Below are 71,855 nucleotides of genomic sequence, written 5' to 3' on the forward strand. Positions count from 1 at the left end.
TCTATACTGATCAGGACTTTTTGAACTGGTACTTGGATTGGGTACCCGTTCAGGATAAACAGAACCTATTCTGACGTACTTTGGCTACTATTTCAGTCTTTGGCTACCGGTACCAAGTAGTTCCTACCGGTTCCAAATGGACAGAAGTGAATCCTTCATTTGGCTACCAGTACCAAAAGGACATAAGTAATACTAGATTTAGGCTACCAGTACCAAAAGGACAAAATGTAAATTTCCTTAACACTTCAAACTTCTAAAACTTCCTAAAGTGTTTTCACTCACTCACATACCTTTCTAAAGCATTGTTCTCATCATCTCAGAGTGTAGTAACCCATGAACAGTTGAACTTCTTCAAATCTGCATCCGATCTTTAACCTTGAAAACCGAACATTTACAACTAGATCGGACTTGTTTTGACAACGAAATTAACTAATATACAAAATATATATTTTTCACAATCTCTTCAAAATATATATCTCACAATAATATCATGAATTTATCAAAAGCCTTAATTAATAATTAAATAATTAACTAATAAATAAGAACATACCAATACTAACTCATAGTCCTAGTTACAATAAGCTGCAAACTTATACTTTAAAATTCAATCTCAACATCATTCAAATTATTTTGCCATCAACTGCACTCAACTTCCTCAATACCAAGGATATAATAAAGATAATCACTAATAACAATTCAGGTTTTTGTACTGGAACTTTCCATTCTTTAACTCAGACTCATAAACCAGGACTTACACATACCCAACAATCTCCAAGTCCATGATCTACACAAAGTGCTTAAAATCGAATCCCAATTGACTTTAAACTATACCATATTCATGGCTTTCATAGATGGGTCATCCATATCAATGAATTATTGGACCTTAGATCTAGCCAGGGGCGGAGCCAGGATTTTAATTCAGAGGGGGCGCAGTGTAAAAATATATATATATATATAATTTAAATAAGAAGAAGAAAAAAATACATACTATATACATCATTCTTAAGTGCAAAAAGAAAAATGTTTAAGAAGTAGGGGGCCAAAAAAAAATTAAGAAGAAGAAGAAGAAAAAGGGAAGAAAAATGAGAAATTTGAAAGGAAAAAAATATATATAGAGAGTTTGAGTACAGAAGGAAAATTTAACTTTTTTTAAGGAAATCAAAGGAATATTAAGAGCAAAAGAAAAAGGAAAGAAAAATTTAAAAGATAATTTTAGAAATTTAAAATTTTAGGGGGGGCATTATATAGAAATTTCCTTATAAATATACAAATTAAAATAAAAATTACTATATTTTATAGTAGGCGGGGCCAGGTCAGGAGGGGCGTGTGCCCCCTCTGGGCACACACTAGCTCCGCCACTGGATCTAGCTATATATCTATACGAATGGAATAACTTTGATAACAGAACTCATATTCATTTCATATGCTAAGGGCGGTGGATTGATTTAGGCTAGTGGTTAAGCAATATGCTAAGAAGGCAAGGCTGTAATGATAATGGGCGCAGGGCAAAGTCAAGCAAGAAAAGAAAAGGATTAACCAAGTAGCAAGGGCAAACAATAAGTGATTACATTTCTCCTATCCAAATCATAATATATATATATATATATATATATATATATATATATGGACGGTTTGAGAGTATATATTTCTTTTTTTGAGCTGATACAAGGAAATCATATATAATGTATATATATATATATTATACATGATTTCCTATAATAGTAAAAGATCAATTGAATCATATGCTTATGCAGCCTTTACTACAACCAACATCCTAGCTAAGTATACATGGATACACGTAGTTATATAAAGGTACATAAATCCTTTCATGCTTAAATAGTACTCAAGATCTAATAGGCACAATCAACATTTCTAATAAGAATTAATTAAACCTAATATTAACAATAGATAGCAGATCACATAATATTATAAACAATAGGACAAAACAAGAATTAACTTGCCTGCAGATACACTATTCTCTTGAGCAGATACTGTCTTTACAATATCAATGAAAAATCCTTAAAATAGCTTGTAGATGCAGTAAAGCACTAATGCCTGTTAATTTCTATTGAGATACGATAGATAGATATATGCCTAGTGGTTTAGTTCATAAAGAACTCTTCTAAACTTTTAAAATACTGGATAATAGTTTAATTATCTAACTTAAAGATACGTTGAAAAAAAACTCCTCTAATATTTCCAATAAACAAATCTAATGACAAATGTGTGTGTGTGTATTTTTTTTTCACGAGTATTACATTCTACCTTCCTCAAAAGAAATTTCGTCCTCGAAATTTATGTACTTTCATTTATGGTCCTGAGACTCCGCCTTAGGATCTTCTTCACTTTTCATTTCTTTGAGAGGAACTGGGTTTGCATTGGGTCCGCAAAATGGAGGCCAATCTCGTACGCAAGAAACCTTTCTCTGTTTGTACTTTGGGATAACACCTATTGGAACAGAACTTTTGATATCCATTCTTGCCTTTTGAGTTCAGCCTCGCATATAAGCCGATAAATTATCCTTTTGCTTCTGTTGGTCCTCATTAATTTTATTTCCAGTCATCCTGATTCTAAAATGCAATCAGATATAATAAAATAAAAGTCGTCTAACTTTTTCGGTCATAAAATAATGGCAACCATCCAATAATAATCAATGAATTTACAACATTTATAAATCCAAATTTATTCATGTCAAATGCGAAGAACAACCCATATGTTCAAAGAAAATAATGCTTAACAATCATTAATAAGTAACCCTAAACCTCTACTTTATTCTTATGCAAATAGCTAAAGAAAAAAAAATCATAATAATAATTTCCCACTTCTTCATTCATAATCTCTTCCTCCTACTTCTGCGTTTCCATTTCACCTGTCTTAGAACTCTTATGTGGCTTTTGACGAAACCTTGCCATATGTCTGCTCTCTAAACAATTATATAACATTTCCCCCAGAATTTATATGGCTCCTATCCGGTTTTTGTTGGCCCCACTGATTTGATTTGTCCAGAACCTTTAATCTTTTGTTACTTTTATTTCTGCTCATTTTGTTCGTCTCTTGTACCTTATTGGCTACGTTGGAATTGATCACTCTTACTTCCTTGAGCTTCTTGGAAAATACCTTTTTCATTTTCCTTTCTTTTCTGACTGTTGCTCCTTTTATTCTCAAAAAAAAATATTGTTGTTATTTTCTTCAATTGCCATGGCACATTCCACAACTTTTGCATAAGTGTCATACCTATACCCAACTACCAATCTTTTGACATGGGAGATCAAACCCCACTCAAACTTTCGAATCCTATGTTCCTCATTAGCCACTATGTGAGGAACAAATCGAGAGAATTCTATAAACTTTGTCTCGTAGTCACTAACCGTCATTGTGTTGCTCTGTTTTAATTCCATGAATTCAATCGCCTTCTTTTCTCTCATGGACCGTGGAAAATGTTTTTCATAGAACCGTGTCTTAAATTCTTCCCAAGTCATAGAGGTTATATCTATAGTAGTCCTAGTCATAGTCTGCCACCATTGGCGTGCCACACCCAATAAGAAAAATGCAGCTATCATCATTTTCTGCATTTCAGTGCAGTCCATCATCTCAAAATACTTTTCTATGTCATCGATCCAATTTTTAGCATCAAGTAGATCGGAAGCTTTAACAAACTCAATAGTTCGTAATTTGCGTATGTCCCTTTTGTATGTAGCTATGGGAACTTGTTCTACATTAGGATTTGGCATTTGAAGTGCCTCGTCCATCTGAGCTATGCCGCGGCCTGTACCGCCTTGAACGGCATCTCCCTGACCTCTGCCTCTAGTAGGTCGTCCTCAGCCTCTACCAGCTCCCGACAACCTATTTAATGAAGAATGATATAATCATTAGTCTTAAATATTAATCATACCTAAGATAGAGCATGCTACGAAAGCAGATAATTTACGCATTCCACAACACATTTTATATCTTAAATCCTATCTTTACAACATTCCCTTCACCCAAGTATTCTTAAACCTAGGCTTTGATACCAAACTGTCACGCCCCAAAAATTCTAACACAAGAACCCTTGTCTTATACTAAAATCTAGTATGTAACTCATCTAATTCATCCACAATAATCCACGAGTAAATCAGCAAGAATAAATTTTATTTAAAAAATCCATCAATCCAAAGGAAACCTATTACATCCACCAACAAATTAAACATTCACCAACTAAGTGAACCTTATTAAAATATGTTTGCTAAGAAACAATAATAAAATCAATATGTGAAAAATTCGCAAAATCTCCATCTCCAATTGAGCCTCCTTTGCAAGCTAAATCCATATGCACCTAAAAGTGATAAAGGGGTGAGATCATAAGCAGAACAAGAAATTGTTAAACACTATCATCGTTCAATAAGTCAATCCTTACTTAAAATATATATATATATATATACACACACACACACACACACACACACACACACACAAATATATGTAACCACGAAATATCTACAGTCATCAAACTAACTAATAATTAAATTGACTCAACTTCATTTGTGCTAACTATGATGTCCTTCGATAACATTAACCCAAATTGAGAACTTGTAACCCATCTAATTATAAATTACTAAAATTCCACTTACCTCACATGAGCCCTTGGCTCCCCTCAACCATTTGGCGTTCTATTGTCATTACCTCATATGAGCCCCTGGCTCCACTCCAATTAAATGATGTGAATTGAATAATCCTGAACTACCAACTATACACATGTGGTTGGGTTGTACGTCTATTTACCCAGATGGCCCTTGACCACGTCCACATACTAAGGGCACTTTTAACCCAATGGCCATAACAAAAGAGTAATTCACTCTTATAAATAGTCCCTGATTGTGCTTAACAAACTCATCATTAGGTAAGTCTCAGACTACTGCTACAACTAGTTTAATCACTTCAATTAAATACTAAATACATTTAAATAATTCTTACTCATAATATCATGAGTTTATCAAACACCTTAATTAATAATTAACTAATAAATACTAACATACCAATACTAACTCATAGTCCTACTTACAATAAGCTGCAAACTTATACTTTAAAATTCAATCTCAGTTCCTTAACTCAGACTTATAAACCATGACTTACACATACCCAACAATCTCCAAGTCCATGATCTACACAAAGTGATTCGAATTGACTTCAAACTGTACCATAATCATGGGCTTTCATATATGGGTCATCCATATCAATGAATTATTGGACCTTAAATCTAGCTATATATCTATACGAATGGAGCAACTTTGATAGCAGAACTCATATTCATTTCATATGCCAAAGGTTGTGGATTGATTTGCACTAGTGGTTAAGCAATATGCTAAGAAGGCAAGGATGTAATGATAATGGGCGCAGGGCAAAGTCAAGCAAGAAAAGAAAAGGATGTAACCAAGCAGCAAGGGTAACTAATAAGTGATTACATTTCTCCTATCCAGATCGATCATAATATATATATATATATATGTGTGTGTGTGTGTGTGTGTGTGTACATTATATATGATTTCCTTGTACCAGCTCAATAGGAAATAAATACTTGTATCAGCTCAATAGGAAATAAATACTCCTAAACCGTCCACAAATATATATATATATATATATATATATATATATATATATAATATGATTTCCTATTATGGTAAAAGATCAATTGAATCATATGCTTATGCAGCCTTTGCTACAGCCAACATCATAGCCAAGTATACATGGATACACGTAGTGGTATAAAAGTACATAAATCCTTTCATGCTTAAATAGTACTCAAGATCTAATAGGCATAATCAACATTCCTAATAAGAATTAATTAAACCAAATATTAATAATAAATAGCAGATCACATAATATTATAAACAATAAGACAAAGTAAGAATTAACTTGCCTGCAAATACACTATTCGCTTGAGCAGATACTGTCTTTGCAATAACAGTGAAAAATCCTTAAAATAGCTTGTATATGCAGTAATGCTAAGATGCCTATTAATTTCTATTGAGATACGATAGATAGATATATGCCTAGTGGTTTAGTTCATAAAGAACTCTTTTGAACTTTTAAAATACAGGATAATAGTTTAATTATCTAACTTAAAGATACGTTGAAAAAAAAAACTCTTCTAATATCTCCAATAAACATATCTAATGACAAGTGTGTGTGTGTGTGGCTTTTTTTTATTTTTTATTTTTTATTTTTTTTCTTTCACATGTATTACATTTCTATTAAAGGATACGTTAAAAAACCGGTCAACAACATGACCTAAATTATGTATGTTCTGATATACATAACTCTGCATGGAACAACATGCAACCATTCACATTATATATTCACGGTACAACAACATACAGTCCACATTCACGTTGTAGTATAACGTGGTATACATAAGCCATATTCATAGATAAGTTTCATTCATGCGTAGAAACACTGGTTTTCATAACTAGTTTCCAACAAATTATACTACCTATCTTTGTTCCTATAAGGAGGGACTTGAACTCTCATACGTTTGAAGGGAAGGAATTACCACTTAGCTAGGCTACAATCCATGGTTATTTTAATTCGTTTTTCATAACTAGACTTTCTAAAATTTTCCACGGTGACTTTAATTTCATGAGTCGTGAGGATTTTTTTTTTTTTTTTTCCTTCTTTCTTTCTTAGAGCACGTATATCGGCTTGTGGTTATGGATGTTTTATTATGTTAGAGGAAATTTCAGGAGTGCGGTCCAAAAGCGAGACCTTAAGAACTTACCTTCCGAATCTATGTCCCTAAGAGCAACTCATAAGGACTTGAATGGTCCGATCCATCTTCTATTTTGTAAAATGAGAAAGTACCACTAGATTACCCTAACATACTTAAACATCCCCAATCATTGCTCCACACGCCTCTCATCGACTGAATCTCTAACACATTCAAAGGTTGGGAGGTTGGGATGACTCCGGTACCATACCTTGGGATATTTAATACTCTCTCAATGGGGGAGATAAAAAAGAAAATGGCTGGATTGGTGGACACATTGACAAATTTAAAAACTATTGCAAAATGTTGGATTTGTTTTTTGCAAGGGAATCTTATCCCATCATCATCCCACTAATTTAGGTATCACCAATAGCATGAAACATAAGTGGGGCAAGGTGGTGGGAGAGTTACTGTGCATCGGGATCTGATCAAACATTCAATCTATTCACTCTTATTTGGATTAAATGTAATGTGATGATACCTTGTAACATTCTTCTTTATCCAAACTTGCAATGCAATACTTTTGTTGTCTTCGAGCCACTCTGCCTACCGGGAATGCTGACTCAAAACCTTCCAGGGGGACGTTTGGCATGACACTGAATTAATGATGGGTCTAACTTTAATACTGAATTAATGATTGGTCTGACTCTAATACCAACTTTTTACAAGTCGGTGTCTCGCGCTTCACTATATATTCTCATTCACTTCTCGAGCCGAATCCAATCTAATGTGAAATAAGTTCCCCTTGTAAGAGTTATCCACCTCATTAGTGACTACATGCTTAGGTAATATTTGATAATATTTAAAATTAAGATATAACAAAAACTTATAATATATATAATTATATTTTCTAGTAAATTAATTTATTTTTCAGTAAACTATAATATATTCTTCTTTTATTCCTTCAGAACATCAATTTGATCCTTCATACAAACTCAATGTGGTTAATTTCGATTTTAACAATGGGCATTAGCTCAAACGGTATAATTATCATATATTCTTCTTTTGTTCCTTCGAAACATCAATATGATCCTTCATACAAACTCAACGTGGTTAATTTCTATTTTAGCAATGGGCATTAGTTCAGACAGTATGATCTCATCATCAAATGGAAGACTGAATGTTCAAATCCTGCTACGAAAAATATTGTGGGTGTGTGCATTTGCTTAAACTTTCAGGGGAAAAAAAAAAAATGTAGTTTCTATATTGGCCCCATAATGCATATCCTGGAACAATCTTCTTTTATATATGGGTAGCTTAGGGGTGGCTAGACCCTTAGGCGACTTAGGCGGTTGCCTAAGGCCCCAGCCAATAAGAAAGCCTCAATTTTTTTTTTTTTTTCTTCTTCGTATTATATCATTCCTAAAATTTTTATTTCCTTCCTATTATCACTCAACCACTATAAATACCCCAAAATTTGTATTTCCTTATATTATGACTTTCAAAAAAATTTATTTATTTATAGGGTAAAGTATACTAACACCTCCTGAAGTTTGCTAAAAGGATGAAAGTTACCTATTTTTTAGACAATGACACCCGCTTAAAAAAATTCCATCCAAACAAGGTCTTAAATTATATGAAAAGACAAAATTGCCCCTTACTATTAAATTCAGATTTATTGCAAAATTTCATACCTGTCAAAATGACGCAATTGCCCACTCAAAGTTTAGCGCCACTTGGTGCCAGATTAACAACTCGTAATGCCATAATCTTCTAACCATCTAACCACTGTACCACCAACCAGTATCTTTGTTCTACTTTGGTCTCCACACATCGCAATTTCTCTCTCAACATACTTTTCTCTTTAATATTGATATATATATATCTTTGTTCTGTTTTTTATTTTATTTGTGGATTTGATGAGAAAATCTTCAATCGAAACCTTGATCTTTCTTTAAATCTTTTTGTTAAGTTACAAAAAAAAAAAAAAAAAAATGGTTTATTTATTTTCTTTTACTAAAATGGGGTTTTCTAAATATGGATTTTTTTTTTTTTTTTTTTTTGTTTGTAAAGAAATCTTTGTTCCTGTTTCTGTTGTTTACAAGATGATTGCGGCAAAATGAAAGAATAGAATAAGCAGAAAAGCCCATTACTCCTTCTAAAGGGCAGGACCAGATTAAAGCACATATTGGAACCTGTAGAAATATATATATATATATATATATATATATATATAGTCTATACACCTATTTCAGGGTGTCAATGTTGGTACTCATAAATTGTTCATAAGGGTAGTTTCGTCCAATTTATTAACTTGTAAAGTTAAAAAAGTCCACTAAATGATCAAAGGGCAATTTGGTCAATTTTCCATGTCGATTGGCTTCAAGGGGTGTCTTTGTCCACTTTTCAATCTTTAAAGGGTGTTATTGTTCCAAAAACATATAAGTTCCATCTGAGTGTCCTTTTGGCAAACCTCAGGGGGTGTTAGTGTACTTTACCCTTGTTTATATTATAACATTTCTAAAAATATTATTTCTTTCTTATTATTAAACTTGTCGAATAGAAATGCCCCAAAAAAATTTTTTCCCCTTATATTATAACCTCCTTTATTTGTATCGATTATTAGACCCTAATCAATAGAGATTTAATAGGGGCCAAAAGATTTCTATCTTTTTTTTTTTCTCTCTCTCTCTCAGCCTCCTAATTCAAAAAAAAAAAATATTCTCCGGAATTTATAAAACTTTCCATATTCTTAATTTAACTTTTATCTTCTTTGTTTTTATTTTTTCTCCATAATTTGTAAAACTTTCCCTACCTTATTTTAACTTTTATCTTATTTGTTTTTTTTTTCTTCCTTATTTCTGACATATTTTTCCTCATTTTTCATTAAGTATATGTTGTATAACTCTAAGATTAATTATGTGATAAGAAAGATTAATTGAATTGACTATATATATATTAGATATTAAAAGGCCACTCTTATATATTTTTTTTTACCTAAGGCCTCAAATTATAAAGAGACGCCCTTGGACAAATCACCACTGAAAGACAAAAAAATATTAACAAGCTTGTCATATCTGCGTCTATCAATCATATTTGAATCGAAAGAAATTCTAGAAGAGGATATTTTAGCTCTCAAAATTCTGTTCTTTGGTGAATTTACACATCCATAATAGAAAAACTTATACCTCTAGTTCAAAAGGAGTGCTTAGCTAAGTTTCTTTTCTCAGACCACCTCTATAGCCGCCTGATAGAAATTAGCTTAATTCCTTATCTTCTTAGGATTCTGAGGTCCAGATTCATGTCTGGTAACTCTTATTAAAAACATCAAAATTATAGCCGTTGGAACCGGTAACAACCGTAATCTTATTTTTCCATTTTGGGCTGTACAATTTGGGTAGTAGTCGTAATTTGGGCTTAGGTCAATTTTTTGCTCTTGTTTTGTTTTATACGGGCCGTGCTCCTCCTATTCATGGGCCTATTTAAATTTACACATATTAATATACTTCCTAAAAATTCCCAAAAAAAAAAAAAAATTTACTGAAATATGTATGCTTCCAAATAAAAATACCAATTTCGATCTTTAACTGATAGTTGTGCCAGAGATTGGATCTAATCTTTGTTTTTCTGGGTTGGGAGAGTTAATGGGCAAGGGGAGGGCTACCACTGTTGCGCGGATGGAAACAAGAAGCTAAAAAAACAGTAAACACGCACCACACAATTCCTAACTCTACTTACCAAAAAATTTAAATGAGACCATTATATGCAGCAATTCTAATAGGTTGTATGTACTCATTGGTCAATATTCCAATAAGATTCAATTGTTTTCTTTAAGCCTCTCTCTTTTAATCAGTCCCTTACATCTCCTAAAAGCTCAAACTAAAAATGTATTTGTGTTTTAACGCATAAGTCTTTTAGATTTTACGTGTTGTACTGCTGCAAAATTCAAATGCCCGTCACCTCCTAGACTATTAATGAAGAACGTGGAGAGATTATACTGTCTTTTAGGACTTCATTGAAAAGTAAAAACATCCAACAAATTAATTAACAAAAGTTGCTTTTACAGCACTTGACACCACAAATGACAAGCAATAAAGGAATAGAAAATAGCTAGTAGTTCTTGATGTTAAATATTACATAATTTCCAACTCTAACAAATACCACTAAGCACGATATAAACTAGATGAAAAGGGTTGAAAGTAAGCAAAGCTAGGGCAAAAGACAGAAGTAAAGAGTCCAACATGCCGGTCTCGAGTTGTTCAGCATCATGGCCTATTACACATGGATATTAAGACTTCATTCCTGCATTAATGGATAAGCTGAATGAGTAATATTTCAGTTGCATATAAATATATATATATATATATATATATATATATATATATATATATATATATATATTCAAGAAATTAAATAAAATAAAAAGTGTCTTAGCATTCAAGATAGTGTCCGTATGTGTTCTTACATTTTTGTTGCTCTCAGAGATTGAACCAGTTGGCGAATTTGGGATATACCTAGCCCACTATTATTGAGAAATTAGATTGAATGAACCAAATTAAAAATATAAAAAAGAAAATGATTTTGATTTAGAAATCACATGCATAAAACAAGCTCAGAAGAGAATGTACATTTTTTGCAGCTGCGCTAAAAGCTTCCCGATGTGGTATCTCAGGATTGGCTGCTTTGATACGCTGTATCTCATCCCTTTCAATGTAAAATTTTTAATACATGAGTATAACAATTTAATTATAGTTTTTAGATTCATACTGAACATAACATATGTGTACAAGAACATGACTACCTTCTACTATTAGTACTACTAGGAGTGAAAAAAAAAAAAATATCAATCATATATAGTATAGATAGTTTTCTCACTTCATGAATCGATTATAAGCTGATGGAAGTCTGTGCTTCTTCTCTGGTGCTGCGAAAAATCAAACATAAAATCACAAGTTATGAGGAGTGTTTAATTTTTTTTTTAACTAGATAACGGTACAAAGTACGTGTTGAGGAATATCTACGTTTGACAACAAAGGGTGGTCGTGGGGACAACGGCTCGCTGGATGTTGATGAAGATGATGATGATGAAGACTGGCCCTTCTTGATTTCACAGCAAAAACCCTATCCATACATGGAATAGGCACCATTTAGTTATTAGAAATCAAATTTACTTCAATTCTTTGTTCTTTTCTTTTCTTGTTTTGGTGCATAACAATATGATGTATATGTAGGTATATGATTCTTCAATATTCCAAGCCACTCAGTCTACTCAGATTATCAGAGTGGAGAGATAACCTGAAGATTTGTTTGATGATGATCAAGAAATTGGCCTTGCAGTGGAGGCCTTGTGCTAAGAAAGGAGAGGTTGCTGCAATGCCCACATTTCACTGTCACTGTGTCCAACAACCTCTTAAATGGAATCCCAACCTATGAAACAGAGAGAGATGTATAAAGTGATCTTCCACATTCCATAATTGATTTACAACTCAAGAAGCTAGCTAGAAAAATTAAATTAAAAAAAAATACTATTCTGCTTGCAAAATTTAAGCTGAACTTCAAATTAAGAATAGGTTCACTATTGTATAATACAAAGAATTAAAATAAAAAATAAGAAGAAGAAGAAGAAGAAGAAGAAGATAAAAGAAAAGAAGGAAGTCAAACTCTAGCATCAGATTTGAAATGGGCTTTTCTAAATACATATTTATGCTATAGTTCTGTTCATGAAAAGGAAACTTCATATATACGTGTATGTGTGTATTTACACACTTAAATGTTGACCATTTCTTTCTTTATATGCCTTGCCCTATCTAGAAAAGGCACTGAAGTGATAGTTCTGATTGAGATAGATATGAATGATAGTTGAAGAGATATGTTTAGGAGACCTGTACATGTCTGCGTGTATATATGTATATATATGCACATATATTTGCTGCTTTCTATAGGAAACCAGGTCATGAATATAGATTGAAAAGGGTTTATATGAAAAGGGTTTGTATGTATATTACCGCAAGAACAGTGTTGCAAAAATTGCAGCGGACGTAGCATAGATGCTCAGATGGTGGAGCCAAATCCATGGAGAGTTTATCTTGAAAGTTCATATATAGATCAGGAAGAAGAAGAAGAAGAAGAAGAAGAAGAGGAAGAAGAAGAAGAATAAGAAGAAGAAGAGAGGTTTTAAACTTTGAAGTGTTTGCTTAAAAGGTCACAAAGTAAATGTAGGGATATATGATATATATGTGTATGTATATCAACTGGGGTAATGGTTGGATTGGAGTACTGTAGGAGAAAGAAAATTTGGATTACTTATACTGATCCATAGTACCATTTTTCAAATACAGACAATTGAGTTGCATGGCCATTTGATATATCTAGAGTCGAGACAGATAGATAGAGACAAATTCATATGGTGAGAAAATGGAGATTCACACACAAACAGTAGCTTGGAAACAAATTTAGATGGCATGGTTATTTTATCTACTTCTAGTTTCCCACGTACTCTGTTCAATCAATTCACTTCCTTCAACCGATTGGACCCTCCTTAATTGGGGTCCCACCATAGCCAGAAAAATGGTTTGCATAAACCATAGACCATGATGATCTTGTGGTCAAGATGATCACAGTATGCAGAGAGGTGTTGAAGCAATCACAGTAGGTCTCATGATATACATTTATATTTCTACAAATATTATTTTGGATGAATTATAGTGTATTGATTTTCTATAAGATTAGTATATAAACCGCTTTTAGATAATTCTTGTGAAATCATAAACATTACATTCCATTTTATTCTAGTCATGATATTAGACACCGGGATTAATCTATGTTAAAAGGTCATGTGATCTGTAGGCCGGCTGCTGATAAGAAATAACTTTTCTAAATAAAAAGGAAAGATTGCATTTATCTGACCCTCTTCAATTTCTACAATAACTAAAGTCTCAAGTCTCAGTGCACTGAATTTTGTCCTTTATTAATCCATGTTAAGAGGGCCCGTATGAAACAAAGGGTTCTTCAAATGTTATTTATATATTATACTCTTTATAGGTTTCCTTTGTCACGTATTAATTACCATATGCTAATGCACACATTGATTGTCTAATATGGGCTGGTACTTGCAAATGTAAATTATGTAATATATAAAGTACATCACCAAACTACACCTAGATGAGGTGTAGCGTTCGATACAGTACAATACTTATACTACATTGTAGAAGAGTCTGGCTCCGTAATTTTTCTCTCTGGCATATTTTCGTAATTGTTGGACTTCTTGTCACTTACATCTCATTTAATCAAGCTTAGTCCTATGGCATACATGCATACAGTTTGAGTCTGGCAACAGCTAATAGTGGGGACTGGGGAGATTAGAGTAGTACATAGGAGGGGAGACAAAAAGTAACCAGTTGGCTTCTTTGTAACCATCTTGTAAAACTTTCAAAATCTTCACTCGAACTTGATCCCATTGCTTTCTATATGTTTGCGGTAAATCATACAAAAAGTGTACCAAAAAGCCATTAACTAGATGGAACAATAAATTGCTTTGATCTATACGGCACCAAACACAGACTAAATGAAACATATATGTGAAAAAGTGTTAGCTATGCATGCAAGTTACTTGCTAGTTCAGGGCAAGCACAATTAATAGACTACAGTACACAACTTTGTCTAGTGCTATTGCAAACCTAACCTAGCTCTCATTTCCCACCCCATAACCGTAATCAGTTCTAACTTATCAATATTATTATTACAACTTTGCATTAGCTAGATTATTGAGAATTTACATGAAACTCAAGTTTCATCAAGAGAGAGATAGAAACCATCTACTCAATGATGAAAAATGTATAACTAACTTCATCTTAGGACATTATCATCTTTTGATCTATGTAATTGTGCCCTACTAGCTAGTAAGTGTCATTAGAATCAAATATTATTCCCTATATTTACTCATGATTTTGCATTATTGTAGAAAGAAGTTACACGAATTTCAAGTTTCATCTAGCCATGTCTAATTAATTAATCAAAAGAGTAGGTCTGACATAAGGCAAGGGAGCTCTCATTGTATTGGATTGAGAATTTCTATCAATCTAACGAAAGAGTTGACATGGTGAACAGAATGTCCCTACAATGGATTTCTCCTAAGCAAATTGGAGAACTAGCTAGCTCCATCTTAAACGGTCTACCTATCTAATCAAATGTCATTAGAATCAAAAGGTGAAAATGGAAGTACATTCGGATCTCACATTTGGTGAGTTCCAAATCAAGACCTAATTAAGGAGAGTATTCCCAAAAGCCTCGAGTCTCAAATATAAGACCTAAGGGATTACTCACAAAAGTCTTTGGATATACTTAGTTTGTCACTCAGAAGACGAAAACCTGTTTTTAGATAATTATAAATAGCAATTCCATGGAGTTTTCATAAAATAGTAATTAGAAACTGTCAATCAAAAACTGGAAGCAAACTTTTTTTTAAACTAATTTTCATAAAACAGTAATCAAAAACTGTCAAAAAACTGAACCAAACATGCCTTCAGAAATAAAAAAGAAAATTACATTCCTATTTAAAAGGGAAAAAAAATTGATCATGCAAGTGTGGGAATGATAATTTACACCCATTAAATTCACATGAAAAATGGATTCAAACCACGCATGCATGAGTTTGTAACATTAATTGTTGAAAACAATAGTAACGACTAGAAAAATAGTGGGTCCAAAATATCAAAAAGAAGTTGAAGGAAATGGACAAACATTAAAGATGGTGAAGGAAGAGAGTTGTGGGTGGTGGTGCTGTCATCTACTACACTTTTGTGGGTGGCAATGTCAAATGAAGAAAGCTGAAAATGACAGGTCCCAAAATCACATGTCACTTTCAGAGTGAGTGCATGTATAAAGGAGGGAGGGTATGTGTCTTTTGTTGATGGGACTATTCCTAGATTGCCAAACATGGAAATAACCTATTTCTACACTTGGTTTCTACAACTTTCTCTGCTCGTATAAAACTACTTTCCCAATGAGTTTCTCTCTCTCTCTTTTTTTTTCCACCATTGATGCCTGTGATTACCACGGGATTCATGTCTTCCTCGAACCTTACCACGCCCATCCACACACACATCTACACACACTCATCTTCTCTTGTTCACCGTGCTTTGATCATTAACGGATTTGGACATAATCATTAGATCTATGCCACCCTCTTCTCCTATCTATATGAGGAATTCTTGATTAGACATGTCTCTACTGAGTTTCTTGTCCTGGATTCTGTGTGTGTGATGCATATGCATATTTTCCGGGCTATAACTTGGGTGGGTTGGGTACAACTCGGGTTCAACCCGATATGTGAAATTTTCATGAATCTTAATTTAATTCTAACTTGGTCTCCAACCTTATATATTCAATCTCAGTTGGATAGATTCTTCAAATTTTAAACTGGAGTTTTCAACTTGGGTTGAGATTTGAAGTTAGAAAGTTGGGGTAATTTGAGTTGCTTATATGACTAATCTTCATATTAAAAATTCAATGTTATTTTGAGTTAGTTTCACATTGGATTAATTTTAAGCATATTTAAAAAATAATAATAATAAGGCAAATTTCTAAATAAAATTACGAACAAATTCATAGGACATTAATTCTCCAGAGTGTTAACAATGATTTAAACAAAGGAAGTTACATAGAAAAAGGTGATCATAATTTGAATATTCTATTATATATGGTATATATATATATATAACTAAAATTAGAATTTAGGTTGGGTTGGGTTGCTCGCAACTCTACGCTCTACCCTAATTAAGTTTGGATTGAGATTTTTCAATTCATGCCTAACACTAATTGTAAAAAATGATTGTTCAACATCGTAAAAAATCGGTTTAGGCTCAGATTGGTATCAAGTTGACCCGCTTGAGTTGCATCCCTATAAATAATACATATGATCAGTAATGGGTGGGTTGGTTTTAAATTTTAGGGAAAAAGTGATCATTCACATGTATGGTAATTCCACACTTATATATATTTGTAACTTTCTTTGTTAACTGTGCTGATTAATCACTATATGTGATGTTAAAGACAAATAGCATTTTAATGAGATGTTAGTTGAAAATAGATTGGCAGTTTCATGCGTAATTAATGAATTAACAGAACTTAGAAAATTAAATTTTTAGAATATTGAAACGTTGATTGTTGTTCTGTTTATGTTTGAGTATAGAATCAATGTGGTAATATTGTTGTTTAATTCATTATGGGTGATAGGCATGCATATGTGTATAGTATGTAATATATACATATATATATATATAGATATATAATTAAATGAAAACCTGATAAGGAAGAAAGAAGGGATCTGTTATTGACGAAATTCTACATGCATTGAATGAATAGAATTTGTGAAGGAATATAATTCTACCCTGTATACAGAATCAATAGTCATGAACTTAATTAATGTTAATATAGAATGTTGGGTCAATTAGATGTTGGAATGAAATAGTGGTTTTGGTTAGATATGGGTTTACTTAATTGGGAAAGAAGAATTCAATTTTTGGGTTACTACATTGTCATTGTAGGGCTTGGTATGTGAGGAAGAGTCAAGCCCATGTTGAATTTAATGTTAGTCAACACTAGGCCCAATCTGGGAAGCTACATTCGGGCCCAACTGAATTAGAAGTATTTCTTTTAAAATTCTTTTTTCTTATTAGTTTTAACTTAGAATAATTAAGGAAAAATATTTTAAACGTTTCAAAAATTATTATATTTTCCAGAATATTATATTTTTGCATAATGAATCTACTTTTGTTTAAAATCCATATTTTAAATGTTATTGGGTAAGTTTACCAAATTAAACCTTAAAAAAAATATTATTTCTCAACACTAAAAGGGAGAGTACGGAAAAACTATTAGGATATAAATTCTGAAATTTTGCAGGGTATTTTACCTAATGTTAGGCTATGTCCAGAAATTTTGTACTCTCACTAGTTGGATCTTTAGGGTTCCGGTTTCAAATTAAAATGATATTTGGGTGCATTAACTATTAATTTGAATTATTAATTAATGATATCTTTCATAATTCACTATAATTAATAATGATGAGTTTGGATTAGTTGGAGGGCAGTCAGGGACTGACCCTATGATGACTCTTGGATATGGTCAAGGACCTACCTATTTGGGAGTGCATTACCCCATTTATTATGGCCATGGGTCTAATGAACCCTTATTGTGTGGACGTGATCAGGGATCATCTGGGGAGTAGACGTACAATCCAGCCACACGTGTGTTTTTGGTAGTCAAGGACTATACGATTCACACCATTTTATTGGACGGGAGCCCGGGGCTCATGTGAGATATGCCGATTTATTAAAAAATAAAAGATGGTTATTTATTAAGTTTATAATTAACTGGGTTATACACATTTGAATAATGAACTTATTTGAGTTGCTTATATATACAGGAATATAAGGTAAGGTTAATTTGTTGAACGATGATTGTGTTTAGCATTTATTGCTGAGCTTGTAAGCTCACCCCATTATCACATTTCAGGTACACGTTGAGTAGGAACGTGATGGGATTACATGATGGTGATGGATTTTGGCTTGTTTGTCGCATTCCTTGGTTTAGTTCAATTTTCGCATTGTAATAAAAATGACGATATTTTTTTTTGAGAGTTAGTTTATTTTGTCCAATTATCATGGATTATTTTTGACAAGGTTGTTTGATATTATGGTTGTATCGATTTAATAAATTAGAGGGTGGTTTACATCCACTTCTTTATTTAATTATTTTTATTGTAAGGTTGTGGTTGTGTAAAGAAAGTCATGCCAAATCTTAATACGAGACAAGAGTTCATGTATTTAGGATTTTGGGGCGTGACAGTTTGGTATCAGAGCCTGACCCAGCCGGAAGTGTGCCGACAGGGACGTCGGGCCTCCAAGGGGGGTGGATTGTGATGACCTTGTAGGTGGGTGTGCCGTGGGCGGGTGCAAGAAACACTGTCAGGCTACCACATTGGCGAGCTACGAGTGCACAAGTCCCACATCGCCTGAGTAGAAGAAAGGTGAAGTGCTTATATGTAAGTGTATCACCTCCAATTGGTATGAGGCCTTTTGGGGTGAAATCCAAGAGTAAAACCGTGTGGGTTCAGACCCAAGGCGGACAATATCATTCCATATGGTGGAGCGAGTAACGAAAAAAATTAAAATTTGGTCAAATAAAGAGCGGCCTCCAGAACGCTTGTATACTTTGTATGCTATTTAATTTGTGTGTATAAAATACTTTTTAATATTTGTATGTATGCTAAAGGCCATTATATAATTGTGAAATAATAAAAATGTAATTTTATAAATACTAGAAAACGTGTTTGAGGTATAAGCAGCTTTATTTATGAAGATACATGATGTTATTAATAATTAAGATACAAAAATTATAGAATATATTTATTTTTTTTTTTAAGGAAATGCCACTTGAAATCATTATTTTAAACAATTATAAAATAATAAACATCTTAGCTTAATAAAATAAAACTAAAAAGTAAATATATAATTTGTTTGGAAATATATGTGTCTATAATCTATGGAAATATAGATATTTATATGTGTGTGTGTGTATACACACTTTTCACACACGTTTAATTATTTTTTAACTTAAATAACAAAACAAAAATGATCAATACAAAAAGAACAATTAATACTATGATAAAGATTTGTTATCACATTTCTAATCGTATACATCCCTCAATAATAAATGTTATATGCAGTTATTTATAATTCAATGAATAAAAAATTGTTGTGAATTCAAATATTTATAAATTGAATTCGAAAATTGACAAAGATTTACTCTCGCAACACAACAGTAAAAACGACATTTTTTTTTTAAAGAAGATATGAGTGATATAAAAGCAAAAGCAATGTGCTTTTGGGCCACCAGCTCTTCTCACCCGCAAACTATCTTCCTTTGATTTGAGTCGGGGGAAATGAGCTTTAAAGAATAATCTTTTGATTATGTATGTACTTTAATAAAGAGCTTTATATTAGTTCCTAGATAATGATCATATTCAATATTCTTTAAAAGGATTTCACAAAGAAACTAAAGGGCCTGAAACAATTATATGAAGTAGATGTTTCCCTAAAAGTGAAAACAGGGTCACCTATTTCTTGTGCAGTTCTCTTTCCTTTATAATATATACCCTTTTAATAGGAAAAAAATAAAAAATCACCAAGAGAGAAACCCTGCGTCGTTTATAATGATAAATTAATTTATCGTTATATTTTTGTATTATTTAAATTTTTGAACTTCTATGTATTATTTTGATGTTCCTACACTAATATTAAGTCTTGAGTTATAATTGAGAAGTTAAATATTATTTTTTATCTTCTTATGAAAAAAATTATTATTATTATTGTTAAAAATTTGTTTCATGATTTATTTTCATTAGATTTTTAATGCAATTAAAAAGTATTTTACAAAACCCGTTCACGTCCTGCTTCACTCTGCCCCTATCCCGCCCCGTTTAATATACGAGAATGGAAATGAAAATAGAGATAGCATTCCTTGCTCCAAACCGTCCTGTTTAGGGGTGGCAATTTGCCCCAACCCGTTGGGGAACCGCCCCGCCCCGTTTAAAACGAGTTTGGAGAACCGTTTATTTAAATGGGACGGGGATGGGGATTGAAAAAAAAAAAAATCGCCGGTTTCGGGGCGAGGCGGGGGATGGGTACCCCCGCCCCGAAACCACCCCGATTAGATATTAAATTAGTATTAATAGTTTACCCCTGCCTGTTATTGTATTTACCAAATTAACATTCATTATATATATATATATATATATATATATATATATATATATATATATTATACACTTATAAGGAAACCCTATTCAAGCATTCCTATCTTCTAAGTTCTAAGGCGCAGCCACACAGAGCCTGAGAGCCATCCCAACTAAGAACGAAGCTGTCAGTGAGAGATGAAGCCAACGTAATATGACCTCCTTCACTATCTTTAGATCTTCATCTTCTCTCTCTTCTTCTCTGGCCTTAGATCTCCACAGCCTCAGCCGAGTGATGAAGCGAATCGACACCACTTCTCATCCCCTCACCCTCATGTGGCTTCCTTCAGTCCTTCACCATCTTCTCTCTCTTTTTCTCCAGCTATAAATCTCTAATCAATGCTATATATATATATATATATATTTATTGATGTATCAAGTTATACCTTTTCACAGATTGATTCTCCTTTTGTTATCATGGGTTTTGTTTTCACAGTTAGATCATCCCTAGTTTTATTTTGATTCTCTTTTCACTGTTTGATTCCGTAACAATAAGAATCCAAAAAAAACCCTAAAATTTAATTGGGGACGGGGTTGTGGCGGGGCGGGGACGGGGCAAGCGATAGTGGGGTCGGGGCAGTTATGGGGGTGGGGGTAAGATTTTAATCGGTTTTGGGGGTAGTTTTGGGATACCAAAATTAAACGGGGGCGGGGATGGGGAATGGAAAACCCGCCCCAAACCGCCCCATTGCCATCCCTAGTCCTGTTGCTATTCCTTGCCTAATTCCAATCAATTCTCAGTAAATTAGTATAGAATAAAATCTTAGCATTACTTTGAAATCCAACCGAACTCTTAACTAAAAATACGTCAGTGAATAGCCACGTATTTGTTGAGGTCTACAAGTCTACTTTACAATACAAAAAACAATGCTCAATTAAGACATTTTTATAAAGAGTTATGGTCTTTTTAGGGAAATGTATTTTTACCAACTGAAATCTTCACCGGAGATGACAACGGAGATGGCAACAGACGGAGTTGGCTAAATCTTACTCTGTCCCGCTAGATATTTATCATATCAATTCTAAATCCTACTCCGCCCCGCTAGATATTTATCATATCAATTCTACCTCTATTCCTGAACGGGTTTGTAATTGTTATACCATCTTTACTCCTACTGCGGTAGATAAAATACCAATTCCGCCCATATACTCCGTTTAATTGCGGGGTGGGCCGAGTTATGCCACTTTTATTACATAGTTAAAAAAAAAAAAAAAAAATTAGCCCAATGTACTCAAATTGGGGTGATAAAAAAAATAAATAAATAAAATGTACATATATAATCGGATTGGGATATCACTAAATTCGCCCCTACTCCAAACTCGCTTCAAATTTTTAATTATTTTAGCATACTAGTCCTAAACCCATTTAGGGGCCACTTTTGATCAATTTCAAAATGTATTAGCTGTGAGTCATGTCTTTTCATTATCTTTGCTTTACCTTTGTACAGTTTGGCAGCCAAATTTATAATTTAATGTTGCATATTACTTAGGTTCTGAATGTATCTTTTTCAAAAGTAATTATTTTAGTTCGTCCCTCTTATTTCACTCGTTGGTGTTTGAGGGTGCATGTTAAACTAAAATTCTGTTTGTTTAGATATAAAATATTTTTTAAAAAAATTATTTTTTTGATGTTTAATTGCCGTAAAATATTTACGAAAAAAAAAATTTAAAATCTAACAATAATAACTTACCCATCAATTTTCGCAAGATATTTTACAGGTTTCGCCCGATGGTCTCGATTTCAATCTCAATCTAGATCTTTGCCAAACACAGAAAAAGTAAAAATAAAAAATTATTTTACCTGAAAAAGAAAAATCTTTTACGAGAAAAATATTTTACGTCGAAACAAACCGAGCTTAAAGGTAGTTTCTTTTTGGCTACCCAGATATAAAAATGATAATACTTAGGTCCATAATCAAAGATGATGAGTGAGAATGTACCCCACCATATCTAATCTGGTAATTAAAGAAGATGTATGATCCACATCAGGGATGTATCATCACTGGTGATAACATAAGTATTAGAGCATTTCCAGCAATAACATAAGTATTAGAGCATTTTCAGTAGTCTGTTAAAACACATTTTTGTGTAAAATATACACTGCCACGAATAATCTGTTAAGATACACAAATATATAAAATTGTTGTGTATTTTACACAACCTTTTTATATAGCCACAACATATTTCCTTTCTCCTTTCCTTTTCTCATTCTATTAATGAATCAACTCTATATTAAGTAGGTTTGTAAAAATTATGTGGGATCCAGACATTACAGGTTAATTGTTATTGGGGGATATATTTTTACACAAAAGTATAAAACAAGAGCTAAAAATAAATAATCCAAATTTGTTTTGTGTAAATCTATCATGATACATCATATTTACACAACGGTTGAAGATGCTCTTAAACAATATTTATCTACTCACTGGTGGGTAAGGTCATCCTTAGTTGATGTGATCTAATTTAATCATAAATGCACACATTAAAAGCATCTTCAACAATCGTTAAAATACTCTTTTATGTAAAATATACACTATGATGCCTTACGTGTAAAATATAAACTACCAAACGTGTAAAAAAAATTTATTCTCTAGTAGAATGTTAAGATATACTGCGACATCATCAATGTGTAAAATTATTGTGTATTTTACACAACCTTTTTACACAGTCACATTAGCATATTTCCTTTTTCCTCCATATTTCTTATTCAATTAACGAATCAACCCTATATTAAATAGGTTCGTAAATATTATGTGGGATCCAGGCATGACACTGATTGACTGTTGGAGCTAAAAATAAATAATTTATTTATTTATTTTTTTTTTTTGTAAATGTATTATGACACATCAAATTTATAATATATATATATATATATATACATACACACAACAGTTAAAGATCCTTTAAGAAAAACGATAAATAAAGAAATCAGGACAAAAAAAAAAATTTATTGCTTTTATTTATCACTTTCCTGAATTTATAACTTTAGACTAAATGCATATGTAATTTAACCACATGAGCGACGATGACCTACTCTCCGAGAGCAAACAATTATTATTCTTCCTAAAAAATAAGTGAAATGAGTCAAATTTGTACTGAAATCCAATTGGCATTTTTAATTTAATAACATAATAAAAAGTGTTTTTTATTCTTTTAGAGACACAAATAAAGACCACATGTTGGAAGTGTAGCATGTTTTCTCTTTTTCAGTTTTTGAATCAAATCTAAGAAATTATACTCTTTTCTTTTTTCTTTTTCTTTTTCTTTTTTTTCCTTTTTTTTATTTTATTTAGAGAAATCACACTAATTACTTCAAATCGTGGCCTACATAATTCTTGCATGACTGAATTCATTTTTATTGCAACCAAAAATATGAGGAAAGTACTACCCTCTAAATTGGGCACAGGTCTACTGTTGTTCAAATTTTAGGAGTGGACATTGACCTATGGGTGGTACTTTGATAGTTCGAGGCAAGATCTGGCAATTTATGGGCATAAAAAAACAAATTAGGGTTTTCAATACTGCAACGAGTTTTATTCATATACCACCTTCACAAGTCAATAAGATTTACCTTGAACCTTACAATGATGTTTAACTAATGAACCTGACTTGTTCCGCAGACCATTGTAATATTAAAAGGCACCTTCTCCGAAATTGGCGTTCTATTACTTAGGGCTTGTTTAATACACATTTCGTTTTTAGTATTTTTATTTTTGTTGGATATTGTAGCAGTATTTTTGAAAAAAATTGTATTTGATAAAAAAAATAATATATTTTGTTTTGCACGGTACCGAAACGTTTCGTAAATAATAACCAAAAGTCGAAACACCAATTTAATTTTTTTACATGTTTCCGCACCGTATAACAGGTACTATAGCAATGTACAACACCCAAAAAAAAGATTAAATAAATAGATAACTCTGAAATAACCTTTTTAAATTAGCCACTATAGTTTAAACTTGCAACATTTTTTTACCAAATATGTTTTTATGTTTCTGCCTTCTTTACAGTAAATAAACATTACCAAAAATGCTACCTATTGCTATTCAAAACACAAAACACTTGTTTTGTTTTGAATTAAAACAATTGCAAAAATAAAATACCCCTTGGTAAGTGAAAATAACCTATACAATTCACAAATTCATGCCCATAGGGCAAACAGGGTCTTAGGCCCAAACAAAATACCTAAAAGCTAAACAACCCAACAACTAGGAGATGAAATGTTAGTATCAGTTGGGTTGGTAGTTCAAATATGTTGGTAGCAATGTCTAAATTCTCAAAAGATCTTAGGTTCAAACAGTGGTATCATTCAGAAGATAAATTATTATTACATGGTGAAATCAACAAAGAGGTATTTCAAAATACCTCAACTTTTATTCCATTTTTCATCCTAATTAATTTTATTTTGTGTAAAATGGACCTATTTAGAGAGAGAGAGAGAGAGAGCAGGGAACTAGCTAGTTAGAAACCTAGCTGGTGTTTATTAGAATCCGTTTGATATGCGCTTTGTTTTAGGTGTTTTATTAACAGAAACAATGTTTTTGCTATATGAGTGATTTGGAAAAAAATCGGAAACACGTTTGGAAACGATTTTTTGCTGTGAAAATATCAGAAACAGAAACATGCACAGTTATGGTTTTAGGCCATGAACAGTTGTCAAAACAAGAAAAACATCTTTTTGGTGTTTTGGTTTTGGGCCACTGGTTCACGAAGTATTTTAGCACTGTGTAAAATAAAACAAGGTCGCACCAAACATGCTTTTGTTGCCAAAATCGATACTATAGCATCCCAAAAACAAAAATAATAGAAACAAAACGCAACTGGCCCTGATTTCATTAGTTAATGATTTCATGAGTTAATTAATATACAGGAAGTCATATAGAGTTTATATTTTGGAGATATCTATTTTATACAAGTTTCTGGGAAAGAAGAGTTTGAACTTTCAAGTAACCTTGTATGCTTCTAATATGATTTTACAGCTCCATGTTATTAAAATGTAGAATCCAAACTTCACAATTATTCAGTGTAGAACTATTTACATCATTCAGTTCTCTAGGGCTATATTCTTTGTACAATCATGGGCAATATTGTCTTTTCTCAACACCTCAGTCTATTTTATAGTTTGATATATGGTGACACAACTTGAATCGAACCATTTCTTATAGGTTCAATCACTACATTTACTCTTCATAACATGCTTATTTTAAAGTAGATATCTCACTTAAAGATTCAAATGACATTACCCAGAAAAAAATATATATTTCAAAAGTATTTTTCCATACAGAATCAACATTGACAACATCGCGAGCCGAAAGGTTAAAATCTTCTAAATGCAAAACAATTTTTCATCATAAATGATGCAATGAAAAGACTAAATCTCCATTTTAGTCTAAGCAAGCAAAGTATCCCATTCATCGGCAACACTTCTCAAATTAGTCCAAGACTTGAGTATAAGCTTGGTAGAAAAACAAAAACAAAAGTATGTCTCAGAAAACTGTCAAGTTTTGATTGGGTATGTTTGGTATAAAAAATCACTGAGACAGCGAGCTTGTACCTGAGGCCTTGTGACTTTAGGAGAAAATCTTTGGAGGAAAGAAGTGAAATGATTCTGTCTATCGTTCCCTAAATCATGCAAAAGTTCTCCTCCTTTCCAGCATTGCATCAGAGAGTTTCACAGCATCCAAATTATCTCTAACGTTATGTACTCTTACAATATTTGCACCATTCAGAACTCCAGCAGTGACAGCTGCAACAGTTGCCGGATCTCTCTCAAGTGCGACAGGGCGAGTGCAAATTTCACCTAAAAATCTTTTTCTAGAAGGTCCAATCAATATAGGAGCATGAGAAACAGCCAAACTCTTCTTGGCAATCTCTGTTCGAATGGTTGGTAAACCCATGAGAATGTCTATATTATGTTCGGTTTTCTTTGAGAATCCAATTCCGGGGTCAATAATAATCCTCCAAGCTGGGATACCTGATAATTCTGCACCTTTAACACGCAAGAACAACTCGGATGCAATCTGTCCACAAACGTTCTCATACTTCAGGTTTTCACTGTCCTGCATCGTAGATGGATCCCCTCTCATGTGCATTGCTACATAAGGAACTCTAAGATCTGCAACAACATTAAGGATGTTAGGGTCTAACTGTCCACCTGATACATCATTTATAAGATGAGCCCCCTTGTTGATTGCTTCTGAAGCAACCTCTGAATAAAAAGTATCTACAGATAAAAGTTTCCCCTCCACCTCAGGCATCTTTAGAACAGCTTCAAGGACGGGAATCAGCCTATCTAATTCTTCCTCAGCAGAAATTCTTGTTGCCATCGGGCGTGTGGATTGCGCACCAAGATCAATCATATCTGCACCCTCTGAAATCATTGTACGGACCTGAGAAACAGCAGCCTCCACAGACTGAAACTTCCCTCCATCGCTAAAACTGTCGGGGGTTAAATTAAGGACACCCATGACAGAGGTTCTTTCTGACCAGTCCCATATCTGATTTCCAACAGGTAAAACTCTATTCAACCCATCTTTTCCGATTAGGGATTCACCACCCAGCTTCTCCCATGATTCAAAAAGTCCACCAGAACGGACTGAAAATGAATGCCAGCATGCAACAGTATCACTATCTATAGCTGATCCCAGTAAATCCATCAATGGGGCCATTACAAATGGTCTCTCCCAAAGTCTCTCATGGGGAATGGTAAGAGTCTCAGAATTAATCTTGAATTTTCCATAAAACAATATATCCAAGTCTATTGGTCTTGGTCCATACCTAATCCCATCAGTGCGACCCAAGTCCTTTTCGATTTTCTTAAGTACTCCCAGTAGTTCATGAGGCCCATGTTTGGTAATACCTCTAACAGCGGAGTTAAGAAAACGAGGCTGGTCAGTCACATAGACAGGATTTGTCTCATATAAACAACCATGTCTTGTGATGTGGATGCCTGATTTCTTCATTAGCTGCAAAGCGTCATCAAAATTACGAAGTCTATCACCCACATTGCTTCCTAAAGCAATTACCACTTCCTGCTCTTGAGAATGATTTTCCACATTGGTAGTTGGAGAGGAATGGAGGAAAGAAACACATGTACCTGCAACGAAGATCCAGGAAAGAAAAGTAGCTTCAGCATTATACCAAAAATATCATCATATATTCATTTACTGCATTTACCAAAATATCATCTCTTGACCGCATTTACTTGTCCGTTATTTCAAAAAGAAACTTTTTTATTTTATTTTATTATTCTGATAAAGAAACTGAAAATCAGTTGTTTGTTTGTTCTATCTGTATCTAACAATCAGATCAGTTGATGCATTAGAATATGTAAAAGATTTCCTGCAGTCATTCATGAAACCTCTTGGGGAAATACACCCCACAAAAAAGAGATTGTAGAACAGAAGACAATTGATTGACGTTTCTAGAACTTGCTGATTCAATTCAAGTTCCTAAGGAATTTTGGGGAATGTTTGAAATGCATTCTTATTAGTTGCGTGCCTTTATTTGCTCTTAGAGGAAATTTTCTTACTCTGATGTAACTAGAGCAGCTTCATTTGGGTTGCCACGTCGAGTTTTTCATTGTGAATACTTTGCTCAAGTTCTTGCTCCAGATTTTATAAATTGGATACTATCACTTATAAAAAAAAATAAAAAATAAAATGGATCTCCATACCATTAATCTCAGTAAGTTACCTTTTTTTTTTTTTTTTTTTTTTTTTTTTTGATAAGTATTATCTCAGTAAGTTACTTAAACTTGAAAGAGGGAACAAGTGTATCGTAAAACTCATTGATGTTTTTTTTAACAAAAATATTACCTCTTTCTGAAATATATTATTCTTTTCCCACAAGATTTTGCTCAAAGTAATGATATTTTGGTAGCTCCACCTTCATTACCTTAAACGATTGCTTATGAGTCATTACCTATCACCGAATCACCTGTTCCAGTGGCTAAACCATTTAAGGTCTATTATCAAATGCCAGAGTCCATGTAGATCAAGCTATTCCTGTACCTCAACTGTCTTTTCAACCGAAGCTTCCCAGTCTGAAAGAATACTTCTTCTCAGGATCTTCTCATTCCCCTTTCAAAGGTACTCATTCTTGTAATCGCCATCCTATAGATTAAAATTTTCCATTTATCCAAGTAATTATTTTTTATTTTTGTTCCCTGATTGTCTATTTTTTATTGTTCCTCATTTACATTTCAGGCATCACCTTCTGCTGACTGGAACCAAAATATGGATAAGGAGATGGCAGTCTTGCACCGGATTGATAAAAAGAGCTCATCTGTTGCCACCAAGAAAGTGGTATAGTGTATTTTGGATTTTACTAAGAAATGCCACCTTCATGGAACTATTGAGCATTTTAAGGCTCAATTGTAACGAAAAGGTATATACTTAAACCTTTAGAGTTCACTATTTTAAGGTGTTTTTACCTGTGACTCATCTTAATTCTAATTGATTTTTTTATGCTCGGGCCTACAAGCATACGGACAAGTTTGTGTGTGAGAACAGCCATTTTGTGCAGAATAATGCCAAATATTAGATCTTTCTCTAGTTTTCCACTTCCAACAGTAAGGGGAAAATAGTGGGAAGCAGGGAGGAGGGGCACTAATTATCTTTGGTTCTCAATGAAGATACGAATTATTACATGGAACGTCCGTGGATTAAATGATCCGGACAAAAGAAAGGTCGTTAAAGTTGCTTTGAAGAAGTGGAATGCCCATGTTATTTGCTTGCAAGAAACCAAGTTGGCTTCTATTTCTGATGCCGTGGTTAGAAGCCTTTGGGGAAGTAGGTTCGTGGATTGGGAAGCTTTGAACGCTTATGGTACATCAGGCGGTATTCTTATTATGTGGGATCGTAGATGGATGTCTAGAACGAATATTTGGAAAGGGCTATCTAGATGGAAGATGATAACTTCAGTTGAGTAATTTCTGGAGTTTATGGACCCGTTATTGATTGTGTTAGCCCTGCTTTTTGGCAAGAACTCAGTTACATTAAGGATTTGTGGCCGTTGCCTTGGTGCTTAGGTGGGGATTTCAATTCTGTTCGGTCTCCATTTGAAAGATCCAGGGGGGAGGTGGTCTTCAGAGATGACCCAGTTCTCTGACTTTATTGATGGTCACCTTCTTATTGACTTGCCTTTGGAAGGGGCAACTTTCACTTGGTCTAGTGGCAGAGACCCAGTTACTTTATCGAGGCTTGATAGATTCCTGATTTCTGGAGATTGGGAGGAGAAGTTTCTGGATGTCACTCAGTCAGCTTTGGTTAGAGTCACGTCTGATCATATGCCCTTAGTTCTTGATTGTGGAGGCATGAGATCTAGACGGACTCCATTTCGTTTCGAAAATATGTGGTTGAGAGCTGAGGACTTTCAAGGGAAGGTCCAGTCCTGGTGGGAAGAAACAACGCTTAATGGCTCTAATAGCTATGTGCTTGCTAAGAAGTTTCAGATTCTCAAATCTGAGCTTAAGAAATGGAATAAAGAAGTGTTTGGGAATCTTGAATGGAAGAAAAATAGAGTCCTGGCTGATATCGTTGATCTTGATCGTCTTGATGAGACAGGGCAAGATACGGATTCTCTTCGCTCTAGAAGAGCGACTTGTCAGGCAACTTTTGCTGAGATTGCCACTATAGAGGAGATATCGTGGCGTCAGAAATCTCGGGCTTTGTGGCTTAAAGAAGGTGACCGTAATACTAAATTCTTTCACAGACTTGCTAACGCTCATAGAAGATACAATAATATTGGGCGTATTCGTGTGAATGATTCAGAGCTGTAGAAGGAAGATGAGGTGCGTGGGGGTATTGTTTCTTTTTATCAGCAGCTCTATACTGAGACTTTGGAATGGAGACCAAAACTTCATGGTTTGCACTTCAATGCTATTTCTACGCTGGATAGTGATATGCTTGAGGTTCCTTTCTCTGAAGAGGAAGTTCTTAAGGCGTTATCCAGTTGCACTGGTGATAAAGCTCCAAGGCCAGATGGATTCACTATGCGGTTTCTTAAAGAGAGTTGGGAGGTGGTGCATAAAGAGGTAATGGGCACTTTTCAGGAATTTTATTCTCATGGCACATTCGAGAAATCATTAAATGCAACATTTATAGCTCTTATTCCTAAGAAGAGCAACGCCTCTGACATTAAGGACTTTCGGCCAATCAGTTTAGTGGGGTGTATGTATAAACTTATCGCCAAGGTTCTTGTTCTTAGAATGTGGACTTTCTTTTGGATGGAATCATTTCAGAGTCACAAAATGCTTTTGTTGGGAGTAGACAGATTTTAGATTCTGTTCTTATTGCAAGAGAATGTGTCGATTCCAGGTTAAAGAGTGAAGTTCCTGGTGTTTTATGCAAACTGGATATCGAGAAAGCTTATGATCACGTGAATTGGAAATTTCTTCTTTATTTGCTTCGGAGAATGGGGCTCGGAGATCGATGGATAAAATGGATTGAATCTTGCATCTCATCAGTTATGTTCTTTGTGCTTGTGAATGGCTCTCCTGCTGGTTTTTTTCCGAGTTCGCGTGGTTTGAGACAAGGAGATCCTTTGTCGTCTTTTCTTTTTCTCATTGTCATGGAGGGATTGAGTAAATTAATGAAAAAGGCAGAGAATCTGGGTTACATAAGGGGGTTCACTGTTGGTAGAGATGTTGCTAACCAGATCGAGATATCCCATTTGTTGTTTGCAGATGATACCCTGGTTTTCTGTGATGCTGATGTTTCCTAGCTCAGGTATTTGAGGTGCATTCTTACATGCTTCCAAGCTGTGTCTGGTCTTAAGATTAATGTTGGAAAGAGTGTGCTTGTCCCAGTGGGGGAGGTCTCTAATATTTTCACTTTAGCTGCTATTCTTGGATGTGGAGTGGGTGCCTTTCCACTCCCTAATTTGGGCTTACCTTTGGGAATCTCCTCTAGGATAGTGGGGACTTGGGATCCGGTGATTAACAGGTATGAAAAAAGATTGGCGGGGTGGAAAAAACAGTATCTTTCGAAAGGGAGGAAGGTCACTCTTATTAAGAGCACCCTCTCGTCCCTTCCCACATATTTCTTATCTCTATTCCAGATCCCGTGCTCTGTTGCTGAAAGAATTGAAAAAATTCAGAGAGATTTTCTTTGGGGTGGAAAAGGAGAGGAGTTTAAGTATCATCTTGTTAGTTGGGAGCAGGTTTGCAAACCATTGAAGTTTGGCGGTTTAGGTATCCGGAAGTTAGTCCCTTTCAATAGAGCTTTATTGGGGAAGTGGTTATGGAGATTCGGTAAAGAACGTCATCGACAATGGAGAAGAGTTATCTCGTGTCGTTTTGGGGAAGAGAGTGGAGGTTGGTCCTCTCGTCCTGTTTCTATTACCGGGGGCGTTGGCGTTTGGAAGTTCATTCGGAAAGGTTGGGATGTGTTTTCCACCCATATTCGGTTCAAGGTTCGTAATGGTATGTATGTTAGATTTTGGGAAGACTTATGGTGTGGTGATCAGTTGTCTCTTTCTTTTCCTCGTCTCTTTAGCATTGCCGAGAATAAGCATGCTTATGTAATTGACTGTTATCATCTTGATAACAGTGGAGTTACGTGGGATGTGCGTTTTAGGCGTTCCTTCAGGATTGGGAGATAGCTGAAGTTTGCGTCTTCTTGGACCTGTTGTATATACAGAAAGATGTTGGCAGAGGTTGTGATGATATTTTGTGGACTCCCTCTCTTCATGGTAGATTTGAAGTTCGATCCATGTTCTTGTGTTTGTCTAATTTTATTGGATATGATTTCCCTTGGAAGTGTATTTGGCGCTCTAAAGCTCCTCTTAAAGTTGCCTTCTTTGTTTGGACTGCTACTTGGGGAAAAATTTTAACATTGGATAATCTGCGTAAGAGAGGTTATACCATTGTTAATTGGTGCTATTTTTGTAAAACTGATGGTGAGTCCGTGGACCATCTTCTTTTGCATTGTCCTGTTGCATCTGATTGCTGGAATCTCTTATTTAGTATTTTTGGCGTTCAGTGGGTAATGCCTAAGCACTCTTTCCAATTAATTAATACTTAGAGAAGATGCCCTGTTTCTGGTCATGCTCGTGATTTTTGGAGGGTCGCCCCACATTGTGTTTGGTGGTGTATTTGGAGAGAGTAGAATAACAGAAACTTTGAAGGGAAGGAATCGTCTTTTGCAAACCTTAAGTCTTTTATCCTACACTCTCTTTTCTGCTATGTCAGAGGCAGCACTTGCTCCTCGATCGATGACTTTTTTGTTCTATTGGACTCTGTTGGTCCATAGGTTTGGCTTTTGCTCTTTCGTTTTTGTGTATTAGGGACGCGTTCCCCTTTTGAACGTCTTTCTAATATATTTTTACTTATAAAAAAAAAACAGTAAGGGGAAAATATACTGGGCATTGCTATTGTAAGAGACTGGTTACCTTCAACAAGAGGTATATAAAAAGTAACCTCTAGGATATGTTGTTGTGAGGGGACCACAGAAATTGTGCAGGATACAATATGTTATTTATGGTCTTAGATAGTCAGTTAGAGCATGGTTTGACAATTTACTAATGTAGTTGTGGTTTGACAATATACCAATTTAGTTGTCAAACCGTGCTCCTATGGGAATATTTAAGGAGAAAATATCTCTCTTAGAGGAAGTATGTCAGCAAACTCTTATGGGAAAGCAGGCCCATGGGAGTTAAATTTATTGATTGATACTCTAATGGACGCTAATGCAAAGTTTGATAAAAGGTGAAGGTCAGTTGTTTGATGATCCAAGTAGGTATAGACGGTTAGTGGAAGATCTTATATACTTGACTATAACATAATATGTCATGTCTTTATTGTTGGAATTATCGGGCAGTTTATGCTGAACCAAGGAGTATTTGGAAGCTGTGTCCCATGTGAAATATCACAAGTTGGAGCCCATGGCAAGGGTCATCACTTGATGCAATGGTAGCAGACCATGCTGAAAGACATGAAGGCATGAATTCGAATCTGAGAGAAATCACTGTTTAAAAGAGCATTAAAGGTTAGACTTAAAAAAAAAAGGGAAGGGGAGCATTATAGGTTAGGTTTGTTTCCAGTCTTTCCTCCACACCCCATTGTAGGTAGGACATACACTAGGTAATAGCTCATGATAGGGGTTTACTATTTAGATCTTCTAGCTTCCTTGATATTGTTGGATAGTTTGAAGTAGATTTTGCAGGATATCACATGGATAGGAGGACCAGTTCCAATTAGTGTCCTTCTTCTAGTGATAACATAGTTACATGTTAGAGTAAGAAGCAAAAGGCTGTGGCAAGATCGAGTAAGAGACCAAGTACAAAGATATAATTCATACAAGAAGTAAACAAGTAAGATAAAATGAGTCAAATCGCTGCAGCAGGAAGTGAAATTTACAACTGATACACCCCCGCAGATGCTTTGTAATCATCAATCTACAACATCTACGGCTACCGATCCAGTATCTTACAAGAGGACAAAACATGTAGAAGTGGAATGTCATTTTGTTAGAGATGTGATAGGAAGAATCAAGGGTCACGATATATGTCACGTCACAAGATCAGTTGTGTGACGTGTTTACAAAGTCTTTAAGAAAACGAAGGTTCTCTGAGTTATATAAGAAGTTGGGTGTGAGATATCCCAACTTGAGGGGAAATGTTGGGAAAGAAAATAATTTTAGGAGTAACCTTTCCAACTCACAATATAAGAATATAAATAAAGAGGAACAATCCTAGTCAAGTGTTGCTCTCTCTCTCTCTCCTTCTCACTCTCTCTCATACATGCCCGTGCGCGCGCTCTCACTCTTGCACGCACTTTCTTTCTGTCAATCTGTTCTTTTCTTCTTCACATTAGTCCACCTCATCTGCTTATATTATATTTCTCAACAGGAACATCTTAAGAGGACTGCAAATTGTTTGCTTTTTTAGTACAAAACTTTCTTGTGAGAATTTGAGTTGGTGCTTTAATGTCTTTGTCAAAGTGATTGAAAATAATGTAATCAATATTTTTAAATTAACTCCCACTAAGAGGTCTTGTGTTCTAATCTTGAGGGCGCCTTCGCCCTGGACTTACCAGATACCTATGGTTTTTGGGTGATTTCAGGTATCTGAATACTAGTTCCACTTCTAAATGGTGGCGTCTGTTACAATATATATATATATATATATTATATTATAAATTAAACTTGCAAATTTTGTAAACTGAATTCATGTTGAAATCTGTGAAAAATATTAAATGCAGTGAAACATAACCGTGTTTGAAGACCTTATATAGAGGTTGATTTTGCCCCTTCAAAAGTGAAGTCCTGCTCTGCCACTGCCCTACGTCGAGATATGAAACCATAACCTGACTGGCTAATCCCCTCAAGCTAGGGTTAAAATAATTGAAAGAGAATTTTCATTTAACATTTTCCTTCGCTTTTATGTCTATCTGACAACTGTTTTGTGGGAGAATATGACACTAACAGTCAAGTACTTAAATCCTAGACTTTGAATTTGGATAAAGCACTGTTTCAATTTATGGAATATCAGCACATGATTCAGGAGCAGACGTTTCTGATTAGTTGTTATCTGATACAAGCACAAGAGAGAGCCTAAATGTAAATTAGATTGTCACAAGCCAGTATGGTTGAATAATGGTTACCTCTACAAGACTTCAATGCACTAGTAAACCCGGATTTTCTGGGCGCCAGCTGCTTGAAGATATTCATGTTAGGGGAGGCCTTTCAACAACACAATTTTGAAACCAATAGTACCCACCCCTTTCACACATTGAACACTGCAACTACAAAATGCACAATCATAACTATTTTATTGATAGGTTGATTTAAAAAAAATTACATGGCAACATCAGTGTCTTCTTAATTTTAAATAGCAAGACTAGATTATCACAAGCCAGTAAAAAAATGAAGGATACCTGAACAAAACTTCATAGCACCTCTTCGCTTCGCGGGTGCCATCTACTAAAATATATATTCATAGAAAAAAAAAAAAAAGGAAAACATATAATTAATACCGATTAGGAAGTTTTCAGTTTTCACATATCACAACAAAAATAAACAAAAAACATAAAAGTATAATTTGATAAATCAAAGACTACTAGAAACATATAGACGCTGATATTGGATTCAATTGCTTCAAATTGTACACATTGGACTAAGCATATATTTTCTTATGTTAATTTACACTCAACAGAACATCAGTGCCGTCTTAATCTTACATAGCAACATTAGCAGATTTTGTAGATCATTCTGAAATCAAGTCTTCAAATAATATTCAAAAGAAGCATCTTGAAATCTAATATTTGGGTATGACGAATCCCAAACAGACACAAAAAAAAATGCACAATGAAACTAATACTGGCACTAATCATAAATATGTTCAGTATATCCAAGATTTAAGAAGATTAACAACAAACCCAACAAAGTGTTCCTCTGTAGAGCAAGAAAATTGAACCCACTATACACGTATGTGAGTGTGTATATATATATATACAGAGAGAGAGAGTACCTTTGCGGCCGTTTAAGGTTGTAAAGTGGATGCGCGTGGATGCGCAACGGCAAGTCTGATGTTTGATTGTTCAGATGGGAAAGAGATAGGGGTCGTGGCATTTTTGTTAATTTTATATAAAATGAGTGGCAAATTAGTCAAGTACCTAAAAAGCCCCTCATCTTCTTCCTACAAGTTGGCCTTTCAGTCTTAAACCCACTGGGGGTTAAAGAAACCCCATAGCTTGGAAGAAGTTTTGGGTGCTGAGAGGACTTTGAAGCTCTGTATCTATGGCGTCTCTCAATTTCACACAGTTTCACTCATTACCCAGGTTTGTTTTATTGATATTTTACCCTCAACTTTCCTTTCTCTGAACATTTATTCTTGTATGTCATCAATATATATCACACACGATAGGATAACAAATATATATATTTATAAGAATATATATATGGATAACAAAAACCCCCAATTTGCACAGCTCATACATAGCATAGCTCTCCCTCTCTTTGCAATCTTGATGTTTGCCTAAAATGGTGGGATTCCCACCCCCCCCCCCCCCCCCCCCCCCCCTTTTTCTTGGGATGGTACAGAGAATGGCTTTACTGTGCTAATTAGGATTCAATTTGCATTCGAGAGTGCAAAAAACTATAGTGTTAACTAGAGTCAACAATTTCTGGTCAGGGAAAAAAAGAACAAACTAGACTCAACAATGGACCTTTTTTTTTGTCAACTTGTCTGCCCTGATATGCAGGTGGCACTCAAATTGGTCGTTTGCCCCATCAATAAACTTTGTGCAACTTCAAGATCCTAGATTGCAAAGATGGGGTCCTATGGCCACTTCTAAGAGAAATATTGTGGAGTCATTAGCTAAGAAGGTGATAAATGAAGAAGTGGTAGAAAAGGAAAAAAGTAGAACTTCTAAACGAGCTTCGGTACGAGGTAAGAAGAAGGCATCGCCCAAGACGACAGAGGAGAATTCTGTGTTGGCGGTGAGTGGTGATATTACGGAGGATGAAGCCACTACTCCTGCATCCAGTGGAAGTTCCAATAAAACCCGAAGAACTCGAACAAAAGGTGCACTAGTTTTCATCAAATTGCTAACTTTTTTAGTTTTGTGTCATAATATACACTTTAATGGTTAAGACCTGAATTTGATTTGCAGCTACCTTGGCTTCTCCTAGTTCGGATGAAGAAAAAATTGAGAAGAAGGTGACTAGGCAGAGGAGGACTAAGAAGAAGGTTGATAATAATGAGCGTGAAGAAAGTGAGGCAGAACTTAGTGATCGTGAGGGGGACACATTCATCACAAATGTGGAGGATGAAAATGAGGAAGACCTAGACCTTGGAAATGGTGGAGATGATATTAGCTTTACTTATTGTTGGCCACCACTTGTTTGTTGCATCGGAGCTGCTCAGCATGCATTTGTGCCCTCAGGAAGGCCAGCCAACAGACTTCTAGACTATGAAATGCATGAAAGAATGAAGGATGCATTTTGGGCCCCTGAGAAATTTGTTAGGGCTCCTGGAGGATCTGCAAGTAATGTTGCAGTTGCTCTTGCGAGCTTGGGTGGTAAAGTTGCGTTCATGGGGAAACTTGGGGATGATGACTATGGCCAGTCCTTGTTATATTATTTAAATGTGAACAATGTTCAAACCCGATCAGTTCGTATTGACAGTAAAAGAGTAACGGCAGCATCACAGATGAAAATTGGTAAAAGGGGCAGCTTGAGAATGACTTGTGTCAAACCATGTGCGGAGGATTCTTTGTCAAAGTCTGAAATCAATATTGAAGTGTTGAAGGAGGTAAGATTATATATTTTTGTGGAAAGAATTAAAGATGTTCTAGTTCTTTTTTATTAGTTGCTATTATGGTTGTTCTTTTATATAAAAATCTCTGTTACTTCTTTTATGATGCTTATTGAATGGATGCTTGATTGGTGGCAAGCAACTGCCTGCTTTCAAGACAGGCTAATATTTTTATGACTTTTAGGATGTGGGGGTAAAGAGAAAGGCAATTACCTAGTATTTATCCCCTTAATCTAGGGTTTAGGGAGGGGTGAATCTGGTATTGACCTAACCTTTACATTATTTGCATAAAGTTGTTGCCTTAGCTCTAATCATGTTCTCACACTTGACAAACCAAAATGTTTGTGATTAAACCAAGTAATGGAAGTGCCCCTTCATGTAAGAACCAAAAATGACCATAAAGATTTTTATAGCCATTGTAGGATGTACTATCATCGTGTTCCTGCGGTAGTTACTGTTAACAACTTAGAGAATCATTCATGGAAGGATAATGTGTGTTGGTTCACTTTTGTTCCATCAACTTCACTCTCTATCAATATATTTCTGAATGAATAGTTGAAAACAACAAAGATGTTGCCCCAGCTATAGTGGCTACATATTGTCTATTTAATAATTTTTAGAACTCATCTTCTTGATAATCTTCTTTGAGGTTGTTTGTTGATTCTCATCTACCTAAAATAAATGAGACTCTGGGGTTGGAACTACTTCCCTGTAAGGTAAAAGACTCAGATAAGCACCTAACAGCAGTGGTTCTAGTTCACTTATGCATGTAAAAATCACCGTGACCAGGATTGTTACCCACCATCATCAGTGTTTTTTTCCTATATAATTTATGTCGTTTTTTTCATGAGAAAAGGATTTTTATTTATTTAAAGATCATAGCCACCAATCAACAGAACCCCTGTATTTTCTGTATACTTGTTATTAACTGTTTAAAACACACGTACATCCGGTTCCTTTCTATGTACCATCATTCGATTCAATAGGAATGCCATCAAGTTAAACAATATGAAGTTTGTTGCACTTGTACTCACTTTGTATGTGCATGTTTTTGCATGGAATTTCCTTGCATTCATTGAAATTCAACAAATGGTAACTTGAACTAAACTACATGGAATCTGTTGGGCTGATTGATCACATTGCTGGCTTGTTTTGAACTTCTGACACAAGTGCTTGTGGTTTGCTCAATTTTTAAGCCGTTTGACTGGCTATATTACTGTATTAATTCTTTTGAACAACCTCATGCAGGCAAAAATGTTATACATCAGCACATCCTCCCTGCTTGACCGAAACATGAGATCCACTGCATTGCAAGTCATCAAAATTTCAAAAAAATTAGGGGGTGTTATTTTCTATGATCTTAACCTTCCATTGCCACTATGGCAGTCTTGTGAAGAAACAAAAATGTTTATACAGCAAGTGTGGAATCTTGCGGATGTTATTGAGGTTACCAAACAAGAACTTGAGTTTCTTTGTGGAATCAATCCCTCTGAGAAATTTGACACCAAAGATAATGACAGATCTAAGTTTGTCCACTATAAACCAGAAATTTTTGATCTGCTTTGGCATGAAAATCTTAAGGTTTTGTTTGTGACAAATGGAACTTCTAAGATACACTACTACACCAAGGAGCACAATGGCTTTGTTCTTGGGATGGAGGATGCACCTATTACCCCTTTCACTCGTGACATGTCAGCGTCTGGAGATGGCATTGTTGCAGGTAAAATCTTGTGAAACAACTTCTCTGATTGATACACCTTTTGTTTCTGTAAATCACCGTATAGCATAGTTCTTGTGAGGCCATATATGTGATGGAGCCCCTTGATCTTGCATGTTTGTTGAAGCCACCACATATACAGAGAGAACCTGATATTTCGTGCCTAACTGCGTAATCAAAAAAAAAAAAAAAAATTTAGTCTACATGACCATAATTCATTTCAGTGATCTCATCTTATTTCTTATAGCTAATATGGCACCATTATTTGCACTAGCATATTTTCTAAGGTATTCCATGATTCATTTTCAAATTAAGACTGATCTGAAACTTTAGAGATTTTTCATCCTCTAATCCACTGTACTTGGATTCCAACGAGCTAAATAATTAAAAGAGAAGTGGAATATAGAAAATATAAGTTGTTCAGAAAAAAACCCTCTCCTACTCCATGCTTGTATGTGTGTCTGTATAGATTGACCTTTCTATAGAGGAATGGGACCTCAACTTCTAACTAAGTAGCCTAATCCTAGATAACTAGATAAGTACTCCCCTACGTCCCAAAAAAATAATCCACATTCATAGTTTGTAACTTTTTAAGGAAACAAGCATTTAAAGTATTCACAAAATAGAAGTACAAAATTTCAAAATTAACCATCCTTTTGCACTAGGAAATACATTCACAATTAGTTGGAAAAAGGAAAATTAGAAATTTTACTAACATTTGCTATATTGACTTTCAAAGTGAACATCAATTGGAGCAATCAAAAAACCGATTCATGGGCAAAGAGATTACATACTCTCTATAAATAGTAACTCCAAAATTAACTTTACAAATTGGAGTCAGCAAGGATATAGATTTAGATTACAAATGTAATATAGATAAAAGCAGTTTCTTGGACTGACTTTCGGAACCTCATAAATCAAGTAATGTTAATCAGTCAAACTTAGGAACTGTTGCTTTTTTGCCTTGGCCATGGGTCTAAGGACCTTCCTGACCTCAAATGGCCCTCAAAAAGTACTCTTATGCATTTAGGTTGGTTATGCCTATTGATGGTGTTGCACTCCTCGAGAAGATTTTTATGGCACTAGAATTGCATCAATAAATGTTGTGGATGTACAAAAGAAGTTAGTGTGACTGATTGATAATTAGTGTATAATTTACTTGCATGCACTCATTTTCTTTTGCACACAAATTGGCTTTTCAATTTATTTATTTATTTTATATGTATTCTTATTTCTTATGATATGTAATTGAGTGGATAAATTTACATGTTATATTACCTCATTTAAAATAGGGGCCATTGCCTAGTGCAGTGGTAAAATGCTCTGGCTGTCATGCCCGAAAATGCGGATTCGAATCCCGGAGCAGCCACTTTGTGCAAAAAATGCTAAATGTTAGGTTGTAACCAGTCTGCCTCTCCCAATTAACTGGGACAACACTGGGTAATGATCCTTGAGTCTATTGCCTCATATAACATGTTTTCGTATCAAAGGATCACTTTCAGATCGTAGTTAAAACATAACTACAAGAAAGAAAAGGAAAAAGGATCCCTGGTCAAAGCATTTGCTTCGAGCACAATTTTATAACTGATTTATGGCAGTATATTATTATCAAGCTAGTGCAGAAAAGGCAACTCCTTCGACTACAGAACAGCTAGTAGATACTACAGAAACAGGTTAACAAAACTTGGAGAAAATAAGATTTTAGGGGGCTCTTAAAGCAGCTTTGAGTAGGAATCACTTCTAGCTATACAATTGACTAACATTTTAGAGAAAAATTTCCAAGTCGAGCTTGAAAAATATTTCAGTCAAAAAAGACAATGTACGAATTATGGAACATCAAATCTAAAAGCCCAACAATTACTTCCACTTTATTAAAATTTGTTTCTCATTCTACCATTATGTTTTTGACACTATTATTTCTTAAGTAAAAACTTCTACCTAAATTAAAACTAATAATTTTATGATTATTCCAAATGGTTGAAATTCTCCAAAAACTAAAAAACAAGTCATTCGGTTCTTCTCTGAGGGAAAAAGTTTCTTCCATCCTGGGTAAATCCATTGTTTAGTGCCCGTAGCATACTAGCATTTCAGTTTTTAAATTCAACATGCAAGGACATATTGTCTCAAAGCAACAATTATTGGAGTTATTACGGAATTTGTCAATTGACTATTTCGGGATTTTCCCTAGAATATCTTTTTGCTTATTTTTGTAGTTCTTTTTGTTTTTCTTTCTTGCATTTTTTTTTTCTTCTCGCCGACAATGCAACCCTGCCACTGCTGTGACACCATCTGTATATGTCCTTGCCAGTAGTTTAACTCCAACAACTCTTTTGGAGCAGTCTTTTGATATCAACCAAGATGAAGCTTGTAGGCAGTATTTTCCCTTAAAGTTCTACAGTTTTCATGCAGCTTTTTTGTTTGGGAGAAAGTTGAGAAAAACCGATTAGGAGGTCAAAATATTGCGTCAAAATTACTTTACATAGAGGCCATCATGGCATCATCAGTATTGTCTTTCTACGCATCACCTTTTTTCTTTTTTATTTTGCTAAGCTTAAATAATACTCATTGTTGTTGAATTAATTTCGCTGCTGGAGGTGACAACCTCCTCTTTTACTAGTCTTAAGTGTTCAAAGTTATGCATGCATCAATAGAGATATACATTAGTGTACTTCTTTTACATGAATCCGCATGCAGAGAGTCAATGCTAACAAAGAAATATTCACTTTTATGGTGATATGCCATCTTAATATCTCCTCTCTCTTTTGCATTCATTCTTATGTACTTATATGCATTACAGAGACATTTTCTCTGGAGATTGCAAAATTAAAATTTACTACCTAATTTAGATATGAGTTGAGCCTTCTTTCCTACTTTAGACCAAAGCCATTGTGCTAATTTTATCTTTTCCAACATCTGTTCAGCTCTCATGAGAATGTTGACAGTTCAGCCGCATCTTATAACTGACAGAGGATACTTGGAACGCACTGTCAAGTATGCCATTAATTGTGGAATCATCGATCAATGGCTGCTGGCTCGGGAACGTGGCTTCCCTCCTAAGGAAGGTATGGAAGGAAATGTGGTCCCTGATCAAGATGGCATAATGTCAATAACAGAAAGGGAGTATCGCACACTGGAGCCTGTAAGTTGACTAAGTTGGAGTTCCAGATCATATAGTTTATTGTGTTATACACCTTTGAAAGGCCGGGATTTTCTGTCCCCCGTAAAGGAAACTGAGTGATTTTCTTTTCCTGTCATTTTTTTTTTTTTGCACTGATATTGCTATTGAATGTAACTTGTTGTGTCAACAAATTTATAAGTATGGATATTATTGTATTAACATAACATGAAAATAGCAAGTTCACAAGTTCTGGTGTCAAAGGTTCTCCAGCTTGGATTACTGTCTCTATCATAAATATTGGATATTGTGTTGAGGTTGTGGAGCCTAAATGACCGTTGTTGGTTGTCTTGTGTGATTTTTTTTATTTATTTTGTTTTATGATTGTTTTCTATTCCCAACATATTGCAATCTGAACATGCATATGAAACCGCTGTACATTTTTTGGTTCAACTCATTCTAGATTGTGCAACTAGGTTGGTCATTTGCTTGACATGTACTTAATTCATATGGCTTATCATTTTATGTGGATTTCATAGACCAATATGTTTGCATCCTCTTACACTACACTTGCCATAAAATGAAATAGAAAAATACTCTAATACTCCTATTATATTCCTTTGAGCTGGCACCCTTGTATAACCCCAGTTTGAAGTTTATGCTGGTATTAGCTAACATACAGGTTCAGTGCCAAAGATTCTCTGGCTTCAGCTTCTCTTCAATGCTTGTATTAGGTAGTATTAAAAAAATTGGAGACAGTAGTGTCAAATCTTCATAGTAAACTATGAGAACTGTGTTGATCTCATCTTATGAGAGTATCATTTTCAAAACTTTTGTCCTTAAAAATGACACTTGATGCAGATCATTTTATTGAAAGTTAGGGATAAGATAGAGTAGGTGAAGCAGATAATCTTTGATTTTGCCGGAGTGGTGTCGGATTATACGGTAGCATTTGTCTTTGAAAATCAGCAGCTGATATGATGCACGCACACACGCATTTCATTGTATATATACATATATTTATATTTATTTTAAGTGTTAATCACATTGATACTTGCAGAATCTTAATTTTAAGTTATCTGTTGGTATAGTTTGATATCACCTGGAAAATGAGCTATAATAGTTTAGCATTGTAGGTAACATTTTTAATACAAACTCTTCTTGACATCATTTAACTGAACAATTCATGAGAATAAAATTGAAAGCTTGAAAAGTTTCTTGCAAAAAGGATAAATCACACTTCCCCAACCCCTACAAAAGGATGACTAACCTAACATTATATAGAAAAAAATTAATAATAATACAAGGAAGAAGAAAATAACAAATGAAAGAAGGGATTCCATAGATTTCAAATCCCCCCTCTAAATACGAACATACAATTCACCAGAACAGGGTAGACTGTAGACCTACTTGTAAAATCGAAAACTGTCAAAGTTTCGAGGCTGCTGGCCTGTCCAGAAACCACACCAGCTTCCCTTTGGTTGGCTGGACCATCCTTGCAGGCAATGATGAGCATTCCGGCCCGACGTTATTAATCGCCGAGCGCAGGGCCTCTGCTTTGCTGCTTCCCGTCACCACCACAGCCACATTGGAAGCCGAGTTGATGACAGGGAAAGTGAAAGTGATCCTCTCAGGCGGAGGCTTGGGCGAATCAGTTATAAAAGTTACCCATTCATCCTTCTCATCAAGCACCGAGTGATCAGGGAACAGTGAAGCCACATGCCCATCGGAGCCCATTCCAAGAAGGATGAGGTCGAACTTGGGACAGTCGCTGATCTCAGACACGCTTACTATGCGGGTTCTCACAAGTTGTCGGATGGCAAACTCATAGTCCTCGGCAGCTTTCTCTGCCGACACTGAATCATTGATGGAATGTACATGACTCGGAACAATGGGCACCTGTTTATAATAATCATGCAAACCGATGAGTTGCAGAGCATGGGCACCTGTTTATAAAAATAATGACTCGGAACAATGGGCACCTGTTTACAAATCATGCATAAGATTTGTGAAGAATGTAGGGTTTTACCCTCTCAGAAATGGGAAGTAAATGGCTAAAGTCTAAATTTATTATGCCAGTTAATAATCTCATTACATGAAGATTGTAACAATGAAACAGAGTACAGAGGAAGAAAAATTATGCTTAAAAGAAGAAATAACTACTAAGAGGAACCTATAAAAAAACTCAAGATTTTCTAAATTCCATGTTTCCACCAAATTTAGTCTAACATGAAAACAGACTTTATAACCCTAAATGCAAAAACTACACACACATCTTCAGACGACCTTATTTCATAATCAACAAATGGGACCAGTTAGCTACCCACCATTGTCGTATATTATTGCCTGGTACAGCCCACCCCCACCCTCTCTTCCTAAATATGTGTGTATATATATATATATATACATGCTTAACCAACTTTTAATGTTTTCTCCACCGATGTATGGTAAGCTTATCTATTCAATCATTGTTTAGAACACCACTGTTCTTTTACTTTGACATATACGGAGTAATATAAACAAAACCATACAATCTTGGATTATCAAGGATTATGGTTCAAACTCTGAGGATGATGATAAGCATCTTCTAACCGACAATACGGAAACTTGTGCTATCAAAACGTACCATTATTAAAACATCCAATACACGTATAACATATTCAATGAAGTCAAATAATCTTACAGATAATTCCATACTTCAAAAACATTCATTGTCCAAGGAAATTTGAAATAACTAGTCAAAACTATGTACTTAAAGTTTTTATAATATCTTAACAACAATTAAAAAAATAAAAATAAAAATAAAAGGACTGCAAAAATACAAGTTGTCGTACATTATTTGACTTATGAGATGGAAATTTATAGTCATACCAACATCAATTTTATAATGTTAAGAGTTTATGATCAGTAAAAGATGTAGCACGTTTTGTTGCAGAATTGAATAAGTGAAATACTACATGTATTACCAAAAATCCGCCATCATCATTAGAGTGAAATTTTTTGAGTAAAACAGAGATGCTCCTATATTATACCCAGTACCACCGGCAACATCTTAAAAATGTAACAGTCAACCATGCCACGATAATGAAAAAACTGAGAGAAAATAAGAAAAATATTCAGATAGCTCGCATGTAGGAGTTGGATTGTATAAACAGCATACCATATCAAACCACTAAAGAGGAATGAGAATGCTTCGATATGGTATACACCATATCGAACTATTAAAGAGGAATCTCAATGCTTAGATAAACCCTAAATTTCAACCCAATGATTCCTTATTACGAGTAAAGGGCCATTGCTTGGTGCACCGATAAAGTGCTCAATCTATCAAGCGTGAGAACTCCGGTTCCAACTTGAGAGCAGTTATTTTGTTTAAATAACGCCAATGTTTAGGTCTATATCAAGTCCTCCCTTCTCAACATCCTCCACTAACAGGGAGAAAAATGAGTAATGACCCTTATTCAACTTCTTTAGCACGGTAAAAATTCTCATATAAATGAAAAGAAATTCAAATGCATACCTCTTTTAAGATCTACAGAAATGAAGATTAGGTTAATACCTTGGACAAAAGTCCCTCCTTTGCCAGCTTATAATTGCTATCAGAATGATTTCTTGCCACGACACGCTCATCAGCCCAGAATATGTACCATTTGGCCCAGTCAACAGTTTTGTTATATGGAGCTTCACAAAGTTTTCTGCACTCCACCATAAAAATTCCAAACAAGTTTACGAAACCATGAAAAAGGGAAAACGAAAGCAAATAAAAAATCTCAAGAGAAGAAGGAATTGATACCCCATCAAGCGAATGAGAGAACCACCGGACAGAGCAATGGCAAAAACACCGCGCTCTTTCACCGACACCTCTGATAATTCTGCAATATAGTCCGCTAAATCGGTGCTTAACTCGTCCGAATTTTCATGTATCCTCAACTCCCCTCTATCTTTATGAGCTCCGGAAACATCCATACTTGTGACAAGGGTAATTTGCAAGACAGCTCCATTTTAGAAACAACACCAAAAAGGACCAAATCTTAGTTTTTTAGAATTACAACACAAATGCAATATCAACTACAGAAATTAAATGGGTTTTTTAGTTTAGTAACACACTGTCTTTTATTTATTTATTATTTATTTATTTTATATAATTTTGATAAGAAAAACAACCCAATGTCTCTTCAACATTACAGATTAACTAGAACATTAACATATACATATATCATTCACTGAGAGATTCCATTCTGAATACATATAACAATAGAATTGTTCTTCACTACAGCAGTCGAAGATTCAATAAATAAAATCATAAAAAATAAAAATGAAAAAATAAATAATAATAATAATAAAAATCTCAGCATAAATAGAGTTCAGATTAATAACAATCCAACTGAAGGGAATGGCAGTAATTAACTAGAGATTGAGGCAAAAAAAAAACTGGAATTGAATCAAAATATCAAACAAATGGAATATAGTCAATATACTGCAAATACAGACAAACCCCATATTAATTAAAACACTATCAATTACATCCCATTACAGCAACAAACAAATAATTCAAGATTGATCTATTGAAATCCAAGATTCCATAAAATTCAACCGATACCAGAATCTATATATATACAGAGAGACGCATATATAGAATGAAAAACAAAAACAAAATGCTTACAAGGAAGACGAAAAGGAATATAGGCAAGTTGCAGAGGAGGAAGAAACTGACGCAAGCGGAAGGTGGGTCTCAACAAATTGTATTATATACACATATGTGTGTGTGTGTGTGTGCGTATATATAATTATATATATGTATGAGTCTAATCTATACCATTTCAGTGATAATAATAGGAGTTACCAAGATGAAGAGAAGAATTTACCTTCCACGTGCATCCAATGATTGAGACAAAAACGCACAGAAAAATCCGTCTGTCTCTATCTTTACAAAGTAAATGGATAAAAATATAAAATGAAGGAGAGAAGCAAAAGTAAAATAAAACACCCCCATCTCTCTCTCCTCTTTTTTTCTAATACAGAAGGGGGAAAAAATTCTCTCTTCTAGATCCTCTGCTATCATATCGGAAGTTCTAGAATTCATGAACAAGTAGAAAAGCCTCTACACTCCAAAATATATTATTGATAAAAATAAATAAATAAATAATAATGGAAATGAAACTTATTAAAAAAGATTATTTGGTCAATAGTTTCTCGGAACTCAATTAAAAAAAGGAGTTACTTTCGTAGAATTGTCTTATAATTTATAATTTTTATATTTTAAAAAAAAATTAAACAGACTTATAATCGTTGTTCATTTTATTGTGTAACTGTACTGTGTGAATGTATTTCTTAACTTATAAAAATAATTTTAGTGAAGGATTTTTGTCATGAGGGGACCCGCGATTGAAAAACAAGTTTAGGTTGGTAATAAATTTTGTTTTTTGTGACTAAAATTAGGCACGAGCCAGCATGTGCTAGCGATGGGCGGTGCTGAAATTTTTGCAAATGACTACTCTTAAATTTTTTTTATTTAATTTCTAATTTAAATTTTAAAAAAAATTATAAAATAATCAAAAACAAAAATATTAAAAAAAATTTAAATTGAAAACCCAATTGTTATTTTATTTTAGTTAAAAAAAATTAAATTTAGTAGAATAACTTTTACTTTGACGAATTTTAAATTGGGAACTCAATTGAAATAGTAGAAGAATTTTAAATTAGAAACCCAATTAGTATTTTTGTTTTAGTTAAAATTAAAATTAGTAGAAGAAATTTTTCATTGACAAATTTTAAATTGGAAATTCAATTGATTTAGTAGAATAATTTTAAATTGAAATCCAATTTGTATTTTATGCTATATAAAATTAAAATTAGAATAAGGTTGTATTCGGTTTTATGGAATTGAAACTTTAGAATTAGAATTTGTGGAATTGAAAAAAAATAACTCACAAAATTGAATCAAAATTTAATCTAATTCCACTAATTCTAATTCCAAGGCTCTAATTCCATATAGCCAAAAGATTTTTACATAAACGAATTTTAAATTGGAAACCCAATTAAATTAGTAGAAGGATTTTAAATTGGAAACCCAATTGATTTTTTTTTTAGTTGAAATTTAAATTAAAATTATTTGAAGATTTTTAATACAACTCAATGATTTGAAACACCTTTTACTATAAATGTTTGATTTTATGAAATTTTACAAAATATCTTCAAAAAATTTTAATCGATTCTCCAACTTCTTTTTGTTTTTTTGCTTTATTTTATTTATTTATTTATTTATTTTGACATTTCTTTGATTTTCTTCAAAAAGATTTTGCATTCCTTCCTTCAATAAAACTCTATTTTTTTTTTCCCTTCAAAATTCTCATTTTTTTTTTTTTTTGTTTGTTTGTTTTTCTCCTTCTTCCTCCTTCCTGAATTTTTCCTTTGGGGGGAAAGAGGTGATATCGTTGGGCCCGTTGGTCCTTTGGTATTATGCTCTGGATATTGATTGTGCACCGTTAGCACTTCTATTTTTTGACTTTTTGACTTGCTACATCTTTAATTGAAAAAATAAAATTATTTTATCATGTTAATTTTGCCTAAATGAATTTCTAAATCCTACTAAAAGTTTACATTTGATTAGTACAATCAATATTTAATTTGCATAAAATAGAACTTGTACATAACCATCTAAGGAATTAAAAAAAAAAAAAAAAAAAAAAAATAGTCATATGTCAAATGACGTGGCAAGGTGTGGATAATGACGTGGACCACATATTTGCTTGCTTAGATGCCACATGGCACTAGTACACATGCAGGATTACACGTGATATTGATGTGGATAATGACATGGCACAATGTGGCAGATGATACAACATCAGTGTAGCGTTGACATGGAGTGGAATGACAAATGCCCAACTATCAATCCAATCCTAATTTATTACCAAAATTTTTAACCTCATTTTTATTATTTTTTTTAGAAATTTCTCCACTATATATAAAAAGTTTAATTATTCATGCACTTTAATATATATATATATATATATATTAAGAAAAGGAAAACACTCACACTATTGCTACTAACATAATTGAATATTCAATTTTCGATCATACCGTTTAGCGTTCGTTTGGGGTTACTAATGGAATAAAAAAATTGTTTTTACCAATACGAATGTCAAAAAAATATGGTCACAAAAAAGACTGTTAGGTGTTTGGTTATCCATTATAACATGTACTTTTCATAATTAAATTATTGTGTAACTATTTTTAAAAATATTTTATTGTTAAATTTACAATAATATCCTTCAATAGATGGTAAGATATTTAATAATATCAACTTTATTAAGGAATAAATGTAATTGTCTTTATAAAAAACAAAAAAACAAAGGGCATAACTGATAAACGAAAAATAGTTACCTAAAATATTCAACTTTTACTCGTAACACAACTTTAAAAGTTACTAATTCTTCATTCAAACACTCTACTGAACTAAATTTTGTATTAATTAAAAGCGCTTTTAATGACTATTAAACACATCTAAACACAAATTTTTAAAATAAAAAAGAAGCAATTTCAAAGGGCTCTTACACTATGTCTCGCACTATTTAAGTTAGGAGTGTGGTTTGAAAGCTATACCCCAAGGACTTACCTCCCAAATCCCTACCAACACCGCTATATCCCTGAAAAAATTATTATTTGCACACTCCATTCAATTCATTTACTAAGGGCCCGTTTGGCAACCATAGTTGCTTTGTGCTTTTGGTTTGACCCGAATTGGAACCAATGTTTCTTATTTTAGAGTGTGTTCAAATTTAGAAACTTATTTGGTAACGTAAATTTGTTACAAGATTTTTAGAAACAAAAATATAAAAGCATGTTTGGTAAAAAGTGTTGAAAGTTTGAAATTTTAAATGATTAGTTAAAACTGTTATTTTATATATATATATATATATATATATATATATATATATATATATTTGAACAGTGCTTTGCTACAGTGGAAGTAAATAAAAGCATCATTTTGATACTTTTAATTTTGGTCTAAATTTTGAAAGCGCTTCGGTACTATTCAAAGGTACAATAAATATTACCAAAAATATTTTGTAATTTTACTTCGTTATACTGCATTAACAAAAATAAAAAATACAAAACAAAAGCACTAGCCAATCATTTCCTAATCAAAATACTCGGTTAGACAAAGGTAATAATCTGCATATGCTTTATATTTTAATTTTGCCACATGTAAGATGTGACTTCCAAAATCGTATTTACTCCATGTAAACATTTTAATCACATGTGTTTTTTTTATTTTATTTTATTTTATTTTTAGTTCAAAGGCATTTAGAACGTGGGAGGCAGCCATTGCCATTTTCTTTTAGGACCCACTAAATGTTAAAACCCTTTTCGTATTGGAATTCTTCTCTCTTTTATGCGTTCATCGTTCCACCTAATACAGCTAATTTAACTAGAACAAGTGTGTTCTTTTTTTTTTTTTTTTTTTTTTTTTAATCTTTTTTTTCTCTTCTAATTCAATATTAAAAAAAAATTTAGTGATTAAGTATTTGTAGGAGTTTATATGGTTCGATATAGACCAATTTAAGATTATTTTGGAACCAAACTAATTCTAACGAATTCATAAAATTTGAAACCAAACCGAACCATTTGACCAAATGAATCAAACCAAATCAAATCATAAAAAACCGGATTAGTTCGGTTCGGTTTCACGATATATATATATATATATTTCCTTTCTTGTTACAAAAGTGTTCATATTTCAAAATCCACATGCACAATTATAAACCAAGTTACCAACATATTCACAACTATTAATATATTCAGAATTTTTAATTCATTAATCTTTAACACTTCTGAAACTGAAATGAATAAATTCCAAAATTTTAATAACCTAATACATTTATAATTATTAAGTGAACAATAAATAATCAGACACAATTCAAAGTTCAGCCACTAAAAAATGTAAAAATATCATATAATAAATTAATAAGACTTAAGAAAATTAAGAGTGGACCATAGAATTTATAGTTGTTACAAACATCTAACTAATTTGAATTGTAGGATTATATTATATTATATTATATATACCCTATAATTTAACATATATATAAAAATAAATAAACACACATATCTATATAAAATATAACTGTTCGATTCGGTCTAATTCGATCTTAAAGGACCAATGATTTTACAAATTTAGAATAGTGACCAAACCAACATATCCGATTTGATCGAATTTTCAATTTGAACGAATTTTTGTGCAATTCGGAAGGATGAGGAGTATGGATTCCATCGCGTCAATGAAAGGCCCGTGCCTGATACAACCAGACATATTAATTTTGTCCGATCATATAGAAATAGGACTCCTATAAGCACTCTAACAAAATAATTGAATATGAGAGATATAAAACTTGTTGATTTATTGCTACATTACAAGATATTTAATTTCATCACATGAACCTCAATTTTGTGGTCCTAGGTTGGGCGGTGGTCGATGTTTTTGGTACGTCTAAATTATGTGATGTCATCACCTTTTAGATGCCAACAAACTATGTAGCTACTATGCTTTAATGGCTAATGGATATAGACACATCCCAATAAAAAGGAACTCTATAATGCGACACAAGTACGGATGAAATGTCCTTTTCAAAATAATGGGTTGGACACCCAATTAGGTTTTTTCTGTCAACCAGTTATCAATGAAACAAAAGATATGTCTAGATCACATTATGGGAATTGAAATGTCACACACCACTTGTTTGTTAGTGCCCCTAACCTGTTCCATAGATGGACTTGCCAAATATGGACATGTTGCCTACTTTTCTTTGATTGATATATATATATATATATATATATATATATATATATATATATATATATATATTTGTTTCATATTGAATTATTTGTAAGAATTTTTGTTTATTTTTATTTTTATTTTTATTTTTTTATAAATGGTTTATTCAGAATTGAATCTAATTCTAATTGAAAAGGTCAAAATTTTCAGGATGGGTAAAAAGTCAACTTATCAGGTAGAGTTAGCCCCTAAACCAAAATTGTTCTACTAATTCTTTTGTTTTAGTTCTTAGTGATGAAATAGAAAGAAAAAAAACATTCCATTTTGTGGTCTCATATCCAAGTTGCATCAATCAAGAAGGAAAATCTGCTGAACAAATCAAATATTACTTCTCAATGAATATTAGTGCTAGTCTTGACTTAAGTCCGGCGAAGCCTGAACAAATGTAGATGCGAGAACGGAAGTGTAAAAACAACAAAATTTAAAATTTATTTAGAATAGACATGTCTCCGTAACGTTGTACGTTAGTACGCAATTCACTAAAAAATGAATAATCATATTTTTAATTTTAAAGAAAAGTAACCTTAGAATTTTTTTTTTAAGCATCTTTTTATGTATTTCATTGATTTCAGAGAGCTTGAATCGGATGGTGAATTTATATATTCACAATCTGAGATCGGATTATTTATTTGAATCTTAGAAAAATGGTCATTATATCCTCTCAATGCTAAATAAAAATATATATATGCCATACATTTCAATGGTCCAAGTTTGTAAGCAAAAAGAGAAAGAAGAAGATTATGCGTTTCATTGATCTCACGAATTACTGAGTGTACCTCAAATTTATATATAAAGAGATGCTACATCAAAGCAAGTAGTAAAATTTACGAATCTCATACCAATTTACTAACAAAGAAAGTAGTAAAATAAACTAAAAAAAATATAAACTATGTTTTTTTTAAAAATAAAATAAAAAATACTACGTTTTACTAGACCATGAGTTGGGCAGTCTCTGCAGAGCAACTGCATCAAGACTCCAGCTGAAAATCATCACTAAGAGTCAAAAAATGGAACAATCTCTACTTGCATAACTCCTCCACTAATTCCATCAAAAACGAAGTCATCAGCAGATCGATAAATCTTTGTAAAAATGCATCCACTTCTAAGAGGAGCTGATTGACACATCTGCACTTCACATGTATACTTTCCAGCAGAAATGTACCCCAAAAAAAAAAAAAAAAAAGGAAAAAGCATTCTGTACCTTAAAGAACAGAGTATTCTTGGCAGCATACGACCCACTAAATGAAAGTTACCAAATTAACCAGTTTAAATATGACCCGGAGCTCAGCCAGCATACAGTTGCAGAACCCTGTCCGGGAGTTGAACTTCATGCACCATAAATGCCACCCCATGACGAAGCTTACTAGCTTTAGGAGAGTCAAGACTCCAAAATAACTCTTAAGGAGAGACCTGGTTGCACACATGCATGCATCCTGGTGTGTGCCAAAACACAAAATGCATCACAGTACAGAGGTATCTCCATCAATTTTCTAAAGGTAGAAAACAAACGGGTAACTGTAGATAAACAAAAAGGAGGAAGCGAATCTGGCTTACGATTGGTCAAATTATTAAATAGTTAGATCAAATTTATCAAGTAATGTTCTCTTGCTCACCGGTGAGCAAGAAACTCTCTCCGTACCAAGCATGGTGATAGTTGGATATGATTTTAAGTGTAAAAAAGGTAATTACCAAAAAAAAAAAAAAAAAAAACATAACAACCATATTCAACAATCACCATGCTTGGTGTGGATAAATTTATTGCACACCGATGAGGAGATCGTTTTTGTGGATTTATCTTAGTATAAGAGATTCTCAACCTAAAACCACACCCTTACTGGGGGCCTTATGAGCAGATAATCACTGGGGTTTGCAATCATTCATACAGAATGAGAGTGATGTGATATGGAGCAAAAACACTAACTAAAATTTGGCATTAGCACACAAATATCCTGTGTAGAAACTAAATCATTGAGCTAGAAAATCAATTATGATGCCTCGAAAATTGTGGAAGGTTGGTTGAAGTTGAGGGCTTTCCAAGAGAAGAGGAAGTAAGAAAAAGAATGAATAGAAGAGTAAGATTTTTCATGCTCCACAAGTAGTCACAATTTCTAACAGAATGGAGACAGAACTACCTTTGCCATTCATCATAAGATCCATAACCCATAAAATAGTTAAGACACTCTTAAAGGTAAAGAAATGAAAATTGAAGAAGAAACAAAATTTTACACCATTGATGACCTAAAAACAAACCAGTCTGTACAGACCAGAAGTAAAGCTATTTCACAATCGAAGTAGGATGCAGAAGTTATCTCTTTGAAACCAGATCAAAATGTCACTTAAATAATCATTCATACCCAAAATTTCACTTAAATACTCCGTACCTTTAAGGTTCTGCATGACCATTTTGCATCATACATTGCAACTAATCAAGGTACAGAGTTACTTTTTTAAACATTGCATATGGCAGCTTTAATCTCCAATCTCTCAGTTTCCGGCTTAATGGTCTTCCTTTTGAAGAAGGGCCTCTATTTTCCTTTACGTCTGCCAGCCTCCACACACAGCTGCCTGATTCTGTTTCAACTGAATCCAGGAAAAAGACACTATTCTTTTCTTGACATCTATTTTGTAAATCTTCTACGTAACTTACCCACATAGGCATGTCTTTAAACCGATCCAAGTCATCTGGTACTTTTAGCAGCCGCTCTGCACCTGGAGAAGAAACCTTCAAAAAATGAAAGAGAATGTTTTGTTTAACATCTGAGCTCTTTCGCCTCCTGGAAAATTTCAATTCTATAATAATTAAAATTATTAAATAGTTAAATTTCGCAACGCTGAAGAGAAAATGAGATCCATAAGTAGGTATTTACTTCAAGAGCCAAATCATCAGGTATTTCTCCCGCGGCACCTAATTCCTCTAACCTTTTCTTGTATTGGCGGCTGTAATCTTCAATCTCTTCCATGCTGGGGCACCCATATCTAATGAAAACAGACCATTGTCAGGAAGAAAAACAAAATGAACCTTGGGAAACCAAGTTCAAATAGCATCTAATATTATAACCATGACACTAGCACAGGAGAATATTTTATACTTTCATATAGCCATTATCAAAATATAAATCATTGTTATGGCAATTTATAACAGATTAAACAGCGTGGGAACACAAGAAAAAGATAATAATATCAATTGAATTCCAAAATAAAATCACTCTTTCTTCATATTTACCACAAAAAGCCTTTATAATACAACACACCTTCCTAATATCATATAAAAAATCACACGTTCCAGTCAACATCACTAAAAATAATTGTTATTGTTCTTATTAATGGATCAAGCGAAGAAAAATCATTATTAGATGATTTTCACCATTTGATATTGCTCAATTGTCAATGTCCCTAAAGGTGTTCTATTGCCCCATAATTTTGATTAATTTAAATGGTTAACATCATATACTTTGATGACTTTACAGAGGTAAGTTGTGAAATATACCAACCAAAACAAAAATCCACAAATAGGTCTCATCAGATCACGGCCCTAACCACTTCATGACTTCTATTGATTGTGAGGAAGCATTAGAGTGACATAGGATGAAGAGAAAAGAAGTCAGGGAAGCCATTGAAAGGATTTAGAAGTTGATATGTGGGTTTTGAAGCATAGAAGTAGGTAAAGTATCCGTGCACACACAATACTCAAACATGAGTATAGGATATGTGTTCGACACTTCTGGTAACATGCACCTTAAAAACATATTCAATGATTCAATTTTAGCATAATAGTGCTTCAAAACAAGTGAAATACCCATTTAAAAACTATGTAATATAAAGAAATTATTTTACTTTACACAAATAAAATAGAAATGTTAGATTACATAAATAATTAGCAGTGTTTATGTGTCCTATTTAGGAATTTGATATATTTGACACTTGAATACACACTCGTATCCCAAGTCCAAGTAACATAAGTTTGCTGTAATGGTGTGTAATGAGGTTTTCCTCAAGGTATAACAAAGATATAGGACTATATGGAAACCGAAACAAGCCCAAAGGAGAAAGACAAGCATGGAAGTCAAAAGGGTTTTTTGATGGGTCCTCGAGGATAGGATAGGATATCTGAAGGAATATGACCATCATGAGTGTTAGGTGTGGGAATTAGTAATGAATGGGAGTGATTAAATGCATTGAGCATTGATTTAATGTAGTAGATTGAGCATTTCATACAATAAGACAATATTGATTTAAAGTAGGAACCAAGTTGACGTCACATGGAGTTGCAAGCAAGTTATTTCTCAAGCTCAACATAATAGTGAGAAATAATCAATTTCTCTTCCTTTAGGCATGGTTAAATTTCATATGTGCCAGAAGTAAAGGCTTTATCAACGAACCTTAAATTTCAATTACCAAACCAATTACCCTTCAAATCCCATGGAGTGTTTTTTAATGGTTTATGAGGTAAGACATATGGTAGGTAAAAACTATGTGGATCTTGAGTCATGCTCCCAACACAGTAACTTTTAAGATATGCCAAAGTACTTCACAAGTTTGTCTTCAGTATCTCTTCAACTTATCTGTAGACAGGAGATCCTGGAGAATCTTCAATGTCTCTTCAAGACTTATCCATTGAATGGAGGTACCTGAGAGTGTCCAATCATTTTCAAAATCTGTCCATAGATAGTAGGTATTTGAGACAATTCAACATCTTTCTGAGACTTATATAGAGAGGAGATTCTTGAGAATGAACAATATCCACAAAACCATGGCTTATTGTTTCATGCCTGTGGTGAAGGCAATGAGGTTTATCTACATAAAGGACTTCCTCATGGCAAGACATGCCGAGAGAAGACTCATCCATTAGATACGAGGTTCTTACTATATAAATGTCATCTACAAGACATGATTAGAAACTAAGTACAATTACGAGGTTTCATGAGTCAAAGCAGAAGAGGGCCTTAAATGGCCTTTTACATACCCTTCTAGTATTACTGGTGCAACTGTGCTCAACTAAAAATTTAGGCATGGTGCTACAAAAGAAATTTATAGCTATACGTGCCACGTAAGATCATCTTCCTCATTGCTGTGTGTAATGTGGGGTCATGTATACTCATTGTCTATAAAAGGATGGCAATTTTGACACTCACTGTCTTCTTTTGAAACTAGGCCCAGAGTTGGATGAATTGGGGGCAATTTTGAGAAAGTTGGAAACCACAAGGAAGGAAACCTCGAGAGAAAAAGCGATAGTTACTTTTTTTATTTTAAAAATTGTATATTTTGTGGAAACTCATTACTCAACTCAAGTCAATAAAATCTTTTCCCAACATTTAACTTTATATGTGGTGAATATTGAAAAATGTAAGGCTACAATGCAACAACAAAAAAAGTTGCATGGCTGAAGAACAGATTACTTGTTTGGCAGTTTGTCTAGTCTCACATAAATATATCCTCGAGGAGTAGTTTTGAAAGAATACAGCTTCATGTCATCACCAAACTGCAGCAGGACCTCATGGGCTATGGAAAGAGCATGTTCGCCCCAAGGGCAATTTTGCAGCACAACCCCACCTCCATCCCCTCCATCACCAATCTAAACATTAAAGCAACTAACATTAACTAAAATCCATGCTGATAACTAGATGGATGTTCAGCAGTAAGAATATTCAAATGATAATAAAATAAAAAATAAAAAAGAAGCATGCCTCGGGTTCAGCTTCATCCTCTTCCTCCCACGAATCAATGGGTTCTACCTCTCCATCCACTTCATCTGCATATTTAAACACATTCAGGCAGAGAAATCATCCATCAAACAAATACATGGAGGCCCTTATGTATGAAGATTGCTACAACAGTGCTGATGCTAAATTACATCCACGGAGTGACATGAAGATCAATTTTCAGAATTTAATATCAAATGACAGCAAACACCCTTTTCATTTAGTCTTCATAATCCAAGACAAATAATAAGAGGAAATAAGAAAATTAAACTATACCGAGAGAGTGCAATTAAATACTATTTGGTCCTTCACATTATGTTTTCAATATAAAAATTTAGCATGAACTGCGTGCATGACTTCATATAAGCATATAGACAAGAAACTATATATCTCTCTTATCAACTGATTAAAAAAAAAAAAACAGAAGGGTTTCTTGAAACTAAATAAATGAACAAATTAATAAAACTAAATTTAACCAAACCCAGATACTCTTTATTTGACACTTTAAAAGTAGTTCTCTAATTCTTGCAGTTGAGAGGAAAATTGAAAACAATTTTCAACTTGAAAAGGCAAAAGAAATCTTTTGAAGTGTTATCCAACAGTGAACATAATATATATATTTTTTAGTTCTTTCTAAAATTGGATATAAATTAACTTAGTAGAACATTTAATCAAACAACTGGTGTACACATGTCGAGTGGACAACTCATAATATGTTTTTCAGGGTAAGTTCCGAGTATCCCCAAAACCATTCACATATGAACTAATTAATCAAAACAAGGTAAGCACAATTAAATCATGAACACCAACTAAAAAAAAAACAGAGATCCACGAATATTTGGTTGAAAAGAAGCACAGTGCTTACAGAGACGTTGGTTTTTATTTGCAGACGAACTGGTGCTTAAATACCGAAAATTTGAGGAAGAAGCAAAAACGGAGGTGGGTTTTGAAGGAAAAGAAACCCAATCACGATGATGAAACGAAGAAGAAAAAGGAAATGAGTTAGGTTCCTGCAGGTATGGTGGTTGTGTTGGAAGACGATAATGGGTTGAGAAAGCAACCCTTATTGCGGATAAAGGTGAAGAAGAGAAGAGAGAACTCCGAACAGTATACAACAACAAACAGTGAATCCTACTGCCACCGCCGAACATCTTTGACGGTGACTAGTTTGCCCCTTCGTCCTTGCTAGTTTGTTTGATTTTTTGTTGCGAGATTTTCCCCAAACTTCAATATTTCTTGGATAAATTTAACACTTATACCCCTGAAATTTGAGTTTATTACACACATCGGTTAAGTTTGAACTTTATTACAATGGCTCCCTATCCAGGTCAGTTTGCTTACCGCTTTAAAAATTCTCATCAAATGTCATATTTGCCATTTCATTTTTAAATAAATTATACTAACCTCCTTTAAAATTCAAGCTTAATTTCACACGAAGTCAAACTTGTAAATTACACTAACCTCCTATATTTTTGTTCTAATTACAAACAACATAATATATATATATATATATATATATATATATATATATATATGTTTTTTCCAGCTTGCACGATCACAAAATTTCGTCCATACTAGTGAAGGGAATGGTGTTGGAACATGTTTCAAAGTTATATACACTTTACTTATCACCTTTCTCGGTGGGTTACAAAATCAAATGAAAATAATTGTTAGATTACATGATTAAATATAGGATTAAGTGTCAAAAAAAATTAACGCTATACAAACTATGTGCAAGAAACATTCTTATGAGAAGGAAAAAAAAAATGCAACTATATTATCTATTTTATGAGTAAATTGTCCCCTACTTATCAATTTTGACCAAATTTTTTTATTAAAATTCCCAAAGCCCTAGTGATGTAAGAATTTTTTTCCCTCTATATTCTCTCTCTTCAAATCCTGTCTTCTCCCTCTACAATAACATCACCATCCAAACTCTCCAACTCAATCTGTTCATCTAAGAATTCAATCTCCTTGTGATAATCATTCCAACTTCGGATTCCGAGATAATCAAGAACCCACTTGATCATACCCGGGAATTTGTTCTCGAATTGATTCAACATCAAAATCACTCTCTTCGTGGCACTTTCATCATCGTATGGGTCGAGCTCAATTTTGGCCTGATTGCTTCGCCAACAATTCGACCAATTCTCTGATTTCACACTACACATCGATCGAACTCGGAGGAAGAACATCGAGCATTGTCGCTACAATTCTAATCAAAACCCGGAATTGTATGTTGCGACGAAATGGGAATTCATCAAAATCCAGAGTCGAGACCCATCATCCTTGCACGCCGGCTCCTTCACTTTTACCATCCTTGCGTTCTGGTAAGCTCAGTCCGTCGCTGGCCTTGTCATAGTTCTTGCATGCCGTTTCGTTCTCTGTCCTCGCTGTTCAGACTCTCACTTGCTCGCCGTGCAGTCCTCTGTAATCGCGGACCATATCCTCGCCGGTAAGTGCAGTTCATTCTCACTTGCTCGTCGTTGGAATACTTGCTCGTTGTCAAAACATCCCTGCTCGCTGGTTCGTTGCGTTGCCGAGCAGTCCTCTTTGGTTCAATTCTGCATTATTCATCTGGGACACTGCACCGTATATAGGGTAAAGTGCAATAAACCGCCGTATACTTTACTCTCTCTCCCAAGAAACTCCCCAAACTATTTTTTTAACAGAAAACTCCCTATACTATCCAAATTTTTCCAAAAACAACCAGATGACACTATTCCGTTAGTTTTTTTACCGTAAAGTAGTCACCTGACCTATGCTATAAATTAAAAATGACAAACCTACCCTTTCTAATCGGCCCAAATCGAACCATCAACGCCCAACTCCACTCTCTCTCCATGCTCTGCAAATTGCAATCTCTTTCCATGCTCTGCAACTTTTCAACAATCACAGACGAAACTCACCACTCCCTCTCTCTCTATTCACTTTCCTTATATTTAATCAACTTAATTTCCAAATAGTACCTCATAAGCCAAACATCAAAATATCAAAGCCAAATAAGTATTTGAATCTCTGTTTCTGCGACTGATTTTTAGATAGAGTGAGTAATCCCGAAACCCAGGTAAGCTATGAATATATCTAGAAGAGATTACAAACAGTATGCAAAACACATGAATTTCAATTACATTTGTATTTGATTTGGTTTTGGGTTCTTAGGGACCAAGGTAAATAATCCATACAGTGCTGGTTGGTGGTCGGCGGTGATGGGGGTGGTGGTGACGCCACCGCCTGCTGATAAGCGCCGAATATTATATATTCAAGCGCCCTAAATTGCATTAGTAAAGTCCGTTGTATGTTAATTTATGTAGATTATCTTCATTTCTATGTTTTTATGCATTTTCAGGTTCATTGGCCAAAATGGAACAAGAATAAGGCCTTGTGGAATCTTGAGCAACAAAAGGTGCCAATGCTGAATTCTGGCAGCAGTAGAACCTGGACTTTGCTTGCCATTTTGACCTTCCAAACTCGAGAACTGGACTTCCATCATAACATGAAAGATTTAGAGCTCTGAATTATCTTTCTAAATCTTTAAACGGTTTGTCATTCGGAGCTCGGAGCAGAGAGTTATGGCCTTGTTACCAAAGGTGCGCAGAACTGCCTGGCAGCAATGAAATTCTGCCTTGATCTTCATTTTCGACCAACCATCCTTGAGAATTGGATCTCTACTAAAACATGAAATATTTAGAGCTCTGAATTAGCTTTCTAAATCTTCAAACGGTTCATCATTCGGAGTTCGGAGCGCAAAGTTATGGCTGTTTAACCAAAGTAGGTCTGGGCGGAGCAAGTGAAGCATGGGCATTTTTACACTAAATTCGAGTGCTCGAGGCCTTGCTTAGAGTGCTCGAATTTTGGGCAGAATGCCCTTCGGAAATGGCTCATTTCAGCCCACTTGCACCTTGGTTTCTTCATTTTGCTTTCCTCTTTAATGAAGTGGTTGGAGATGTTGGTTGGTGGCCTTTTGGTGGTAGATAAGAGGGATATGAGCCACACAATAGGGAGAGCTTCAATCTACAAGATTAGAGGAGAGAGAAGAGAGCAAAGAGAGGAGAGTTCTTGGAGCAAGAAAGGGGAGCTCGAAAATGGAAGGAGGATCCATGGTTCTTCTTCATTCTAAGGCTCCTATGTGTACTAACTCCTCCTCTAGGGAGGTAATGGAACCCCTCATTGTAAGCATGCTTTATTTTTGATTCTAGTTTGGGAAAAATAATGTATTTTTGTGGTGATTCCATAATCTAGAACTCTTACTTGATGTAATGGATTGATTTTGATTTAATGATCATGTTGGACCTACTTTCTTGTCTTAGAATGTATGTTTTCATGGTTGTATGGTTTACATTTTCATGGTGACAATGAAGATGAGATTTTTGGAATGGTTTTAATGGCATGTTGTTGAGAGATTTGATAGGCCATAGCTTAGGTTCTTCCTTTGATGGCTTATTCTTAATTCTTAGCTTCATGTGCTCTTATCATGTGATTGATGGTTTGACAATTTCTAGCTTAGTGAACATGTCTTAAATTACACTTTAGTTTAGGTAATTGAGCATGTAAAATCTTTGATAAATTGTTCTTGCCAATTGATTCCATGAATCCTTTGAAGGTAATGTAGTAACCATGAGTAACTACTTATCATAGCCACATATTTATGTTGTTTTTCCCCGAATGAATCATATTCTAGCATGTTTATATTGTAGGTGGTGAAGTTACTTCCCTAGTCTCTTTTACCGACATTTTATCTCTTTTAAATTCTTGCAAGTTTTATTTTATGCATCTTAATTTCATAGCTTTAGTGACAAACCAAGCAAACACCCTATTCCCCCTTATCATTCTAAAACGATTCTAGACGCTTAGGTTGCCTTAAACTAGCGCAGTCCCAGTGGTTCGACTTACCCGACCAATAGCCCTATTTTACAATGATTCGTGCTATTGCGAAGGTTGATGTATAGTTGATCAACCGATCAATTTTTGGCGCCGTTGCCGGGGACTGCAAACGGTTTAGCAACCAAAGTTCTAGGGTTAAATTTAGTTTGATTGTGCATATTGTGTTTTGTGAATATTTCTTGTGTGGTTTAACCATTTTTGTGTTGTAAGTGAGATTCTAGGAACTCGAAGCTCGCCGTGGGAAAGGTAGCAAATTGTAAGTCTAGAGGACCCCAGGTAAGTCTCGTGACTTCTAGTTTCAAATTGTGAATATCCTGCATGTGTTAAGCTTAGAAGTAGATAAATTGCAAGCCCTTGTCGAGGCTTTTTCAATTGTGTATTTTCAATTCCAAGCATCGGTCCTTGTCGTGGCCATTTATTTTCTGTCTTGATAATTGAGGAGAAAGGGAACATCGTATGTGGAGTTGATGATAAAGATTTGTTGCGATGATGTTGTTGTGAATTGTTGATGTTTGGCCGTAGGTCACTCTCTCTACCCACAATCGATTCGCCCATTGATATCAATTCTCTTGAAAGAACTCTTAGACGGAACCTTAGGGAACCCACTCTTACAAGGGACCTTGAAACTGAATTCAATATAATGGGGGATAACGTAGGAAATCCGGGGAATGAAAGGGCTGAAATTCCTAATGTAGAACCAATGACTCTTAGAGATCATTTCATTCCTACCACCTATGCTTCTCCTTCTTGTATAGTGATGCCAAACATCGATGCAGCTCAATATGAGATCAAGTCTAGTACCATTCAAATGCTTCCATCATTTCATGGCTTTGATAATGAAGATCCATATAAGCACCTTGATGAGTTCCTTGAAATCTGTTCGACCATCCGGTTGAGAGGTTTTCCGGACAATGCACTTCATCTCCATCTTTTCCCATTCTCCCTAAAGGATAGGGCAAAATTTTGGTTGAACTCCCTCGCTCCCAACTCTATTACTTCTTGGGCTCAATTGCAACAAGAATTTCTTAAGAAGTACTATCCGGTGAGTAAAACCAACCAAATGAGGCGTTCCATTCTAAGCTTTTCTCAAGTTGATGGAGAACAACTCCACGAGACTTGGGAAATGCTACAAGATCTTCTTCGAAAATGTCCTCATCATTTGATCCCAAAATGGCAATTAGTGCAAGCTTTCTATGCCGGTTTGACCGACACCCATAGATTTATGGTTGACTCTTCTTGTGGTGGGATGTTCATGTCCAAGAATGCGGATGAGGCTTGGACCTTACTTGAGAATTTGAGTGAAAATTCACTTCAACACAATTCTCGTAGGGCTCCGACCTCAACCACTCCAAAGAACACCAATCCTTGTCAACAAAAATCAATAAGGGAGGAATCATCTCAAGTGGATGCCATAGCTCATAAATTCTACCAATTGATGGCACCACATCTTCCTCCTTCATTGTCTCAAAATTCGGCAAGTTCGGTTTGTGCCTCATGTAATAGTCCATTTCATCTCTCGGAAGATTGCCCCACACCGGAGCAATTTCCCAATCCCAACCAAGAGCAAGCTAATGCCATGTTCTCACGACCCGGGAACAATCCATATTCCAACACCTACAATCCGGGTTGGCGAGACCATCCGAATTTTTCGTGGAGGCAACAAGCCCCACAAAATTCCCAACTTCAAAATCAAAGGCCTCAAAATCAGCCCTCTTCTCAATATCAAGGTAGGCCTTTCCAAGCCTCTTCAAGCTACCAACCTCCATACAATCCAAATGTCTCCACTCAACCTCCTGTGAATCCAATTGATGAGATAGTGGCTGCAAACAAGCAAATGATGGAATCATTAAATGTGCAAATGATGGAATCATTAAACAAGCAAATCATAGATTCCAACAAGCATCTCTTGACATCCTTGCAACCTACTCTCCAAATGGTTCACTCCCATACTCAATCCATAGCTAGGCTCGAAAATCAAATGGGACAAATAGCTAACCAAGTGAACCAACTTCTTCAAAAAGACAAGGGTAAGCTTCCCGCTCAATCATTTGAAAATCCTAGAGGAATGCATGTGATTGATGAAACCCCTCCTCCGAGTGGGCCGACTCATGAACAAGTTCAAGCTATCACCACCCTTCGGAGTGGTAAAGTGGTTGACAACAAGGTTGATGGAGACACAAGTGAGAAAAACCCTCCATTGAAAAATCCAAATTCAAGCTCTTCAAGTCCAAATCCAAGTTCTTCTTGTCCAAATACCATTCACGGAAGTCCCAAGCATGTCACCCCAAATGTGGAAACTACTTATGAGCCAAAAGCTCCGTTCCCTCAACGTCTTCAAGAGTCGACACATTTTGGGAATAAGAATTGCAAAATTCAAGACATGTGGGAGGTCTTTAGGCAAGTAAAGATCAATCTTCCTCTCTTGGATGCTATCAAGCAAATTCCTCCCTATGCAAAATTCCTTAAGGATTTGTGCACTCAAAAACGCACTTCCAGAAGTCATTTACCAAAGAAAGTGAGGTTAACCGAAAATGTTAGTGCGATCATTCAGCACAGCACTCCTCCGAAGTATAAGGATCCGGGTGCCCCCACAATCTCTTGTGTCATTGGTGACAACAAAATCGAGAGGGCCCTCCTTGACTTAGGAGCTAGTGTGAATTTGATTCCATATTCGGTTTACCTACAACTTGGTTTGGGAGATCTAAAGCCAACTCCGATAGTGTTACAATTTGCTGATCGATCTATTAAGCAACCACGGGGAATTATTGAAGATGTGATCATAAAAGTGGACAAATTCTACTTCCCGGTAGACTTCGTGGTTCTTGATACGGAACCAGTCCATGATCCAAGAAAACACATTCCCATAATTCTCGGACGTCCTTTTCTAGCTACAGCTAATGCTTCCATTAACTGTAGATCCGGATTGATGGATATCTCTTTTGGGAATATGAATGTTAAGCTCAATATCTTCAATGCTGTGCAACTTCCTTCAGATGACAATGAGTGTTTTGAAATCACTATTGCTGATGAACACATTCAAAATCCAATCCCACCTCCTTCAACGGAGGATCCCCTACATGCTTGCTTGGTCCCTTTTGATTTTGAGGATTTTGGTGTGGACAAATCCATTCGGGAAGTCAACTCCTTGCTTGATATTCCATCACCATTTTCCTCTCCTTTATGGGAAGCACCAAATCCATCTCTATCGTGGGATTGTCCATCTCCTTCCATTTCTTCACCGGAGTTACCTCAACATTTTGAGGGTGAACCACCGGACAAAGGTAAGGAGAATGTTGACAAGTTGCTGAAAATTCTTCCAATCATTCCAGCCCAATCTAGAATCATTGTCCATGATACTCAACCTGTGAACAAACCATTTGCGTACAATGAGGTATATGACTTGGAGATTGCAAATATGAAAGGTCATGATCCTACCATTGTTAGTCAAAACAATGACATTCAATGAGCCTCCATAATCTTGAACAAGCAACACCTTTGCTTAATCTGAAAAGAAAAGAAGTGAGATTAAAAGCGATGCTCAAATCCTCTAAGGCCAAACTTGTTTCTCTTCGGAAGGATCAATATCCCTCACCATTCATTGATCCAAGTTTGAGACCATATGAAGGAGGCAAGTTGCATACGGAGCGTTAAGGATCCATCTCTCCAATGGATCCTGATCCTGGTTCGTCTAGCTATCGACATTAAATTTAGCAAAGCAAGGGAAAAAATTCTTTCGATGTTCCAAGCTTCCCTACCTTCTCAAATTGCTCGTGCCTTGAAATTTTCTGGGAAATGGTTTAGAAAAGCCAAAAATTTGATTTTTCTGAAATGGTCTTCAGTTGCGTTCCGCAATTTTAGACCGGCCTCTTAGACCTTCTCAGCTCTAATTTTCATTCCCGGAAATTTCCATCGCTTTCGAGCAAGTTCATAGGATCTTTGGCATGCAACTCATGTGCACAACCTCTCATTTTCAACGCATTGTTGGATCATGGTTCCCCAAAATTTTCCATGCATTGGAGATGAAATGCAAAGTTTGACAATTTTTCATCTAGGCATTAGAAATGTTGAGCAATTTGACAATTTTTCCAAAAATTTTCCATCCATGCAGTGGAATGGACTGAATTTGCAAATTTTAAAATTTTTTCCATGCTTTAGAGATAAAGTGCTAAATTTCAAAAATTTTCCATCCATGCATTGGATTGGAATTATCTTGCAAAGCTTCAACAATTTTCCCTACATTAAAATTGGAATGATGTTGCGATGCAAAAGTTCAAAAATTTCTTCTATGCATGGGAATGCCATGCAAAGCTTCAAAATTTTTCTATGCATAGCTTGAATTTAGGTTGCCGCATGCAAAGTTTAAAACTTTCCCCATGCATTACATGGAATGACATGCAAAAATTTTCAAAATTTTTTCCATGCATGGGAAGGTTGCATTCATGGAAAAATGTTGCCACATTTTCAAAATGCATACCTTAATGGGAATGAAGTTGCCACTTTCTAATGCCATGCGAGGTTTACAATTTCCATCTCAATGTTGCAGTCCAGTTTAATGATTCCATAGCATGCATTCATGCAATGCATAAGAATACTGCTAGCACACCATGCATGAAAATGCATCCAATGCATGCAATAGTGCCCATTGTCAACCCACAATAAAGATGTCCAGTTGAGTGCTCGAAACCAAATATCCTGAGACTACTGCTATGATTTCGAGCAATCTACCTTCCCTGTCGAGTGCTCGCTGCTGCCTCCAATCTTGCATGCACTCACTGCCCAATTTTAGAGCACTCTAAATTCCATTTGGAGTGCTCTAAATTTTCAGCCCATCATTCGCAGCTACTGCCTCTATTTCGAGCCCTCGAATCCCAATTTTGAGTGCTCGAGCCTAGCCAACATGCCCACCATGCAACAAACCCAGCAACCACCACGCATCCATCTTCACCCTCCACCATCGGCCCCATGTAACACACCACCCAACTCCAACCTCACCACTGAACACTTCTCTCTCTCGGCATCCCTCCACTAAACCACCACCCCTCAACCTTAAACCTTCTCTCTCTCTCAACCCAAGTTTCCACCATGCAGCTTCTCTCCCTCACTCACTGCATGTCCTTCGAGCACTCGAAGAACCCATTTCGAGTGCTCGAATTTCTTACCACCATCAATCCGAGGCCTCCAACTCTATGCCCCAACTCTCTCTCTCTCGGCCTCTATCCCTCATCCTCTCAAGCATGCAGCAGCAACTCAACCCCATGCCTGCAACTCATCCACACACCAAACCTCACCCTAGCATCTCAACCCCTCTACAACAAACCATCCATCCATGCAAGCTCCCTGCATTCAAGTTGGCTGAAAACTTCACCTTGGCTGCAAATTTCAAGCACTCCCAAGCCCCATTCGAGTGCTCAAGTTTCCTTGCTCTATCTGCCGAGCTTGCTTGAAGCCCTCACCCGAGCCCTCTCATTTCTCTATTGAGTGCTCGAGCTTGTTTGAAGCTCACACTCGAACTCACTGCCAAGACTTCGAGCACTCGAAGTCCCATTTCGAGTGCTCGAAGTGTGAACCAACTTCTCTTCCTCCCTCACCCGAGCCCTCATCTCTCACAACTCACCTCACCAAACCATCACCCTTACCACCTCTCGGCATCAACCATCTTCCCCATCTCCCTCACCTGCAAACCACCAACTCAACCTCAACCCCACACACCACCCTCCTCCCTCTCGGAAACTCTTTAACCAACCCACATCAACCCTCAACCATGCATGCGCAACTTTCATCTCAAACGCATCAACCTCACCTCATGGCTATAAACCCTCAGCCTCAACACCAACCACTCATCCCTCTTAACCGAGCCTCACCAACATCCACACAAACCAACCAACCCACACACAACCTATCTTTCCCTCTCTGCAACTCAACCACTCCATCCCTCCATAACCAAACCACCACACAAGGAAATGCATTCATGCATGCACCACCACTTCCACCCCACATTTCCCACCATGCTTGCATGCATGCATCTCTCCATACATGCTTATTCATTTCCTTCCACTCCCTATGCATGCTTACCCACCCATCCATCAATCTCTCATCCACATCTTCCATTAACCACAAATAATGGGCCTTGTGTTCTCCATTGTTGGGTAAGTGTCTAACCCTCTTTTTCTTTCAATTTTTGATCAATGGAGGATGGGATTGCTTGTGTGAAGGATTTGTGATTGTTTGGGAGTTGTGTATTGCATTTGCAGGGCCAAATTTTTGGATTTTCTCATCTCTAATCAACCTTTGGCCCTCTTCCTTTTTGTCTTGCACACCACGTGTTTGACAAATTGCCTAAGCCAACTTCATCTCTCTAAATGCACGGCTTTTGGCACTTTTTTTGTTTTCCATTTTAAACTTATGACTCATGTGTGCCAATTTGTATTTTGTACGAATTTTTACCTTGCAATAACATTCGTCTTAGTGTTTTCATTTATGTTTTGATTTTTCTTAAGAGTCCTATGCTTTTACCTGTGTCTATTAGTGCTGTTTTGACAGGTCTTCCTGTCCAAGTTTGGGGGACGCGTTTGCGCATTCACATCGATGGATATTTTTGCATTCGTCACTCCACTTGGTAATATTGTTCTTTTACCTTCTTTGCTCTTATTTTGTTTAACTTGTCTTCACACATTGAGGACAATGTGACTTTCAAGTTTGGGGGTGCAATAGGACATTTTTGGTTTTGCATTTAGACATTTTTGGTTTTGTATTTTTGCTAAGCAATGATAGTATAACTTGGAACTTATCAGAGACGAAGCATATGTTTAATACCTTGTGTATAGAAGCAATTGACATTTTTGAAAATAAAGAAAAAAGAAAAATTTGAGTTGAAATGATCATGTAGATTCAAATTAGTCTGTATAAATGTCTCAATTAAATTTTCGCTGGATTTGACACTCTTTTAAGCTTCACAATGCACAGATGCACATTGGAAACTTAACTGTGAGGCATGCAACTTGATCGACCTTGACCTTGGCCTAGTTAATTTGATTTGATGAACCTGATAAATGAATATCTTTGGCATGATTTAAGTTGTCTAAAAAAAAAAAAAAAAAAAAAAAAAAACTGAGAAAGAAAGAAAATAATGACCAGTTGACGTTCGTAGCCTTTCCAACTCGAGTTATTAAGCCCTAGGAGTGTCTCTACACTTAGCACCCTAAAACCGTCTGGTTTGGGAGTTGTTAGCCTAACGCTTGCTACAGGGGTTGGTTAGAAAGCTTAAAGGACTTAAACATTGCACGGTCATTCAAAAAAAAATAAACTGGTAATAAACATGGTTCGTTGGAGTTCGTAGTCTTTCCAACTTGAGCTATTAAGCCCTATGGAGTGTCTCTACACTTAACACCCTAAAGCCATCTGGTTTGGGAGTTGTTGGCCTAACGCTTGCTACATAGGTTGGTTAGAAAGCTTAAGGGACTTCAGCATTGCACAACCATTCTATGTTTCGCTTATGAGTTGCAATAAATTGTCAACAAGCAATAAAAGTTGTCTTGTAAATAAAATCATGCCTTAGGGACCTCATTTAAAGGGGAATTCAATGACTTGAAAACTTGTGCTTTGGAATTGGAAAAGAAAGTAAAAGCCGCATGTTGAGAATCCAATTCACTTTCACTGAAGCTAGAGTTGATTTCCATTCAAGAGATGATAATTGAGTTATTTATATAGACTTTGATGTTGATGCATGTATGTGGAAATGTATTTAGCCAATTTTTGTATCAATACTTCATATATGCAAGGTAGTTTTCCTAATGACCCCATCTCCAGTTTTTGTCTGTTTCAAGTTGTATTTGAGCTATGTATCTATCTCATTTTACCATGGATGATATTTTTGTAGTAGCATGCCCATGGTTGTCTTTTCATTGAAGTATTCATTGTAGTTTTGCTAAGGGACTAGCAAAATGTAAGTTTGGGGGTGTGATAAGCGCTGAATATTATATATTCAAGCGCCCTAAATTGCATTAGTAAAGTCCGTTGTATGTTAATTTATGTAGATTATCTTCATTTCTATGTTTTTATGCATTTTCAGGTTCATTGGCCAAAATGGAACAAGAATAAGGCCTTGTGGAATCTTGAGCAACAAAAGGTGCCAATGCTGAATTCTGGCAGCAGTAGAACCTGGACTTTGCTTGCCATTTTGACCTTCCAAACTCGAGAACTGGACTTCCATCATAACATGAAAGATTTAGAGCTCTGAATTATCTTTCTAAATATTCAAACGGTTTGTCATTCGGAGCTCGGAGCAGAGAGTTATGGCCTTGTTACCAGAGGTGCGCAGAACTGCCTGGCAGCAATGAAATTCTGCCTTGATCTTCATTTTCGACCAACCATACTTGAGAATTGGATCTCCACTAAAACATGAAATATTTAGAAATCTGAATTAGCTTTCTAAATCTTCAAACGGTTCATCATTCGGAGTTCGGAACGCAAAGTTATGGCTGTTTAACCAAAGTAGGTCTGGGCGGAGCAAGTGAAGCATGGGCATTTTTACACTAAATTCGAGTGCTCGAGGCCTTGCTTAGAGTGCTCGAATTTTGGGTAGAATGCCCTTCGGAAATGGCTCATTTCAGCCCACTTGCACCTTGGTTTCTTCATTTTGCTTTCCTCTTTAATGAAGTGGTTGGAGATGTTGGTTGGTGGCCTTTTGGTGGTAGATAAGAGGGATATGAGCCACACAATAGGGAGAGCTTCATTCTACAAGATTAGAGGAGAGAGAAGAGAGCAAAGAGAGGAGAGTTCTTGGAGCAAGAAAGGGGAGCTCGAAAATGGAAGGAGGATCCGTGGTTCTTCTTCATTCTAAGGCTCCCATGTGTAACTAACTCCTCCTCTA

At 35.0% G+C, this 71,855-nt stretch overlaps 6 protein-coding genes across 14 annotated transcripts; 1 reads left to right on the forward strand and 5 right to left on the reverse strand.

Moving 5' to 3' along the window:
* Positions 1 to 3,161: 3,161 nt before the first annotated feature.
* Positions 3,162 to 3,749, reverse strand: LOC132296112 (uncharacterized). The gene has a single exon (XM_059794351.1). It carries the CDS (start codon positions 3,747 to 3,749, stop codon positions 3,162 to 3,164), a length of 588 nt encoding a protein of 195 aa, XP_059650334.1.
* A 5-nt stretch (positions 3,750 to 3,754) lies between these two features.
* Positions 3,755 to 14,139, reverse strand: LOC132296113 (protein CRABS CLAW). Its single transcript, XM_059794352.1, has 9 exons — positions 14,124 to 14,139; positions 12,688 to 12,767; positions 11,978 to 12,109; positions 11,704 to 11,803; positions 11,558 to 11,606; positions 11,311 to 11,386; positions 11,069 to 11,204; positions 10,844 to 10,954; positions 3,755 to 3,843 (listed from the first exon to the last, which is right to left on the reverse strand). Exons 1-9 carry the CDS (start codon positions 14,137 to 14,139, stop codon positions 3,755 to 3,757), a joined length of 789 nt encoding a protein of 262 aa, XP_059650335.1.
* An 11,577-nt stretch (positions 14,140 to 25,716) lies between these two features.
* On the reverse strand, positions 25,717 to 36,030 carry LOC132294772 (folate synthesis bifunctional protein, mitochondrial). Of its 7 annotated transcripts, XR_009478209.1 has the most exons (5): positions 35,949 to 36,030; positions 35,356 to 35,401; positions 35,083 to 35,223; positions 26,032 to 27,573; positions 25,717 to 25,932 (listed from the first exon to the last, which is right to left on the reverse strand). XR_009478209.1 is itself a non-coding variant. In XM_059792749.1 (4 exons), the coding sequence occupies exons 3-4, from the start codon at positions 35,147 to 35,149 to the stop codon at positions 26,105 to 26,107; spliced, it is 1,536 nt and encodes a 511-aa protein (XP_059648732.1). In that variant the 5' UTR covers positions 35,150 to 35,217; positions 35,356 to 35,401; positions 35,949 to 36,030; the 3' UTR covers positions 25,717 to 26,104. The 7 variants fall into 7 exon arrangements, 6 of the variants coding, with proteins under 6 accessions (XP_059648732.1, XP_059648730.1, XP_059648733.1 ...); XM_059792749.1 differs by having other exon boundaries at positions 25,717 to 27,573; positions 35,083 to 35,217; XM_059792747.1 differs by having other exon boundaries at positions 25,717 to 27,573.
* An 87-nt stretch (positions 36,031 to 36,117) lies between these two features.
* Positions 36,118 to 42,935, forward strand: LOC132294771 (fructokinase-like 2, chloroplastic). The gene is made up of 5 exons (XM_059792746.1): positions 36,118 to 36,258; positions 36,682 to 37,004; positions 37,093 to 37,733; positions 38,985 to 39,456; positions 42,375 to 42,935. The coding sequence occupies exons 1-5, from the start codon at positions 36,218 to 36,220 to the stop codon at positions 42,599 to 42,601; spliced, it is 1,704 nt and encodes a 567-aa protein (XP_059648729.1). The 5' UTR covers positions 36,118 to 36,217; the 3' UTR covers positions 42,602 to 42,935.
* An 803-nt stretch (positions 42,936 to 43,738) lies between these two features.
* On the reverse strand, positions 43,739 to 47,337 carry LOC132294773 (probable 6-phosphogluconolactonase 2). Its single transcript, XM_059792753.1, has 4 exons — positions 47,232 to 47,337; positions 46,362 to 46,563; positions 46,128 to 46,263; positions 43,739 to 44,467 (listed from the first exon to the last, which is right to left on the reverse strand). The coding sequence occupies exons 2-4, from the start codon at positions 46,532 to 46,534 to the stop codon at positions 43,997 to 43,999; spliced, it is 780 nt and encodes a 259-aa protein (XP_059648736.1). The 5' UTR covers positions 46,535 to 46,563; positions 47,232 to 47,337; the 3' UTR covers positions 43,739 to 43,996.
* A 7,269-nt stretch (positions 47,338 to 54,606) lies between these two features.
* LOC132294775 (uncharacterized) lies at positions 54,607 to 59,325 on the reverse strand. 3 transcript variants are annotated; one of them, XM_059792754.1, is made up of 5 exons: positions 58,968 to 59,325; positions 58,088 to 58,152; positions 57,800 to 57,975; positions 55,271 to 55,379; positions 54,607 to 55,125 (listed from the first exon to the last, which is right to left on the reverse strand). In XM_059792754.1, exons 1-5 carry the CDS (start codon positions 59,251 to 59,253, stop codon positions 54,826 to 54,828), a joined length of 936 nt encoding a protein of 311 aa, XP_059648737.1. In that variant the 5' UTR covers positions 59,254 to 59,325; the 3' UTR covers positions 54,607 to 54,825. The 3 variants fall into 3 exon arrangements, with proteins under 3 accessions (XP_059648737.1, XP_059648738.1, XP_059648739.1); XM_059792755.1 differs by having other exon boundaries at positions 55,038 to 55,177; XM_059792756.1 differs by having other exon boundaries at positions 55,073 to 55,193.
* Between the last annotated feature and the right edge of the window lie 12,530 nt (positions 59,326 to 71,855).

Source organism: Cornus florida, unplaced genomic scaffold (genome assembly GCF_030987335.1).
Source record: "Cornus florida cultivar Cherokee Brave unplaced genomic scaffold, ASM3098733v1 CherokeeBrave_3.0.0_Hap2_Chr02, whole genome shotgun sequence".
In the NCBI taxonomy this organism is placed as follows: Eukaryota; Viridiplantae; Streptophyta; class Magnoliopsida; order Cornales; family Cornaceae; genus Cornus; species Cornus florida.

What these genes read in the sequence shown, in the direction of transcription:
- LOC132296112 (XM_059794351.1), bottom strand. Translation starts at nt 3,749, where the DNA reads ATGGACGAGGCACTTCAAATGCCAAATCCTAATGTAGAACAAGTTCCC.
- LOC132296113 (XM_059794352.1), bottom strand. An exon ending in GCTTATAATCGATTCATGAA is followed by an intron (nt 11,387 to 11,557) that starts GTGAGAAAACTA and finishes TTACATTGAAAG; the next exon opens with GGATGAGATACAGCGTATCA. An exon ending in CTTGAATATATATATATATA is followed by an intron (nt 10,955 to 11,068) that starts TATATATATATA and finishes CATGTGTAATAG; the next exon opens with GCCATGATGCTGAACAACTC.
- LOC132294772 (XM_059792749.1), bottom strand. Translation starts at nt 35,149, where the DNA reads ATGAATATCTTCAAGCAGCTGGCGCCCAGAAAATCCGGGTTTACTAGT. An exon ending in TGCATTGAAGTCTTGTAGAG is followed by an intron (nt 27,574 to 35,082) that starts GTAACCATTATT and finishes TCTTCGTTGCAG; the next exon opens with GTACATGTGTTTCTTTCCTC.
- LOC132294771 (XM_059792746.1), top strand. Translation starts at nt 36,218, where the DNA reads ATGGCGTCTCTCAATTTCACACAGTTTCACTCATTACCCAG. An exon ending in CAGTTTCACTCATTACCCAG is followed by an intron (nt 36,259 to 36,681) that starts GTTTGTTTTATT and finishes CCTGATATGCAG; the next exon opens with GTGGCACTCAAATTGGTCGT. An exon ending in ATATTGAAGTGTTGAAGGAG is followed by an intron (nt 37,734 to 38,984) that starts GTAAGATTATAT and finishes AACCTCATGCAG; the next exon opens with GCAAAAATGTTATACATCAG.
- LOC132294773 (XM_059792753.1), bottom strand. Translation starts at nt 46,534, where the DNA reads ATGGATGTTTCCGGAGCTCATAAAGATAGAGGGGAGTTGAGGATACAT. An exon ending in TCTCTCATTCGCTTGATGGG is followed by an intron (nt 46,264 to 46,361) that starts GTATCAATTCCT and finishes GGTGGAGTGCAG; the next exon opens with AAAACTTTGTGAAGCTCCAT. An exon ending in AGGAGGGACTTTTGTCCAAG is followed by an intron (nt 44,468 to 46,127) that starts GTATTAACCTAA and finishes TATTATAAACAG; the next exon opens with GTGCCCATTGTTCCGAGTCA.
- LOC132294775 (XM_059792754.1), bottom strand. Translation starts at nt 59,253, where the DNA reads ATGTTCGGCGGTGGCAGTAGGATTCACTGTTTGTTGTTGTATACTGTT. An exon ending in AGGATGAAGCTGAACCCGAG is followed by an intron (nt 57,976 to 58,087) that starts GCATGCTTCTTT and finishes TTTAATGTTTAG; the next exon opens with ATTGGTGATGGAGGGGATGG. An exon ending in CTGATGATTTGGCTCTTGAA is followed by an intron (nt 55,126 to 55,270) that starts GTAAATACCTAC and finishes CATTTTTTGAAG; the next exon opens with GTTTCTTCTCCAGGTGCAGA.